Raw genomic sequence first — 55,000 nt, 5'->3', positions numbered from 1 at the left:
ACTATACTGTTTTTATAGTTTAAGACCAGCAGAAGATAAAAAAAAAATAAAGACTTCAAACTAAAATTAAAACTCAATTTGAAATTCAATTCAATAAAAATTCAAATAATGATGTTCAGATTTGGATCTATTTTCAATTCAAATTTTGATTTTCACTTTTTGCTTTTTTATTTAAATCTCAAAATTCCAATTTCTGTTTCTCAATGTGAACAAATTTTACAAACGGTAATCAATATTTTAATTTCTTGTATATACACTATTATTTTAACTAGAATTACGAGATATAATTCCCATAGAGTAGAAATAAGATGGCACAAATTTCAGATGTAGATGGCTCATTTAGCTGGCTGTACTCTTTACACCTATGATTTCTAACTACAGATGGATGCCACTAGATTTGAAGCACATTACAAGAAAAAAGATTTTAGTAGTGACCTTCTTATGAGGTCAATATGTGCTTTTTTAACAACAAATCATTCAATATGCTGGTGTTTTTATGCTGCTTTACTTCAAGTTTCATACTTAATACAGGAGGGGATAAAGCAAAACAAAAAGGCAATCACAGAAACAAATATGGGGTTTACATTTAATCTATAACAGAAAATTGTTATTGCTGATTTGCTTTCTTTAGTCTACTCCATTTCTTAAAGGATCAGTCAATTAGTTCTCTAGCTGTAAGAAGCTTGTTTTTATTCTGAGCATGAAGACTTAAGATTATACTTGGCCTCCAATGGTATGTATGTAAAGGAAGGTGTTACTGCAATATTGAAAGTTCAAATGGTTACGTGAATGGTCACTTGCTGGTTTGACTTTTACTGAATAGAATTTAACTTACAGAACCATTTCAGTCTATTTTTTTGGAATTCATAACAGAGGGCTACTGTTGAGTTATAGATCAGAATAGATAATAGTGGATGCATTGGCAGAAGTATATACTTAGCTAAAATTTTATCATAACAAAGTAAACTTTTTACTGTGTTATACTGGTTTTGAATATGTGCAGACAGATATCCACAGCTATAAACATATATATATATATATATATATATATATATACATATATATATATAATACATATATATATATACATATATGTATATATGTGTGTGTGTGTGTGTGTGTTGTGTGTGTGTGTGTGTGTGTGTGTGATTGCCAGAGAAAAGGAAAAATCAGAGTAGGGAAAATTATGTAATGATATTTAATGACAACAAAACATTGAATCAAAGTATTAAAATGAGAGAAGGAAGAGGGAGAGATAAAAAAAGATGATAGAGATTGTTAAGAAATTAGCAGTACACACACACACACACACGCACACACACATATATATATATACACACACACACATATATATATATACACACACACACATCATCATCATCAATGTTGTCGTTTAACGTCTGTTTTCCATGCTAGCATGGGTTGGACGATTTGACTGAGGTGTGGCGAACCAGATGGCTGCACCAAGCTTGTGAATATATACATACATATACACATGCTAAAAATTGGGTATAAAACGTGTCAGATGTAGAGTGCAAGAGCGAAGACTGTGCTGGTCTGGTCATGTGATGTGTATGGATGAAGAGAGCTGTGTATATATATATATATATATATATATATATATATATACACACACATATATATACACAAACACACACACACACACACACACACACATACATACATACATACATACATACATACATACATACATACATACATCAAGTATAACCAGTATCTGATTGCAACCATTTGCCTGTGTCAGCAGCCATCAGCCCTTAAATGACCACCTATCTCCAATTTTGTGTTAAATTTTCTATGACCAATGCAGCACAGAATTTAGTTCATCAACAATGACTCTACCTTTATACAATAATCCAAAAGTGGTTGATGAACACACCTTAGAAACTAAAAGGCAGTTGTGGTTGGGTGGGAATGATAGAACCGTATGCATATAAACATCAGTGTTAGTCATCTAACATGCGATCTTTTAAGAATGATGAGACAAAACTTTGAGACCCTTTGCACCTTAGCAGCTTACTCAACCACTAAGGTGAAACTTGGCTTTCCAGTCAACTCTAAAATGATTAATAAACTTGACTCAACTAATAGTATAGAATCCTACAATGTTTTGTCAATTTTTTTATAAGTTTTATTAAGAACACTAAGCAGTCTGTGTGTGTGATGTTAATATGTATGTTTAGAACGATAAAAAATATGCATTTTTTGATAGTTGTAAGTCAGTATCATTTTTGTGTAGCAATTAATATTCAGTTAGTGCTCAACAACAAAATTAACCATTAGGGTTACAAATACCATTTTTACCTCTTTCGATTTGTTCAGTAGTTTGGGTTTTTGGGGTTTTTTTTCCAGTAAATATAACCTTATTTATTTATTGTGGCTATTGTATTTAATCCCTTTTGAGTTGTAGAGAGTGATTTAATTGGGATTTGGAAGTAATTTCTATCAGGTCCTACCAACTATAAAGGCTTGAGCTTCTTTATTCTGTCTTGTTATTAAATCCTTCTCATACTAACCTGCCTATGATCACCCCTGCTTCTAATAATATAAACCTCCTGTTTTAAAGTGATCTAGTTTCAAACTTTCCATCAAAATTTCATGTTAATTTATGTATCAGATGCCAGCTTAATAACAACAAAGTTACTTTACTATATTTTCCATTATTTTCAAAATTAACTGAAGTAAAAATAGTGTATTTCAACAGAATTATAATAACAAAATACTTAAACAAATATACTACCTTCATAAGGCTATCTTTGGCAACTGTTTTATATATTAGAACCTGCCTTAAACCATAGTCACCTGGTAGTACGTTTCTACTAATGTAGAGTAAATCAGTATTAGAAAAATTGATTGATTATTATTTAAGTTAAAATCTTCATTACTGTACCTTCAACTGTGCCAAGCATCAACAACAAACCAATGAAAATGATGGAAAGCATCTTGCTCAATATTTTGTTACTGAAACAAGATTAAAAAAAAAGAGACAAAATATCATTTCATGTATTTTTCATTTGAATTTTATTTCATTCTTTTTTTTTGTAATATTTCAAAATGTCAAGAAATTCAGCAGCGACATTATATATATTACAGTATTTAGTCAAATTGAAATAAGTTCTTTCCTGTTATTCTTTATTAGAAATATCCATCAAAATGTTATTAACTCTGTTGCCTTTGAGCAATATTTTCCAGAAAAGACTATTTCTAGACTTCCTCAAAATATCTGAGCTCCATGACAGGAAATATTCCTTCCCCTTGCCAAAGCACCCTTCATCTTTCAAACGACTGTCGTCCCTGATGTTCTCCTTCAACTTGGGGAACAACCAAAACTCACAGGAAGAAAGGTCTAGACTGTAAGGAGGGTTAGGAACAGCTTTGATGCCCGTCTCTGTCAACTTGTTAATTACCAGCTGGAGAGAAAGAGAGAGAGAGAGGAGAATGAGAGAGAGAGAGAGAGAGAGAAAAAAAAAAGTAGGCAGGATAGGGATGGTGGCAAAGTTCCACAAGAGATGGAACACAGTCACACATACAAATAACATACCACAAAGAAAACAGAACTGATTTTACCTTCCTTAAAACACCTTTCTACCTTCTTGACCTTTATAAATCCAACAGAAGATCAAGCCTGCTCAACTGATCAGCCCTTTCTTTACCAACTCACTTTTCCATCACTCACTTTTAACTTTATTAGAAAACATCAAGAAACTGAAACTATAAAATGAATTTTTCTTGGAGTTATGAGCACAGACACCAGAAATATGATATGATGTACCTTAGAATGGAGTTTGGGCTCAAGAAGTATGGTACAATGTACTTGAAAAGTGGCAAGGTACAGTCCCTAGCAGGGATAGAATTACCTAATGGAGACCAGATTAAACGAATTGAAAATGAAGGCTACAGATACCTTGGCATACCAGAGTTCAATGAGATAATGGAGAAGGAAATGAAAGAATAACTGAAGATGGAATATTTCCAAAGAACGAGATTCGTGTTGGGCTCAAAATAAACCAGATAGAATAAAATACATTTTAGGGTGGTATGTAAAAAATACTGTGGAACTATTGTTGAAATATGTGAAGAAAGCCAGCATCATTAAAACAGATAATTGTGTAAAGAAAGAAAAATTTAAAGAGGAAAAGAACACAAAAAAAAAAGAAACAGCATGGAAGAGAAAAAATATATGGTCAGTTTGCAAGAGATACAAACGCCAAGACAGATATTGAAGACTGATGGTTATGGATGCAGAAGAGTGACCTGAAGATAGAGAGAGATGCCCAAGAACAAGCATTAAAGATAAACTATGCAATGTGCAGAATTGGCAACACAACTGAGAACAACAAATGCAGAAAGTGTGGTGAGAGGGGTGAAATGGTATGGCACATTGTTTGTGAATTCTCAAAATTGGCACAACACAAATATAGAAGATGGTTCAATGATGGGCCTTTCTTCTCACATCAGTAACCCATCTCAACTTTCCTGTGTGTCATTGTTATGGATATTAGTGATATTGCAAATAGCAAAAGTGAAAACGAGTCACCTTGGAAGATACCCCTTTTAATATCAACTTCTCCAAGGAAAACATTGTTTGAATACAATTTGGTTTTCCATTCATCCATGCTATGCATCAGAAAGTTTGTGATGTCACCAATACCAAACATCTGCAGGTACTCTTTTACTCTTTTACTTATTTCAGTCACTTGACTGTGGCCATGTTGGAGCACCGCCTTTAGTCAAGTACTTATTCTATTGGTCTCTTTTATCAAACTGCTAAGTTACGGGGACATAAACAGACCAGCATCGGTTGTCAAGCAATGTTGGGGGGGGGGCAAACACAGACACACAAATATCCAAGAATGAGTCATCATATCATATGCCTTCTTAAAGTCAATTCAAGCCATAGACATGTTTGTATGATTTTTTTTAGAATGACTCTAAACTGTTTTATTGATGACCAGGTGATCCTTGGTACCCTGAGAACTCTTCCTACATCCTTTTTTTGCCCTTGGTAGTATTTCTTCCTGTGCCAGGAAAGTATATGTCTTTGCTGCACATATTCCAGTGAGTATCTTCCAGATTATGCTTAGGCATGCTATAGGACAGTAGATTCCCCACCCTATTCCCCTTTCTTCTATTTTTCATTATAAATGTTGTTCGCCCAGTCTCCATCCACGTGGGGAGTGTATCTTTCTGGACACACTCATTCAATTGGGCTGTGTGACATCTCTTGTACTGTGTGGCATCTCTTCAGCCAAAAGCCATGAATCCCATCTGGTCCAGGGTCTTTCCAGTTAGGCACTTTACCCACTTGTTCTTTCACCCGTGCTTATGATAATATTCCTTTGTTTCTTTCCTCCTTGTAATTTTGTTGTGATAGTTCCTATCCGCATTACATCCCTTCTATGCACTACATTGTTTCCCCATAATCTACTCCAGAACTCTTTGGCTTGATTTGCATGAGGAGCAACATTTTTCCCATTGTCTCCTACCATTCGGAAGAATTGCTTTGGGTTATTTTTGAATAATCTGTTCTTCTTGAAGTGCTTATTTCTGTTCACAAATCTTCTGATCTTCAGACTTTTTGCAGTGATCCTCTTATTATTATTGTTGTTGTTTATGATTATTATAATTATTTTACATATGAGCAACAGATTAAACCAGTGGAAATGAAAAATGTCTAACAGGCTACAACAAGAAACCTTAGATTCCAAGAACCTTCCTAAGTATCCTAGTTGTCCTTAATATCACTTTTTTCTTTTTGAGCTGCACTAAACTAGGTTTTATGTCTATTTCCTCATGGAAATGCCATCAAGAAATGGATTAACATGGAAGAGATGCAACAGAGTTGAAACAGTGTAGCAAGGATGTTTTCCAGATTGTATAAAAGAATAGATCAGTATTAACAGAAAAAATTGTTTGAGACAGACCAGAGGAAATTTTATCAGCAAATAAATAGCAGAGAAGAAAGTACTGAGAAACCGGATGCAGAAGCTGGAAATTCTGAAGTAATATTTGAGATAAGCCAATCAATCATAATGGAAATGAAGCATGGTTAAAGAAAGTAAAGGAAGAAGTCATTAGTGAGAATCAGCCAGAGATAAAACTAACCAGAGAATTAATAAGTAAAGCATTAGGGAAAATGCTGAATTGGAAGGGCCTGGGACCGAATTTAGTCCAAGGCTACTGGTTATAGAAATTTGGTTGCTTACATGGGACTCTGAGGGAATAACTTCAAGATTGCCTGAATGAAGGAGTAATATTAGATTGAATGACTAGAAGAACAATTCTTATGAAAGACAAAAGCAAGAGCAATGTAAGCTAGTAGTAATAGACCAATCATTTGCTTACCATAATATGCCAGCTTTTAAGAGGAAAGCTCTCAGAAAGCATTTATAAGCACCTTGTCAGCCAAAATTTGCTACCAGAGAAACAGAAAGATTGAAGGCTAGAGGAACTCATGATCTATTATACATAGACAAAGCAGTTACTCTTTTACTCTTTTATTTGTTTCAGTCATTTGACTGCGGCCATGCTGGAGCACTGCCTTTAGTCGAGCAGGACTTATTCTTTGTAAGCCTAGTACTTATTCTATCAGTCTCTTTTGCCGAACTGGTAGACTACAGGGACGTAAACACACCAGCATCGGTTGTCAAGCGATGTTGGGGGGTGGGGGCAAACACAGACAACAAACACACACATATATGTATATACACATATACATATATATATGACTGGCTTCTTTCAGTTGCTGTCTACCAAATTCACTCACAAGGCTTTGGTCGGCCCGAGGCTGTAGTAGAAGACACTTGCCCAAGGTGCCATGCAGTGAGACTGAACCCAGAACCATGTGGTTGGTAAGCAAGCTACTTATTTCATTAAGATTGCCATAAAGGCATTACAAAGAGTAGCTTGCAGGCTGGACATATACATTGATGAGGTGAATGATGAAACAAGGATGATATTGACGAGAGAAGGCAGAAAATGCCCGTCGATTTTCTACTTCTCTAAAACATTGTTCTTCTTTTTCCATCAAAAACGACAATTATTGGACTTAATAGTCCATTACAAATATATATAATAAATATACACACAATCTATAAGATCAATCCTCCTCATCATTAATGATAATAATAATAATAATAATAATAATAAAATATAATAATAATAATAATAATAATAATAATAAAAATAATAATAATAATAATAAGTAGGGGTAAACACATGAACAAAATAAAAATAAACAAAAACAAAAACAAATTACACGAACGTATATAAACAGGAGATACAAATATTACAGGTACTTCACCCCCCCCCCCTACATACACACTAACTAAACATAGACACACATAGAGGTATATGTATGCGCAAATGAAGACACATACAATAGGAATACAAAATACAAAATGGCTGACCGTTAGTAAGGAGAGACAGACAAATAAGAAAGAAGAAAGCAAAGGACCACTGATGAGGTCACAGGAGCGTGACGAAAGAATTCTGGCTGAAATAAGATTAAGATTAATGTAAAAAATAAATAACGCTGAAGCAAAGTAACACTAAATATATAGTGCGTGTGTTTTTATTGGCTAAACTGGCAAAATGACCATTCCTAAATACAACAATATATATATATATATATATATGTATGTATGTATGTATGTATGTATGTATGTATATATTGGGTCATCCATACATAATGTGGTTGTTTCAATTGCATGAACTTAAATATGGATGGCTATTCCATCATCAGAGACATGGTATGAATATTTAGATGGGAAAAATTTGCAGATTGCAAGGAATGTAAATCACAATTTATAAAGAATAAAATAGAAATATACAGATTAAAAGTAGTTAGAAGAATAATTCTCTTGCCTATATTCTTCTAACTACTTTTACTGTTTATTCTTCTATTTTCACTCCTTTGTTTTTCTGTTTTAATCCTATTAATTTCATTTCATGTAATCTGTAAATTTTCCTCGTCTAAGTATTCATACCTTGTCTCTGATGACAGAATACCCTGTGCATGGACATGCCAACCAACCACTAGGGTTATCTCATAAATGGCTGTAAGACTTCAAATTACCATAATCTAAATTCTAAATTACCTGAGATACTCGTTCAGTCTTGGTTTTGATTTTTCCTCTCATATAATACAATATATATATATATATATGCTTTCAGTGTGAATGTCTTTTTTTTTTATATGGCACCATTTTTCCAATCCTGTAAATAATAATAATGGCATTTTTATATAAGCTTAAAGCTTATGGCGATCACCATCCAATGACTAAGGAAAATAGTCTAATAAAGGGGCATATAAGCACTCAACAGATAAAAGAAGGCTTTCCTATTCACATGAAATCGAACCCACATCCCTTTGTTAATGTGGCTAAGTCATTGCATGGTGATCACCATAAGCTTTAAGTTTATATAAAAATACCATTATTAGTATTTACAGGATTTTAAAAATGGCACCAAATAAAAAAAAACAGTCACACCAAAAGCATATAGAAAGTTTTTTTACATTAAAAAAAAAACAAAAACAAACATGAATTATTATAGTTCTTAAATTTGAAAGGAAAAAGGAGGGTGATTCACTGATGTAAAGGTAACACAGTCGCATTAACAAAGGAATGTGGTTTTGAATCTCACATAGATAAGAAAGCCTTCATATTCTTTTGAGGGCTAATATGTCCCTTTATTAGACTATTTTCCTTAGTTACTGCATGGTGATCACCATAAGCTTTAAGCTTATATAAAAATGCCATTATATATATATTAATATTATTAATAGTTAGGGAATATAATAATTCCAAGCTAACAGGGAAAAAGATTTCAATTTAGCACACTAAATCAAAATTCACAATATATTAATGTTTGATTTGTTATGAGATTTTTAGAATGATAATTATAAGATATTTAATTAATTTCTATGTGGTTATTATAGATAATATCTTTTTGCTATTGATGGAATAACTAAATAGCAGTTTGTCTCTAAATTAAATATGTGTGTGTATATATATATATATGCATATGGATGAGGACAGCATCTCAAAGAACTGCTGATCTCTAATTATGAAGGGAACCTGTGAAAGGGGTAGACTCAGTAAGACATGGGATGAAGTGATGAGAAAGGATCTTCAGGCACTGGGTTGACAAAGGACCATGACGTGTGACAATTCCTGTGCTTGAGAAGACACATCAAGCTAGATAAAATCACAGCCATCCATAAACACAGGTATATTGCTTATGGCCATGCACCTACACACTCTTCCAGCTGAGAGGTCTTTGTCTTGCAGGTGCCAATGACAAGTAAAATGTATTTGTGTCAGTGTTACATAAAGACACTCATGCCAGTGGCATGCAAAAGGTACGCAGTACATACTGTAAATTAGTTGGCATTAGGAAGGACATCCAGCTGTAGAAAAAATGCCCAAAACAGACAACTGGAGCCTGGACAGCTCTCCAACTGACCAGCTCACATCAAACTGTCCAGCCCATGCCAGCATGGAAAGCGGATATTAAATATTGATGATGAGTGTATATGTCTGTTATTCCTGTTTGGATTAATTTATTCTCTAACTCTTCTGAGTGTTGCTTCACCTATTCATACACTTGTACTTAAACAAGTTACTCATAAGCAAAACTCTGGGTAGCAAGAGACTGACATGGCAGTAATTAAAATATTAAGCTCTACTATGGTATTGAGCAATCTTTTCTCCAACAGTAAAGACTAAGCTGATAGAGAGAGAGAGAGAGAGAGAGAGAGAGAGAGAGAGAGAGAGAGAGAGAGAGATTTACATTTGTATACATATCTGATATACCTATATTTGTATACATGCATATGTATGTGTGAGCAGACCTGGGTTTATATATCTGTTTCCAATTATATGTAAAAACTCACACATTAAAATACATGTTACATATAACTACACATAGTATTGTGTATAAAGAAAAAAAAAATCCATGACATCATTCTTAAACAGAGCTTACCTTATTGCAAGATCCATTAAAAATTTTATGATGTTAGAGGTAAATCTTCATAAGTTAAAATGGCAAATGGTTTTAAAGTTCACCTTTGCTTATTATGCACCCAGAGATTAGTGAACCAACAATTTTATCTTGAGATAACAATTATTACACTGTTAAATATTTGTCTATGTAACACTGCAAACCTCTTTATATCTACACCAGTGAAGCTAATACAGAGAACATAAAATTGTAGCTGACCTGATAAGAGAAATAACTATAATTAATTTTGGTTTGATTTTATTGGGTTGTCTGGAAAGTTCGTGCCAATTTTTAAAGGAAAGAAAAAGGTCAATAAATACTTGCCATTACATTTTTAATCAACCAAATATGAACCACTTTGTTGCACAATACGTCTCCCTCTTTCCTTTAACTTGAAAATACCCTCTTCCCAGAATTGAGGTAGCTTCATGGCAAAGAATTCATCAAGGTATCTTTTTGTGTCATCCAAGGAATCAAAATTTTTATCATTAAGACTATTCTGCAGAGATCTGAATAAGTGGAAATCCGAAGGAGCAATATCTAGTGAATATGGAGGGTGGGGGTAACACATCCCAGCTGAGCTGCAGCAATTTTTGCCTGGTTCCCAAAGAAACATGCGGTCTTGCATTATCATGTCAGAAAACAACACCCTTCCTGTTGGCCAATTCTGGAAGTTTCTCTTGAATTACTACTTTTAACTCATCCAGTTGTATGCAGTATTTCTCAGAATTAATTGTCTGGTTACTTGGGAGAAGCTCATAGTACAGAATTCTTTTCTAATCCCACCACACAGAAAGCAAGACTTTTGGGGTAGCTTACTCCAGGTTCGCTTTCTCTGAATATTTCGGTAGATAATCCATTTTTCATCACCTGTCACAATTTGCTTTAAAAAAGGTGCATTTTCATTCCGTTTATAAAGTGAATCATAGATGGAAATGCGATCCAAAAGGTTCTTCTCACTCAACTCATGTTGTACCCAAACATCATAGCGATTTGTAGGCCTAAGCTTTACCAGGTGCTAATGAATGATGGATTTTGATAGGTTGAGGCTTTCTGCCAGTTCTCAGGTTGCGCAATGTGGGTTATTCTCAAATAATGACTTGATATGGTCATCATCTGTAGTGGATGATCTGCTTGATTGCTCTTTATCAATAAGGCTACAATCTCCTGCTCAGAACCTTGTGAACCACTTCCGTACAGTTCTTTTGGATAAAGAAACATCAGCATAAACTGCGCATATTTCTTTGTTGCTTGTGAGGTATTTTTCCCTTTACAGAAAAAGAAAAGCGTCAAGTGCCGAAAATGAATTTTCTTGTCTTCCATTTTAAAGTGTTACAGAATTAACACAGGTGATAGAAACATAAACCTTCTTCCACGAAAAGATAGCTTAAACTGTGCTCTGAATGGTGGTGTAGTCAAATCCTATTTTATGGACTCAACCATGTTCTAAAATAAGTCAAAAGTTAAGCTACTATAAATCGGCTTGAACTTTCTGGACAACCCAATGATTTGCAAGATTCTTGATGTGAAGTCATGTGTTGAAACATGTTATGCTGTATGCTTGGACGGTCATGTGCCAATAATAAGTACTGGTTGTATTTCACTTCTTTATTTATATTTGTTAATTGGCTAACTATTTAACCAGTTAACTAATCAATTTGCTTCATTAAATGTTCAATCACTCACTCATTCAGAGAAGTTTGGCAAAGTTCCTTCATTATCATTCTGATTCAAGTGGACTGGAGTATAGAGTGCATGTCATTTTTGAGGTTGCAAAGTACAATGAATGGACTTTGACAAATCTAACTCATATTAGAATTAAACAATGGTGTTGGATTGACAGATTCATTAGAATGTCAGACAAAATTCTTTGTGATATTTGTTGCAAATTTTTATATTTTGAATTCAAATCCCACCCAGGCCAAATTTGCCATTTTTTCTTTTGAGTTAGGCAGAAGGGTGTTACAAGTGGAGCAGGCAGAATCATTAGAGATTCAGGAAAGTGCTTTGAAACAGTTCTTATGCTTTTTTACATATATATATATATATATGCATCAGTTGTGGTGTGCAAGAGAGACGATTGCGCTGGTATGGTCATGTGGCGAGAATAGATGAAGATAGTTGTGTGAAAAAGTGCCACACCCTAGCGGTTGAGGGAACCTGTGGAAGAGGCAGACCCAAGAAAACCTGGGACGAGGTGGTGAAGCACGACCTTCGAACTTTAGGTCTCACTGAGGAAATGACTAGAGACCGAGTCCTCTGGAAGTGTGCTGTGCGCGAGAAGACCCGGCAGGACAAGTGAGTCCATAACCCGTGGCCTTCTACTTGGGATGGAGCCAGCCTACGTATGCATACCTTCCCTTCTTGGGACACAAAACTCTACTTGTGAAGACCTTGTTGAGGCAAGTGAGGATCAGAATCGATATCGATCAATGGAAATTGCAGATGTGTTACCAGTGCCGGTGGCATGTCAATACTCTACTTGTGAAGACCCGTTGAGGCAAGTGAGGATCAGAATGGAAATCGATCAATGGAAATTGCAGATGTGTTACCAGTGCCGGTGGCATGTCGAAACTCTACTTGTGAAGACCCGTTGAGGCAAGTGAGGATCAGAATGGAAATCGATCAATGGAAATTGCAGATGTGTTACCAGTGCCGGTGGCATGTAAGAGAACCTTCCGTTTCGCGACCGTTGCCAGCACCGCCCCGTTTCGTGTCCGTTGCCAGCCTCGCCTGGCCCTTGTGCCGGTGGCACATAAAAAGCACCATCCGTTCGTGGCCGTTTGCCAGCTCTGTCTGGCACCTGTGCGGGTGGCACGTAAAAAGCACCCACTACACTCACGGAGTGGTTGGCGTTAGGAAGGGCATCCAGCCGTAGAAACACTGCCAGATTTGACTGGGCCTGATGAAGCCTTCTGGCTTCACAGACCCCAGTAGAACCGTCCAACCCATGCTAGCATGGAAAACGGACGCTAAACGATGATGATGATTATGATGATGATATGGTGGTTGGCACTCAGTCGATAATGACGTTGAGGGTTCCAGTTAATCCGATCAACGGAACAGCCTGTACATGTGTACCCTTAACGTAGTTCTCAGGGAGATTCAGTGTGACACAGAGTGTGACAAGGCTGGCTCTTTGAAATACAGGTACAACAGAAACAGGAAGAATGAGTGAGAGAAAGATGTGGTGAAAGGGTACAGCAGGGTTGTATGATAAGAAGATAGAAATATAAGAATATAAACATAAAAAATAAAAAAACATAAAAAGTATATAAGGAGTACCATGAAAGTATAAAGTATAGTTAGAATAGATTAAAGGAGGCGATTGGGAGGATCAGTCCAAACCTATAGCGGTTTCAGAAAAGTTTTAAGGGACTCTAAGAACTAATCCAAATTCAACTCCCTGTATAAAAATATTTCCTTCCTTAGGGTTCCTTTCTCATGGTAAAATCCAGTAAGGTACTATATGGTGAAATTTCAGTTGGTTAAAATTTCTTAATCTTTGGTTCATATATGAGGGAAAAAACAGTTGTACTATATATTGGAGCTTTATCTCCATTAAAACTGTCATGTCGCTTCGTCAAGACTTCCTACACTACCACTACCACCACCATATATAAACTAGCGCACACACTCGGATTCCCCCTACTCGAATTTTAATACCTCTGCTGAAGTATACAAATCTCAGAAGTTGCTCAGATAAGAATTTTTGTCTTTTCAACCTCGTTCATCTACTCTTCTATTTCTGCACAGATCATAAGCCCCTTATTAGTTCTTTTCATTATTCTGTCTATTTCATTACCATGTCAACATGTAAATATAGTTTCAAAAGTTTCATCTTCCTTGTTGTTGTCTTAAGATAACCTTAGTTCACGCATTTCCTTAACCACAACATATTCATTTATTCAAGTTTCTCACACAGTCACTTATTTCTCTAATTTTGTCATAGATTGGTTGACCGAAAACTCTAAGATTTTTCAACTTTATTTTACTATTATCAATATTTGTTGTTTCATTAAATTATGCTACCCAAATCCCAAAAGAATATTTGTCTCCCTCGTGTTCTGACCACTTTAACCCTGGTGCCCTCTCTCTCTCTCTCGGCCTCAGTCTGTATCTCTCTCTTTCTCTCAGCCTCACTCTGTCTGTCTCTCTCTCTTTCGATTACCACTCGCTTCACCAAGACTCCCTCCTCTAGCCCCACCCCACCCTATATAAACTAGCAAATGCACTCAGATTCCCCGACTCAATTTTTTAATACCTCTGCTGAAAGAATACATATGGTCTAAATTTGCTAGTTCACAGTATCAGGGCCCTCCCACCCCTTCCACCTGTACCAGAAGTTCCTATCCTTTGTCATCCTTTGGTTGTCTCCCATGAACATTTCTAAAGGCTTTACACCATCCACCCCTACTTAGGGCTTATCTCCTGTGTAAGGTAGTGATCATATAGTGCATAAATATGATGGTGTAGTGTATGCAGGTTGAATTGAAGGCTATTGTTTGTTTATGAATTTTGCCAAATGCGAGCTTTCTTTTCAGGTACATGACACTGCTGTCCCCTGTTCCAGAGTCTCACAGGCCCACACCTCCCACACCCTCAGGGTTAGCACTCTCAACATCAGTACACTGAAAGGTAGGTCTGGTGAGATTGTTGAGATGCTTGAACAGAGATGTGTCGATATGTGTTGCCTCCTAGAAGTAAAGTAGAGAGGAGGTTCTACTACGTTCCTCACAGGCAAAGAACACAGGTACAAGATTTTATGGGCAAAATACAGATTAGATTAGTGCTTCATCATAGGTTAGCAACCATTATCTGGGCCTATTCCCCTCAGCCAGGGCTACCTGATTGACAGAAAGACCAAGTTTATGACAGCCTCTTGCAGACTACCTTGTTGACAAATGACAGGGACCTTCTCTTTGTGGCTGGTGACTTCAACGGTGGTAGCAGGGAATTGTATCAGACTGCCAGAAAGGAAGCTACGATACAGGTTTATTTAGCCAGAGGGGAAGCAGATAAGAAAAAATTTGCCAATGTTCTGCGCCGTGAGAACCAAAGACTTGAGGTATTTCGTATTGCAAGACAGTGTGTGAGAGAAACCCAGCAAGCCAAGTGAGACCATAACCCGTGGCTTATGCCAGGGGTGTACCAGCCCACTTATGCATACCTTTCTTTCATTGGACACTAAACTCTGCTTGCGAAGAACTGTTGAGGCTAGTGAAATCAAAATCAAAATCACTGATGTGGCCGATGACAGCACTGCCTGACTGGCATCTGTGCTAGTGAAATATTAAGAGCACCATACGAGTGTGATGGTTGCCAGGGCAGCTGGAACATAAAAAGCACCATTCAAGTGTGATCGTTACCAGCGTCGCCTTACTGGCACTTGTGCCAGTGGCAGGTGAAAGACAACATTCGAAAGAGGTCATTGCCGCTGGACGGGCTCCTGTGTAGGTGGCACATAAAAAACATCATTTGAGCGTGACTGTTGCCAGTACCGTCTGACTGGCCCTTGTGCTGGTGGCACATAAAAGCACCCACTACACCCTCAGAGTGGTTGGCGTTAGGAAGGGCATCCAGCTGTAGAAACTCTGCCAGATCAGATTGGAGCTTGACGCAGCCATCTGGGTAGCCCATCCACAGTCAAACCGTCCAACCCATGCCAGCATGGAAAGTAGACGTTAAATGATGATGATGATGAGGAGGATATATATATACATACATATATATATATATATATATACACACACACACACACACACATATATATATATATATATATATATATATATCTCCTTAAATCCTTAAATCTCAAAATATGTTTTAGCCCGAAGGCCGCGGCCATTCTGGAGCACCACCGCTATATACATATATCTACATCTATATATGTGGAGGCGCAATGGCCCAGTGGTTAGGTCAGCGGATTTGCGGTCATAGGATCGCGGTTTCAATTTCCAGATTGGGCGTCGTGAGTGTTTATTGAGCAAAAACACACCGAAAGCTCTACAAGGTTCCCTCAGGGGATGGTGGCGAACCTGCAGTACTCTTTCACCACAACTTTCTCTCACATTTATTTCATGTTTCTGTTGTGCCAGTAATTCAAAGGGGCCAGCCTTGTCACACTGTGTCATCCTGAATATCCCCAAGAACTACATTAAGGGTACACATGTCTGTGGAGTGCTCAGCCACTTGCATGTTAATTTTATGAGCAGGCTGTTCTGTCGATCGAATCAGCTGGAACCCTCGTCATCATAACCAATGGAGTGCCAACAAATACTATATATATGTATATATATATATATATACACACACACATATATTTATATACACATACATGCATGCTTATATATACACACACACACACATATATATACATAAATATGAAGCCCTTAAAATGCAGGATACTGAAATAGTATATTGTAATAAGAATGGGAACTCCGCTAAATCTATTGAGTTGGCAACCAGTTCCCGCAGTTTTTTCTAATTTTGGAATTTATTTTTTTCGAGAATACTATTTTTGAATCAATTTGGAATCTCTTTTGTTCCTTTTTCTCGTTAATTTTAGTTAATTTTTGTTTATTTTGAGATCATTAAAATGGAACATCAAGAAAATCGAGCCTTTTTGACACCTCTTTTTGCTTTTAATCAAGGTTCTAAGGCCACAAAAGCTGCTTGTGACATTTGTGCTATGTATGGAGAGGCTGCCATAGCTGAAAGAACCGCTCGTGATTGGCATGCCAAGTTCAAAAATGGAAATTTTAACCTCAAAGACACACCTTGATCTGGCCATCCAGTTGAGTTAGATGAAGAGTGATTAAACCAACTTTTGCACGAAAATTCTCGTCAAATGACAAAGGAACTGGCAGAGAAAATGGAATGCTCCCACACTGCTATAGAGAAGCGTCTTCACTCGATGGGAAAGTTCAGGAGTATGGAGGATAGGTTCTGCATGCTTTAAGTGACAACAACAAAAATCAACAAGCCACTATCTCTGCTGGTTTGCTTGCTCGTCACCACTCAACTCATGGACACAAGCAATGATTTCTTTACCGAATCATTACTGGTGATAAAAAATGGTGCCTGTACATCAATATGAAGCAGTGTAAGGAATGGCTTAGCCCCGGTAAATATGCGACAACGCGCATGAAACAAGATCTTCATCTGCGTAAAACGATGTTGTGCGTATGGTGGGACTGGAAAGGGATTATCCATTACGAATTGCTTGAATGGAACCAAACAGTCAATACAGAACTCTATGTTCAACAGATGGAACAACTTAACATGGCTATTCAAGAGAAAAGACTTAATTGGCAGCATGGAGTTCTTCTGTTGCATGACAATGCCCGCCCTCATATCGCCAATATGATCAAGGAAGCCATTCAAACACATGGCTGGGAAGTGCTTCCACACCTGCCGTACTCTCCTGATTTTGTGCCAACGGATTTTCACCTCTTTTGATCTCTTTCAAGTGTTATGTGCAGAATTTTATTCAATACTGATGCAGAATTAAGAGCTTGGTTGGATCAATATTTCTAATCAAAATCGGGTGATTTCTACTAGTGAGGTATTGAAAATCTTGTTGAACTATGGGAAGAAAGTGCAAACAAAAAGTGTCAGTGCATAATCGATTTATTAGTTGTAATTTTTTACTAAACCTTTTAAAAAATTTAAATTAAAAAAAAAAAAACGGCAGAAAATTAGTTGCCAACCCAGTAATTATAATAATGGAAGAATGATTAACAAGGAAGTGGGTGAATCTAATAGTAACAATGTATCCAATTTATTTGTAAGTAGTAATGATATGATTAAAAATAGTAATAATACCAATAAGAACAAGTGCAGTAAATATATCCTGAATAAAAATGGATATATAAATAAACTTCTGTCTAATGAAACCAAGCCAAAATAAACTGGAACCTGGTGCAACTCTCCGGCTTACCAGCTCTAGTCAAACCAGCTAACACATGCCAACATGGACATTAAATGATGATGACGACGATGATAACGATAAAGATATGATGGCAGATTTTCATGTCCAAAGTTCATGTGAAAGAGTGGCACACTCTCAAGTGGCTACATAGACTGAGCCTCACCACCACAAGCCTTTTCTCCCCATCTGAACTTAGTAGTGAGAGTCAGTCCACAAAGTTTGGTCAGACTCTTTGTGTGTATGTGTGTGTGAATACCTCAGTCACTTTTTATCATTGACTGCATTTATATATTCGCTCATATAGATATTTAGACTGATCTATCAGAGTATACATATCAGAACGCAGGTTTACTTCAATTGCTGAGTATTGATATAAATCAAGATATAGGATTTTATTTATTTGAAATGATTATGAATCATTAGATTGGAATGTAGAAAGATCTAAAAGGAAGTTAGATAAAGCTGTCTAAAATAGAATGTAACACAATGGTTGAAAACCCAGGTATGTTTTCTTATTTCACTAGCATACCTATGTCAACAAGAATGCTGACAGTTTCATTAATGACAGGAAATGGCCCATCAGTACAACAGAACAATCATTGATAAATGTCAGCAATCTAGTAAATATATATGTATATACACACAATTGAAGCACTTGAAAAATCAGATACAGTTGTAATATCTTGGTGAAAAATATCATCTAGGTATCCTGCTTCCTTAGCTGGAGATAATGTGGAAGCTAGGGATAGATGAGTGGTTGGTGAGAGCTGTACAAGCCATATACAGGGATGTTGTCAATTAAGTGAGAAACACCAATGAGTATAGGAGCTTACTGTACAAGAAGGAGTTCACCAGAGATCAGTTTTTAGCTCCTTCTTGTTTGTCATAGTCCTCCAGGCTATAAGTGTGGAATTTAAGACTAGCTGCCTTTGGGAGCTTCTATATACGGATGACCTTGTTCTTATTGCTGAATCACTATCAAAAGTAGAGAAGATATTGCGGGTATGGAAGCACAGTCTGGAATCAAAGGGCCTTAGAGCTAATTTAACAAAGACTAAAGTATTGATAAGTAGGAAAATCACAGATCCCTTCCGGTAGATGGCCCTGCTCGAGATTTAAAAAAGGTGTCAAGAGAAACTCCATGCAGTGCACTCAGTACAAGCTATGGACACATAAGAGGTGCAGCAGTACCACTGGAAGACTAACAGAAAGTAGTCTTTACATGTGGAATATGTCAAGAATGTACATAAAACACACTCCTTCAAATGTCAGGGATGATACTCAGAAATGGCAGACAGTTTCTGTTACTTAGGTGACCAAGTTATTAGCTGGGTGGTTGTTCCGAAAGTACACCAGCTCGAATAAGAATAGGTAGGATGAAGTTCAGAGCTACTACCTCAGAGTGAAAGGCAGATTGCATGACTCCTGTGTACAAACAACTATGCTAAATGGCATATATCCATGTGTGTGAGTGTATATATATATATATATATATATATATGGATGGAAGCACTCCGTCAGTACGACGATGAGGGTTCCGGTTGATCCGAATCAACGGAACAGCCTGCTGTGAAATTAACGGTAAGTGGCTGAGCACTCCACAGACACGTGTACCCTTAACGTAGTTCTCGGGGATATTCAGCGTGACACAGAGAGTGACAAGGCCGGCCCTTTGAAATACAGGTACAACAGAAACAGGAAGTAAGAGTGAGAGAAAGTTGTGGTGAAAGAGTACAGCAGGGATCACCACCATCCCTGCCGGAGCCTCGTGGAGCTTTAGGTGTTTTCTCTCAATAAACACTCACAACGCTTGGTCTGGGAATCGAAACCCGATCCTATGACCGCGAGTCCGCTGCCCTAACCACTGGGCCATTGCGCCTCCACATATATGCATATATATATATATATATGTATATATATATATATAATATACTATATATATATGTATATATAATATATATATATAATATATATATATCATCATCATCATCATCATCATCGTTTAATGTCCGTTCTACATGCTAGCATGGGTTGGACGGTTCGACCGGGGTTCTGGGAAGCCAGAAGGCTGCACCAGGCTCCAGTCTAATCTGGCAATGTTTCTACAGCTGGATGCCCTTCCTAACGCCAACCACTCCGTGAGTGTAGTGGGGCTTTTTACGTACCACCAGACCAGGGATCTGGCTGGTTCAATTCGATTTCGATTTCGCTTGCCCCAACATGTCTTCACAAGCAAAGGGGGTTGGCATGGGTGCCTGTCGTACGGTCGCATTGGAGTATTTTACGTGCCACGGCCACGAGTCGGATAGTGCTTTTTACGTACCACCAGACCAGGGATCCTGGCTGGTTCAATTCGGTTTCGATTTCGCTTGCCCCAACATGTCTTCGCAAGCAGGTGGGGTTGGCATGGATGTCTGTCGTCGGATGAGGTTCTATATCGACTTCGCTTGCCTCAACAGGTCTTTGTGTCCAAGGGAGGAAAGGCATTCATAAGTGGGCTGGGCTCACTTGTCCTGCCTGGTCTTCTCACGTACAGAATATTTCCAAAGGTCTCGGTCGCTGGTCATTCCTCAGTGAGGCCTAAAGTTCGAAGGTCGTGCTTCACCACCTCGTCCAGGTTTTCCGGGTCTACCTCTTCCACGGGTTGCCTCAACTGCTAGGGATTGGCACTTTCTCACACACCTATCTTCATCCATTCTTGCCACATGACCATACCAGCGCAATCGTCTCTCTTGCACACCAACAACTGATGCTCTTAGGTACAACATTTCTCTCAAGGTGCTAAAGCTCTGTCGAGTATGTACACTGACATTACACATCCATCGGAGCATACTGGCTTCATTCCTCATGAGCTTACGCATGTCCTCAGCAGTCACGGCCCATGTTTCGCTGCCATGTAGCATGGCTGTTCATACACACGCATCATACAGTCTGCCTTTTACTCTGAGCTAGAGGCCTTTAGTCACCAGCAGAGGTAAGAGCTCCCTAAACTTTGCCCAGGCTAATCTTATTCTAGCAGTTACACTTTCAGCGCACCCACCCCCACTACTGACTTGGTCACCTAGATAACGGAAGCTATCAACTACTTCTAGTTTTTCCCCCTGGAAAGTGACGGAAGTTGTTTTCTGCAGATTTTCGGAGGTTAATGCTCCCGAGCATCTGCCACATACAAAAACTATCTTCCCAGTTAGCCTACCTTTGACATTGCTGCACCTCTTATGTGTCCATAGCTTACACTGGGTACATCTTATAGAGTTTCTACTTACACCTTTTCTACAGATCGAGCAGGGCCATCTTCCTGAAGACATTTGTGGATTGTCTACCTTCCTACTTATTAGTACTTTGGTTTTAGCTAGGTTGACTCTAAGGCCCCTTGATTCTAAACCCTCCTTCCACACCTCGAACTTCTCCTCCAGTTCTGATAGTGACTCAGCAATAAGAGCAAGGTCATCAGCGTAGAGAAGCTCCCAGGGACAGCTTGTCTTGACTTCCTCCGTAATTGCCTGGAGTACTATGATAAATAGGAGGAGGCTGAGTACTGAACCCTGGTGGACCCCAACCTCTACTTTGAATTCTTCTGTGTACATGTTGCCAACCCTAACCTTACTTACGGCATCTCTGTACATGGCTTGCACAGTCCTCACCAGCCATTCATCTATCCCTAGTTTCCTCATTGACCACCAGATAAGGGATCGGGGGACCCTATCAAAAGCTTTCTCCATGTCAACGAAAGCCAGGTACAGGGGCTTATCTTTGGCTAGGTATTCTCCTGCAGCTGCCTTACCAGGAATATAGCATCAGTGGTACTTTTCCCTGGCACGAACCCAAACTGCATCTCATCTAAACTAACTCTCTCTCTAATTAGTTGGGCTATGACCCTCTCCTATATATATATATATATATATATATATATATATATATATATATATATATATATGTGTGTGTAGATATATATATATATATATATATATATATATATATATATATATATATATATTATATATATATATATATATATATATATATATATATGTATATGTATATATATATATATAATATATATATATATATATGTATATATATTATATATATATATGTATATATATATATATATGTGTGTGTAGATTATATATATATATATTATATGTATATATATATATATAATATATATATGTATATATATTATATATATATTATATATAATATATATATGTATATATTATATATATATATATGTATATATATAATATATATATATATGTATATATATATATATATATATGTGTGTGTGTGTGTGTGTGTATGTATGTATGTATATATATATATAATATATATATATATATATATATATCTAATGAAGGATAAAATTTTTTTCGAAAAAAAAATATTCTTTTCCCCCAAAATTTTATCAATGGCCAGCATATCAAAAAATACCTTTAAAGGTTAAAGCTATAAACAATTCATAATTAAGGGCAAACGAAAAAGTTTCTAATACCAGATGTGCCGAAAAATTGGACGTATTGTCCTAAAAAAATTATATGGTTAATGGACAATATGTCCAATTTTTCGGCATATCTGGCATTAGAAATTTTTTCGTTTGCCCTTAATTATGAATTGTTTATATATATATATATATATATATATATTTATATTTATATATTACGGAGATGTACTCGCATAGCAAGTAATTTGATCCGAGATCGTGTGCTGAAACGAAAACAATTGCAGCGTGGAAGGTGTTTATAAGCCATTTAAGAAACACACAAAAGCCGTTCGATTCACTTCAACATTTAAGTTTAATTTATCAAAATATTTTCGTCGCTAAAATCCGCGACCTGTTCACTGACAAAGTCCGTGCTGCATCTAAGAAAGTAACATTTAGTTCGTCATATATATGTACGTATGTATGTGTGTATGTATGCATACATGTGTGTATGTATGTACGTATGTATGTACGCACATACGCCTGTGTATGTATGTATGTATGTATGTATGTATGTATGTATGTATGTATGTATGTATGTATATATGTATGTGTGTGTATATGCACGCACATACACTCTATAAAACATAAAGCTATAAACCTGTAGCGATGGATGGACGTAGAGTGACCACTCATCACAACGCTATCAAATTTCAACTTCCTACGGCCGAAGCTAGAAAGTGAATTTATGACACTTGCTCCCAAAACTATACCCTAAAATCTAGTATCAGATTTTTATCTCTATATCACAGAACTAAAGTTTTACTATTGTGCGTATGTATGTATGTGCGTATGTATGTATGTATGTATGTATGTATGTATGTATGTATGTATGTATGTATGTATGTGTGTGTGTATGTATGTGTGTATGTACATACGTATTTATATATATATATATTTATCTATATATATAAACAGAGAGAGAGAGAGAAAGTAATAACTAGTGAATGGAGAATAATGACAGACGGGTTAAAAAAAGCGTAAAAATAATTGAGGATAAAATGAAACAAAAATGAAGCCAAAACATTAAGACTTATTGAAAGTGGGTAGAAAAAATACTTCGTAGTGTAGTAGTACTACACTAGGATATCTGTAGATAGTTGAATGTGATTTCGGAATATAACAAGGAAAAATTCAGAACTTGTGAATTTTCTGAAATCCTCTACCCACTCCCTTGGAAACAATTTTCTCCACAAATCAATATCTATAAATCTGAAATGCGAAAAGTCTGTTTGTTTGTCTGGTTTTGGCATTGGAACGGGTTAAAGAGCACTAGATCCCGCCAGATTCGCTCCAAAATTTACAGGGACATGTAAAAAGAGGCGTGAATGTGAGTGGGCTAGGTTAGAAATCCCTAGCTCAAAAGCTGTGGTTACTAGGGGAAAAGAACCCGCACTTTGACAAGTGTTTGTCGTTTCTCCCTTTCTCCTATCTGCCTGTCTTCCTCCGTCTCTCTCTCTCTTTCCTCCCTTCCCTTCACTTTCTCTCTATAACGGCATGTGACAGCTTCTACTATCTTCCCCCCGCCGTCTTTGCCAGCGCTGTCACTCTTTCTTCCACATTCTTTCACTCTCTCTCTCTACGTCTGTCTGCATTCATAGAGAGAATTATTATCGCCACTACCACCACACAATCATGAGAACAAATATTATGAATAGTCGTTTCTCTGTTTCACATATCTGCCTCTCTTCCTCTGTCTCTCTCTCTCTCTCTTTCTTCCCTTCCCTCCACATTTGATCTATAACGACATTTGACAGCTTCCGCTCTCTTTCGCCCGCCACCTTCACCAGCTCTGTCACTCTTTCTCCCACCTCACTCTCTCTCTCTCTGTACATCTGTCTGCATTCATAGAGAAAATTATTATCGCCACCACCACCACACAAACATGAGAACAAATATTATATTATGAATCAGATATTTATTGGGTTAATTTATATATGTGTGTGTGTGTGTATCTATATATAATGTATACATATAAAGTGTATATATATCTCTATTTATATATATATATATATACATGTGTATGAGTGTGTGTGTATATATGTATATATATATAATTTGTATACATTTATATATATAATGCATACACACACACATATAATGCACATATATGTACATATGTATATTTAATGCGTATATATATATATGTGTGTGTGTGTATATATATATATATATATATATATATATATATATATATATATATATAATGTGTGCATTATGTGGTCGGTTGAGCTGAAAATATGCACACCTATGTTAAAAGTGCTGGCGAGTTTGCATGGCAACTATTTTTTTCCTGAAATGAAAGGCATGACCTCTAGAACAAAATACCTCATCTTTTAAAATGTGGCCCAAGTAGACCCAAATGAAATCGTGTTATATTAACCAAAATGTGTAAAGGGGTCTAAATGGGGCTGGAAGGGGAATAAAATTTACAAGAGCAGCTGTTTAGGAATTCTCTGTTACATCAAGCTAAAAAATTTGTGCCAGCCTTTTAATCGTCAATGTGTTGCCGTCTGTCATGAAGAAGTTTTGAATGCCTGCCATGGTGAGTCTACTGTTGTGAGAAAGAATCACTTCAAAATTTATTGTTTAGGAATTTTCTTTTACATCAAGTTCTGCCAGCCATGAAACTGCCAGTACGTTGCTGTCCGTCGTTAAGGAAAGCCAGCCATGGCAAGTCTACTATCCTCAGATTCTATCCCTTCAAATTTTGGTTTTTAAAATTTTTATTCAGCTTGCAAGTTCATCTGTCCCTTTTAAATGTTAATGTTTTGCTGTCTGCCTTGAAACAGATATTTCCGTTGTCAGTACCTGATAGTTATGATTGATCTTTCAAAATATTTTCTTTCTCAACTTACTCAAGATCTTTTGTTCTTTATAAATGGGAGAGAGATAGATGGAGAAAGATAGAGAGTAAGAGAAAGCGAGGGAGAGTCTGAGAGAAAGGAAGAGTAAGAGAGTGGGAAAGTGAGAGAAGAAAGGAGAGAGAAACAAAGAGGGAGAATGTGGTGATAAGAAACAGAAAATAACAACCACACACTCACCCACATGTAGAGCGGGTCACCTTCAGCTAGTTTCTTTATAATTGTGATGTATGCCATTTGCAAGGTATTTCTATAAAATTTCATTGAAAAAAAAACCATTTAAATACTGAAAGAAGTGGGGATCTATTCAGTTTCGCTCACAGATTTTTAAAATTATTTTTTTCCAACTAAACAGTTTGAAACTTCATATACTGGTGTAATTTCTCATGCTGAATACGGTTTACTTTCAACATTTTTTGCAAAATTTTGCATTTTAGAAGTTATTTCATCTTAAAGTTGTCGTATTTAGGTAATTTTAACCAATCAACATGTATTCAGTTGAAGAAAGCTATTGCTGTTTGGGATAATAATCAAAGAACAACTTCTGAGTCATCTTTGCTAAATGTCCTTACTCTGTTCTATTCATATGTCCAGCAAAGGGAAAGTGTTACTCCTTGGTCATAGCTGACACAAAAGAGAAGATTTCAGCAGCAAGAAAGACGATGCCATCTTTATCCTTTCTTCTTTTCTAGTCAACACCGTGCATTCCTTACTCTTTCCTTCTCTACTGGCAGACAGTAGGTGATAGGGAAGGCTTGACAATGACTCATCGGCAAGGGACCCAGTTGTATATACACATTGTGTTCTAGAACTTCAGTCTCACCATGATGGACAGGTCTTATTGAGTACTGTGCTCTGCCAGTAATCTCAGCTCTTGGTTATCTCATCCACGAGGACCAAAATCCTAAAGTCAACCTTTACTAATTTATTCCAAGTCTTTCTGTGTCTTCCTCTTCTGCAAACTCTATGTAGCTGTGTATACTGATTTATCAGTGATATATGAATAAAAACAATAATAATGATAGAATACATAGTTACTTTTTTTTAAATAAATTTATTTTTGAAACAATTTTCAGGATATATAAAAATTTTTGTTATATATTCTATTTACAAACTTAACACGCAATCAAAATACTTATCAGTTCTTTACACTGCTGATATAAAAAATGCTGCTTTGCTGAGTCTATAATGTGTTAGACTATCTATCAAAAGACTGATAATTAATATACCATCACCAGCCATATATATTGCCAAGATTATTAACCTGTAAATGGCTGACTTAGTCATTTTATTTAGAAACTGGTATTATGGCGTTATTACAGTACATCATAGTAAGTAAGAATAATATTAAGTAATTAATATTAAGAGCTCTTTTAGCTTGCAATTCTCAGTTCAGATCTTCAAAACAGCCTCAAGATAACTTGTAACTGTTTAGAACAAAGTACATTTCCTTCTCAGTCAGCTTTGACAAGGGAACTGATACAGATGAAGTTCAGCCTGTTTGGGCCATTGTATAGTAGACAATTCCATGATAAACTTAAAATAACACATAGCTAAAAAAGTCATGCTTGTCTCTCAGGATAAGATGTTGACTTAAAGGTTGAATAACTTCAATATATTACACTATTTAAAGATATTTTAACAACTACGAAAAGCTTTTGAATAATTATAATTACAATTTTATTTGATATTATAACAAAAAATCATATATATGTGTGTGTGTGTATATATATATATATACACACACACATATATATATATATATATATATATATATATGTATACACACATACATATATATACATATATATATATACACACACACATATATATGTAACATATATATATATATTCATACATATATATATACATACATATATATATTTATATACATACATATATGTATATATATATATGAATGGGTATATACATACACACACACACACACATATATATATATATATATATATATATGCATATATATGCACAGATATTCACACACAAAATATACACATACAAATGCACGAATATATTTATCCAATATGTGTTTGATTTGGATGAAATGTTCAAAATCAAAAACATTAACTATTGATAGGATTTATTAATTTTCTTTTACATTCACAAGTAAATATAATATTTAGCTTGTTATACTTCAGTAGCTTCAACATCTGATTCATGATCTGAATTACCATAAAGAACTGTAGAATCATTGTTTATCTTGTTCATTTCTGCATCACGTTCTTTGATAACACTGTCCAAATCTGATTTGGAGTTGTCTGCTTGTATTGAATATGTTGTGTCATCATCAAAGTTGTAAAGAGTTTTTGGTGCAGCGTTGATATTTTTATGATACATACCATCAAAATCATTGTTAATGTCAGAGTTCAAACTATAATAATACAAGAAACAAGATGAAAATACGTTAATAAATTAAAACCACAGATGTCATATTTCTCAAACACACACACACTCATATATATATATATATATATATATATATGACAGAATGATGTAAAAATCCAAGGCTGTGAATAGTTTTCAAAACATTTATAAAGAGGTCTTACAGCTGTTTCCAGGATATTTTATATATCTCTTTATCAGAGATGGTGCAAGAAAATGTTTGAGTATTAATTATTGTAGATAAGATATGAAATACAGAGGGAAGTGAAGGAATGAAAATAGAAGTGTGATACGTAAGGATATTGTACTTGCAGTTCCATCATTTAAGCAGAATGGTGTATATATACGTTTCCTGTACCCCATGTGAGTTCCAATAATGTTTATATTTGGTCATTCCAAGCATAGAGTCTTGTAAACTGTGTTATTCGTTCGAGGGTTTTTTTGGAGTGACTTAGAAATTGGGAATGAGTTTGTAAGGTCAAATCAAAAACAGGAAGAGAACTGGAGGTAAAAGAAAAGAAGGGGGTGGGAGATACAACAAATAAGTGAAGAAAGAGGTGTGTTAGCTAGTGGTCAGGATAAAATGTTAGAAGGGAGAAGTGAGGGGGAGAAACAGGAAGAGATGAGAGGGTAAAGAGTAAAAATGTGTGAGGTATGTGAACAGGAGTGGTGTGATAGAGCTACATTAAGGGATGGATATAGAAAATGTAGAGAGAAAGTAAGAGGGTAGGGTGATGTGTAAGTGGGAATTAGTTTTGGTAATAAAATTGAGATGGAATGAAGAATATAAATAATGAAGAATATACGAGGCGTTCAATAAGTAATGCCCCTGACCCAGTTCCCATAGCAGTAGAGCAACGAAACTTGGCACAGTTATTAGTCTTTTTCTACATAGGAACCACCCAGAGTTACGCATTTCTCCCATCGTTTGATGCAGCTCTGGAGACCGTTTTTGTAGAATACCCCAGCTTGGTCCTCCAACCACGACGTGACTTCAGAAATCAAGGCTACATCATCTGGGAAATGCTTTCCTTTCAAAAACTTCATGGCTGAGAAGAGGTGAAAATCAGAGGGTGCAAGGTCAGGAGAGTAGGGGGGGTGGGGGAGGAGTTCATAGCCGCACGTCTGTGCTTCTGATCTGGCGACACACCAGAGCGTTGTCCTGCAGGAGGAGGATGCCTTTGCTGATCTTGCCCCACCTCTTGATTTTGATAGCTTCTCTTAATTTCTTCAAAAGTGAAGCATAATAGGCTCCTATAATTGTGGTACCCTTTGCCAGGAAATCTGTCATCACTACTCCGTCCTGGTCCCAGAAAACTGTGAGCATGACCTTGCCAGTGAAGGGCTGCACCCTTGCCTTCTTTGGAGGTGGTGAGTCACGGTGCTTCCACTGCATTGACTGGGCTTTGGTCTCTGAATCATAGTGATGGACCCAGGTTTCATCCTGTGTAATCAGTCTTTTGAAAAATTTTGACTCATCTTCTTGGCACATCTCCAAATTCATCCTCGAACACTCGACGCGTTCTTGCTTCTGGAAAGGTGTGAGCAACCTGGGAATCCATCTGGCAGACACCTTTTGCATATGCAAATGGTCATGAATGATAGTTTCCACAGACGCGGTACTAATCTTGACCTCATGGGCTATTTGGCGAATAGTTATGCGTCGATCTTCCAAAATGGCAGCCTCAACTTGACGGACAGATGCCTCATCAATGGCAGAAGGGGGCGACCAGATCTGGGAGCTGTTTCCACAGAGTTCCGACCATGTTTAAATTCACGATGCCAGCGTTTTACAAGGTCATATGATGGGGCATCATCACCATAAGTTACTTTCATTTCATCGAAAGTCTCCCATGGTGTGCGTCCTTTCAAATACAAAAACCGGATCACTGCTCGACACTCAACTGGCTCCATTTCACACTTGACTCTGTTCAAACACCTGTAAATCAGAAACTACAATTAGTTCAGAGCTGTAATTTGCCACTTATTCTATAGACATATTAATAATTGCACATGCAAAATTTCAGCTAGATCAACCAACTGCAAGTGGATCAGGAGCATTACTTATTGAACGTCCCTCGTAAGTCAAGTTGCTATAAATAGACATTTCTGATAGGTGAGGAGGAAAAGGAAGAAAGAATTTATATCTTTCAAGATATACACACATACGTATCCACACATATATATAGACATATACATACATTAACAAATATATACGCATACAAACTCTTCACACACATTCATGCATATACACACTCATTCATATCTATTTTGAATATATAAATTCTTGCATATATAAATGCATGCATGCAGACTCACACACGTGTATAATTGTATGTAAGTGTATATGCACACATGCACACACATGGGTGGGCATGTGTACATATATAGGTCTACACATACTCACACTTACATAAAATATATTCATATATACTCACATGTACCTATAATGGTGTGGTTGGCGTTAGGAAGGGCATCCAGCTGTAGAAACACTGCCAGATCAGACTGAAGCCTGGTGCAGCCTCCTGGCTTCCCAGACCCCGGTTGAACTGTCCAACCCATGTTAGCATGGGAAATGGACGATAAACGATGATGATGATGATGATGCATACATACACATATATATACACACATACATACACATACATATAGACATACACATATATACATACACACCTACATACATACATACACACATATAAATACATCCATACATACATACATACATACATACATACATACATACATACATACATACATACATACATACATGCATGCATACATAAATATACTTATATAACTAAATGACTGTGATCCTCAGGTAAGAAATGGGGGTTAGATAAGGATTAGAAATTAAAATGGAGACTTATATGTTTGTTAAGGATTACCTATGGGGTATTGTGGAAATATACTGTGTGGTTATATAGGCTTTTGGATTTGTGGTAGAATTTGAATGTATGAAAAAAGCAATGGTTTCATGTGTTTAGGGCCTTATTATGTTTATCTAGTAGTGTTGAAGAGTTGTGCTCTAATATGTGAAGTGCCTCCTTTAGGCATAACTTGCAGGTTAAGTGTTGACCTTGGTAAGGAAGCCCTGAATCTAATATGGACCATGACAAAGTATGGGTATATTTGTATTTTTGAGATGATGTATGTGACTGGTGAGTGTTGTAGATTTCCTATGTTTATCATATCTAAAAGAATGGAGGGGAGCGGCATATAGTTGTTTAAAATTTATGGTTGATTCTATGTATATGGTTGTAGAATTAAGTAATAGGTTAAGGACAGTGCATTTGTAAATTACATTATATCTTTTACAATGGGCTTACAAAGGGCAGATGGCCTCAGGATGGCAGTTACAAGTGGATGAAATTTGAAGATTGCTTTCAGGAATGGAGGCGGTAACATTGTCAGAGGAGAGGTTAGAGAAGTGGGTTGAAAGGTCTAAACTATTAGTATTATTAATGCTATTATTACTATTATTGTTATTACTACTACTATTGTTATTAAATGCACTATTTGTAAGAATGTTAGAGGTTGTGGTGGTGTTCTGGGTAGTGTCAGTAGGATAGGTTGGGTTGGGTTTCCATGCTGGAGCTGTGTGTGTGTTGAGCATTCGTGTAACTAGAATTATAATTATGTGAGTTTTGAAAGTAGAGAGAAAGTTTTTGTTTATTAGAGGCTGCTATGATAGATTTGTAGTTGGGTGGGGCAGAATAGGATAGTTTCAAGGTGGATCTATTAAAGATAGAATAATATTTATGTTGATGAGGGAAGTTGGAGTCTAGTATTTTAAAGAAGGATTTAGCAAAGTTCTTAACATTATGTGAGAAGGTGGATGTGTACCACAGAATAGATCATCCGTCACATTTTAGGAGTAGTACTATCTAGGTTTTTGGAGGATGGAAGGGGGTGGCAAGGCCTGTTGTTGCTAGCTGTTCTAGTTTTTGACCTAGTGTTAAATGTATGTGTGGGGGTCCAGGTTGTCTAGGTGTGAGATCTTCCAGGGGCTTCTATCAAAGTGTATGTGTGATCAGTTGTGATTGTGATGGTTGGTGTGTCTTTGTGATGTGATATGAGATATATATTGTTTGAGCCTGGTGTTATAGATGGATTTTATTTGTTGGGAGAGGCTGCTAGCAGTGAGTGCTTGATTATAATATGGTGTGTGGTTATTGAAAATTTCCCCAGTGAAAGAGAGGTCAGATATACGAGTCGAGATACCCTTGATTATGTTATCAAAAGGGGATTTGTGGTGATTGGAATGAATGTTTAGGTATTTAAGATATTAGTTAGGTATGTCATAAGGGGAGTATTGGGAGGTTGATATGCTTAGAGTTACATCTAAAAAGTTAGATGTTATATGTATGTATGTATGTATGTATGTATGTATGTATGTATGTATGTATGTATGTATGTATGTATGTATGTATACATGCATGCATGCATGTATGTATGATGTATGTATGTATGTATGTATGCATGCATGCATGCATGTATGTATGTAAGTATGTATGTACATATCTATGTATGTATGTATGTTCCACACAGAATTTATTACTACAAGAAGAAGGCTGCAAAATGGCCATAACCATAAGGATGTGAAGTGGTTAAGTAAATATATTTATTGCATATTCCCTGACTTTTTAAGGTATATATATATCTGAAGTATACAGTATTATATATTCATCATGGCTAATCATACCAGGGGTACAACATAGTGTTAAGTAACAATCCAATCATATAACCTCCGCTCATCAGAGGTAGCCAATATGAAATGAAACATGGCAACTACTCTCTATTGTTGGAGGTAAAAGGACACACCCATTTTGCAGTTGTGAAAATATGATGAAACGAACCAGGTAGGGGGATTTAGTCAAGAGTTATGTCCCTTGATACCAAGACATTTTCACGGGGCTGGTTAGGTTGTATAAATTGGTAAGAGTTATCATGAAGTGTTTGTGGGAATTATGTGTGTCTTTCAGGTTTGTTTTCTTGTAGGAATGGGATATGTGTAGTGGTACTGTTTGTATAACTTTTGCAAGGAGTGTAGGCATTCATTACTGTGTTTGCTAATGTGGTTTCTTTCAGTATTGGATAAGATCATGGGGGCTTTATGTGTGTATGCAGTGAATGTAGGAGTACAATGCAAGTGTGTGTGTGAGTTTATATTGGAGGTTGTGGAAAACAGGCTATTTGGTAGGTGTGTACAATACTGGAGCATGCGTGTTTGTATGTGGATGTATTGGTGAGTGAGTATGTAGGTGCATTGGTGAATGCTCTGGTCAAACTCTTTGCCGGACTCCAGAGTATTGGTGGAGAGCTGAGGCTGAGGACTGGTGGTTGTAGTCATGATGGGGCATGCAGGAATGATAGGATGTACTTTCTTTCATGAGGGCAAGGATTTAAATACTTCACTCCTGCTATTGAGGTAAAAGCCTGTGTGCTGGATGCTCTTTAAAATTGCTCTTTTCTCAGTTTGGCATAACCTGCACATCCTGCTGCTATTGAAGTATGGTTTACATTTCTCTAGGATCTTCCACTTTGTTGTACTTTGTCGTACTTACTTTCAAAGATTAAACAGACCTGACCAGGGTTGTTCTGTTGTGGTGTGTCTCTCCAGGATGTTAAAGTAGGACTTGTGGTTGTTAAAGCAGGTTCTGAAGTGGTCTTCAGTTGCTCCTACATACTCTCACATGTCTAGTTGCCCACTTGGTCCTATAGCAGTTTCTTCCATGTTACAGTGGCCATTCTGAGGAAATGCTGTGCTCCCCCTACATGTGTATCCTGCCTCTGTCTCAGGCATGGGCCTACTTACAAAAATCTTTTTTACACTAGGTGCACAGCTAAAGGAAATTTTCAAGGTATGCCTATTGAATATTTTGCTGAATTAATTTGTATGGGGGAAGTATTCATCAACTAAGCTAAGAAAAATCTTACCTACTTGGGTTTTAAAATTTATAGAAAAGGGCAGTGTGAACCACAATACTTTCTGGTGCCACTTTCACTTGGAGGGGTTAGGTTCTGGTGTGTAATTAATTCTATCCTTGAAACTGCTCACAACCAGTGCCTCATTGTAGTGCAGGGTGGCAGCATCAAAAGTCTCTTTGCTTGAAGATAAGCTGGAGATTCTTCTGCTGTCACTCTTTACCAAGTTCTAGCAGAAGGATCTCCAGACCCAACAAGACAGACGCCTTCCAAATAGACTGTTTTCCATCACCTCCAATATAAAGGCCCACACACATATTGTACCCTTACACACGTGCATACATGCATAAAGCCCCCACAATCTTAATTAATACAGAAGGAAAACACTCTAGCAAACATAGTAATGAATGCCTACACTCCTTGCAAAAGTTATACAAACAGTACCACTACACATATCCCATTTTCACAAGAAAATAAATCTGAAAGACACACACAATTTCCACAAACACTTCATGATAACTCTTTCTGACTTACAGCATAATCAATCCAGTGGCAATGTCTCGGTATCAAGGGACATAACTCTTGACTAAATCCCCTACTTTGTTCGTTTCATCAAATTTTAACAACAATTGCAAACTGGATGTCTTTTCACCTCCAACAATAGAGAACAGTTGCCATATTTCATTACATATCGGCTACCTCTGGTGAGCACAGGGTTATATGATTGGATTGTTACCTCTCTACTATACCCCTGGTGTGAAACCAATTGGTAAGATCAGCCATGATGGTTATATAATACTGTACACTTTGGATAATATAACCACTCAGTTGACAGATATACAAGTGCATCTTTTCTCTGACTTATGGACTTTTAGATAACTTATGCACATGTATACATACATATATATATATATAATATATATATATATATATATAATATATATATATATATATACAGATGAATATATGCTTTTTTTATATATATATATATATATATATATATATACACATACGCACACATATATATCAATCAGTATAAGATAGGCTTCCCTACAGTTTCCACCAATCTGATATCACTCACAAGGCATTGGTCAACCTGTGACAGTAGTAGAAGACACTTGCCAAAAGTATCATCCAGCAGGATCAGCCCTAAAAGCACATGGTAGCAAAGCAATCACACAGCTACTTCTGTACTCGTTGCTGATTGATATAATCTAGTATGCTATTACTTGTTTTATTGGCTCTAGAAAGAAGGAAATTAACTTTACCTTAGTGATATTTGAACTCAGAACACTGAGATATTAATTTAGTTCCAATAAAACATTCAGCTTCCATTTGTTTTTACCCTTTATCTCATGATAAATAATAGCAAACATTTTGAAACAAACTTTTCATTTTAAAATCTGTTTTGTAAAACATACCTCCCTTTCTCTGGTAAGGGACCACCCATGTCCTTTTCATCCAAATTGTTGTATAATGGATTAATCCTGAAAAATATTTATAGAAGACACAAATACATTTTTGGAAGAAAAAGTCCATGGGTTATTGATAAACTAATATGTTTTTTCAGTTTTACTTCACAAAAGATATATAAAAGAATTTCTGAGAAAATTCTTCTTCCTCTTATGTCACTGGCAGTGTAACCATATATTTTTACATTATTGATGGCATAAACAATGTAAACCTATAAACACACACCTTAATAAACAACAAATTGCAAGTAAATATTCTATCTGCTTTGGATATTCTTTGGATCCTTCTATTGTGGAATGAATTATTATGAAATCAGGACTTCTAAATGCAGACACTGATGCATGAATAGATAATTTACAGTTGGATGCTTTTCTATTGATAAGTACTCAACAGTGAAAGAGCGTTGGAACCTGTTACAAAGTTATGCTTTCTAAAAGGAACATCTAATTGCTACAACAGATTTTGAGCAGACCTACAAACAGAAAGTTTGTTTTGGTAAAGTATATTATTAGAGTATCGGAATATACTACACACAAGCTTGGAATGCACTGCAAAATTGCAGGCAGCTGGACAAGGAAGGAAGATCCGTCATTCACAAGGCATAAATCTAAAACATTATGGAATAATACATCTGTTTATGCTGCACAAATGCCTTGCAAAGTGTACTTTATTTCCTTGCTACAGTCCAAAGAAACTGATGTTACTCAGAGTTCAATACAACTACAGTGATTGCTGTCTTTAACACAAAGCTACAAATATGTAGTGGAGAGAACTCAGATTATAGACATGGAAGATATACCACAAAGCATTTTGTTTGATACTTCAACAATTCTACTGATCCTTAATAACAAGTTTCTAATTTGGCTCAAGGCAAGAAAATTCAGGGATAGGGCAAGTGACTTAAAACAATACCGGTACATGACTGGTACTTTATTTTATCAATTCTGGACTGATGAAATGTAAAGATTGATTGCTGTCATAGTTATGAAACCAATTATAACCTACATGTAATTAAATAATCAAATGTTTATAAAAAAACAATAGGAATTAGAAAGGATAGAAAAGGAGAAAAAATGAGAAAGAGAGAAAGAAAAACATACTGTCCCTCTGAAAACAAATTGGTTCCAGGATATACATCTTCAGCTATTTCATCTGATGCTGCAATGGTATAAAAATTAAATAATGACCATAGTTTTCTTTGACAGATGAATTTCTTTCATGCAAAGACAAACACAGTTTAGAATACACATACAAAATAGAACGTGCAAAATTAAATTATTAAAAGAAATGCAAAAATGGATGTGAAGGGAAGCACATTTTAATAGTCACAGCATGGCCACAGCTCTGAAACTAGTTGAATTCAATTCAATGCATATATATATAATAAAAACAAATGTCCAAATCTATATTGGTTCCTTTAATCCTGAACTTATGAGAAATAAAGAAACAAAAATGATCACCAATAAAAGTAAAGTATATACTAACTGTGAACAAATCAATCAGTCAGTCAGTCTGTCTGTGTATATACAGGGTGCATAAGGTATTTGAGAACATACCTTTTATGGGTCATTGCTGCATTTTTTGATAACTCCATATAATATTTGTTCCAGAAAATAATAATGGCAGACTCTCAGCTTACTCAAGAAATGAAGAAGCATGCTGTTATTGTGGTTATAAAGGCTGAACATAGTGATTTAGAAATATCTCAAGTTTTAAAAGTTTTCAGATATTTCACCTATAAAGTTTTTAAGGAGCTAGAGACTGAAGATGGAATGTATCACTAGTATCAAAGCATAAAAGGCATTGTAGATGCTCTGAAATTATCAGAACACTTAGATATCCAGCAAGTTCAACATACCCAGAAAGTTCATGAGGTCAAATGCAAAAGATCTCCATGTGTCAGAAGGAACAGTCAGAAATGTTGTCCATGAAGACATCAGCTATAAGTCTTAGGTTATGAGGAAAGGTCAATTTGTTATAAAAAGCCAAAGAAAATCACTACATCAGATTTAAAAGGCTCTTAAACAAACTGAAATATCCAGTAGAAGAACATTTGATTTGGTTTTTCTCAAACAAGAAAAACTTCAACCAAGATCAAAAAGTTAACAGAAGAAATGACAGATAGTAATGTGCAGACCCTTCTGAAGTTCCAAGTGTTATGCAAACAAAATTCCCTGTGCAACTGTTATGGTTTTAGGAGTTGTCAGCAATGAAGGACATGTGATGCCTTGTTACTTCTTTCCACCAGGCCTTAGAGTTAACTCTGCTGCCTATATTGAGGTACTGGAAATAATGAAAATCATTCTTTTCTACTCTAGACACAAGGCCTGAAATTTTGGAGAAGGAGTCAGTTGATTAGATCGATCCCAGTATGCAACTGGTTCTTAATTCATTGGCACCGAAAGGATGAAAGGCAAAGTTGATCTCAGTGGAATTTGAACTCAGAACGTAAAGACAGACGTAATACCGCTAAGCATTTCGCCTGGTGAGCTAACATTTCTGCCAGCTCATCTTGGAAATAATTAAGCCCTGGATAGATAGTTTATGCAATGGAAGACCTTATGTGTTTCGGTAAGACTCTGCACAATCACACATGGCTCTAGTAACACAGGAATGGATGGCTGAAAATTTTCATGATCACATAGCCCCTAACATTTAGCCTCTTAATTCCCCAGATCTTAATCCATTGGACTATTACATGTGGGGCGTTGTTGAGAAAGAGATCAATGAACACACCCATAACACCAAAGATTCTTTGAAAGCTGCCATAGTCAGAGTAATGTCCAAAATGAATCAGAACCACTTGATTCAAGCATGTAGATGATTTAGATCTCATATAGAAGCAGTTGTGGAAGCTGAAAGTGGCTTTATTGAATAACATTATACAAAAGAAGGTTTATTTTTATCATCATAGCATTTTTTGATAAATAAAAGTATTATCTGTTATCATGTTTTTTTATAAACATAAATTTGTCTTCAAATATCTTATGCATCCTGTATATATATATGTATGTGTCATCATCATCATCGGCATCATCATTTAAAGTCTATTGTCCATGCTGTCATGGGTTGGACAGTTTGACCAAGGCTCCAAGGCTGGTAAGCTGAGGGGCTGCACCAGATTCCAGTCTGATTTGGCATGAATGCACTTCCTAATACCAACTACTCTGAGAGTATAATGAGTGCTTTTACATGCCATGACTACGATTTCACTTGGTTTGAAGGATTTTCCTCCTCAGGCACAGCATATTGCCAAAGGTCTTGGTCCTTTGTCATACATAAATGGCTATTTTAATTAGATACTGCCCCAGTTGCATAAACTGGATCTATAATCTATTTATAACCAAAATAGGAATATATTTATTAAATGTGATGTAGAAGAGCAAGATGAATATTTTAAGGTTTAAGGTGAGAAAAAAATTGAATCTTGATTAAAAGATGCAAAGTATCCATTTTCCATGCTGGTATGGGTTGGACGGTTTGACCAGAGCTGGCAAGCCAGAGAGCTGCACTGGGTTTCAGCCTGATTTGGCTTGGTTTCTACAGCTTGATTCCCTTTCTAACACAAACAACTTTACATTGTATGTGGAATACTTTTAACGTGACATTGGCTGAGCGTTTTTACATGGTACCAGCACAAGTGCTTTTTATGCAGCACCAGCACAGGATTCTTGCAGGCCAATCATCTCCAGCAGGGGATGTAGCCTTAACACTTTTGCTGTGAAGGACAGGTCTTCTTGAGTACAGCAATGTACCAGGTATTTCAGTCCTTTGTCATCTCATATGAAAGTTGCAGTGTTCTGAGGTTATCGTGTCCTCCTGGGTCTCCCTCTTCCACGAGTTCCATCCACTTTGAGTGAGTGGCACTTCTTTATGGAGTTACTAACATCCATCCATATCATATACTCAAACCAGCACAGTCTTCTCTCTTGGCTGCATCTAATTCCTCCTATGCCTAACTTCTCTCTCAATATACTAACACTTTGTAACACATGTACACTTATATTACACATTCAGTGGAGCAAACTAGCCTCATTCCTCTTGAGCCTTCACATGTCCTCTGCATTCTGGGCCCATGTCTCACTACCATGTAGAATTGCTGTCCATATACATGCATCATAGAATCTTTCTTTCACTCAGAGAGAGAAACCTTTGGTTGCCATCAGGGTAAAAGCTCTCTGAATTTTCTCTATCTTATTCTTATTCTAGCTATCACACTCTCCATACATCCTCCTCTACAACTAATTAGATCCCCTAGAAAGCAGAAATTATCTACAATCTTTCAAGGGCTTCTGAGACATTTGAGAAAATCGATCTCTGGAGTATCTGTAGTTTTTATGAAGCTGTATGTTTTTTTCAGCACTTTCATATATCAGGGAAAACATCATCATTATCATCATTGTTCGACCGTGGTCGAGACAATGGAATTTACCATGCTACGCCAGACTTCATGGTCCATCATGGCATTACGGAGGTCCTGTTGCTGGATGCCTGTATCCCTGGAGATTACATCAGGGTAGGAGAGTGTGCGCCCTCTGGTATTGCAAGTAGATGGCTTCCAGAGGAGAAGAGTAGAAATTACCTCTTTTTCAGCTCTACAACAATGTCCAGCAAACTGGACTCTCTTACCTTTCACAAGAGATGACACAGGTGGTAGTTTCCCATATATTTGCATTTTGGTTGGATGGCGCCTCCACGAGAGATTTTGAGCTCTCATAAGGAGGCGATGTAGGTTCCATCCAACCACCTCTCAAGCTTCTTTGATAACGTCCATGTTTCTGAGCCATATAGTAGAATTCGTTCGACTGTGGCTTTGAAGATTTCAAGTTTGAAGTCTCTACTTAGATTTGATGACCAGATCTTATGCATGTCATTACAGGCTGACCAGGCCATACCCTTTCTAGTTAGAAAGTCTTTTCCAGATGATGATATGTATGACCCAAGATATTTGTAATCAGAAACCATATTTAAGGGCGCATTGTTGAGAGTATGGATAATGCAATCACTGTTGGACAGGCACTTGTTTATGTATTCAGTCTTGGCCTCATTGAGGTAAAGACCTACACAATTTGAGGCTTGTTCAAGAGATTGTAAAAGAGACTGGGCATTGGAGAGAGAATCACTGATAAGAGCGATGTTGTCAGCAAAGTCAGTGTCTGTCAAGTACTCAGCTGGGTGTCTGGAACTTCTTCTTGGTTTTATTTTAAAGCCCTTGCCAGAGATGGTTTCAACTGACATACGTAGCACATAATCAACAACAATGATGAAAAGAAATGGGGCGAGTGTTTCTCCCTGCAGTATTCCAGCTTTGATTGAGAAAGATGATGTTTCTCCGTCAGGGGTTAACATGGTTGAAGACGTATCTGTGTAGAGGACCTTGATGGCAGAAATGATTTTGTCTGGTATTCCATAGAGCTTAAGGATTTCAAACATCTTGTACCTATCTACAGAATCAAACGCTTTAGAAAAGTCTACAAATACCATTGCAAGATCGCGATTAAATGCTTTTGATTCTTCAATAAGTCTGCGTAGGCATAGTATCTGGCTCAGCGTTGAGCGCCCATGTCTGAATCCATTTTGGTTCTTTCGGAGCAAAGGTTCAACAAAAAGGACAAGACGATTTAGGATCAGGGAAAACACCACTGCATCTAACGCTCTATCATGACTCTCACAACTACTCACTTTGAAGTGTCTATAAACTAGCCATCCTTAGTGCATTTCTGAATGTGGTCTTCTTGAGCGCAGGGCCCCCTTCAGCATGGGGGCCTGATTGGGAGCAATTGGTCCAGTTGGCTTAAGGCTGGCCCTGTCAACAAGTACATTTAGGCTTGCTTTGCTAATGAGATTAGAATAGCCCCACATGATAGTTATATACAACTCTACATTGATCTCATTTGTTTGGGAGAGAAGTTAAAAATTATGGATACTGGCCTGCTTTCCTAGAACATAATACATAAAAAAAAGTTTCTAAGCCAATGTAAGCTAAAAATCATATCCACAGACACAGGACATCTCAAAGGTCAACTTTGCAGCCAAAAGGTTGACATTGCATCCATTCCAAACCAAAGACTGAGACATTAAAACAACTTACCATATACAGTGGTTTTAGCTGCTCTTAATTTCCTGGTATATCTGAAAAGAAATGGAAATAAGCAGTGAACAGACAAACAAATATTTCCTTGAGAGAGAGAGAGAGAGAGAGAGAGAGAGAGAGAGAGAGAGAGAGAGGAAGGAATATTTTAGTGGAGATGCTTGTATTTTCCAACAATAAATGTAGATGTGCATACGAACATAAGGTAGGTGACATACTATAATCTTTGTATTTGTCTGGATGGCAATCCTTTAGATTTAATGTCTTATAATGTATATATTTTAAATGGTAAACTAGTTTACCATTTAATGTATAGCAGGCAAGTCTAAGAACTCAACCACAGCATACATTGGTGCAACAGTCAAGATTTTAGCAGAGCAAATAGAAGTACATTGGAATAAATACCATAAAAAATGTACAGTATTACTCAATCTGCATACCAAAGATAAACATAAATGCATGCTCAACAATAGCCATGTTGAAGTCATTTCTATACATCTATATGACTCTTTATTTCAAAAGATACAGGAGTTTATTCAAATAAATGAGTAGAAACCAATTGGATGATAGGTCAAGTTCCTCTAGTTTTCTGCTGGTATTGCCTCCATTGAAATCATAAATTGGAAATTAGCTCAGTTAGAGTACTTTATTTCTAGCCTGTTTCTGGATATTGTTAAAGATAATAATCTCTACTTAAAATTGTATAATTTATATATATATATATATATATATATATAAGAATTAAGATGAGGATTCCAATAGAATCAGGTACTTGAAAGGTATGCACCAGGTAGGATTGAGTACTATCTGTGGTTCCAGCCAATGGTTGGTTGGAGTCAAGACATCGAGTAGGATATTTCAGTTTCGTACTCAGAGAAAGCCAAACCTATGAGTATCTAGTGCCTAAGGAACTTGTCTACACTACATGTTACTTAGAGTAGTATGTTGTTGGTATACTCTAGGGTGCCAAGAAATTGTAAATTCCCTTGGTGTTTTATAATCAGATGAATAAAAAATGCACAATGTGTCAGCTCATTACAGCTGTTTTTTACGTAACTCTTAATGAAGAATGAGAACATTACATCATTATAAAAGACCATACTCATCAGATGAGAACATAATTTTTACAGAACGAAGGGATACCACAGGAAAACAGCAGAGATATATCTGTCAAGGCCAAACTTTGAAAAGGGAAATGACTAACAATGTTAGCCATTAAAATGTAGTTCTCAAGAAAGTGTAATGATATCTAAGGTCAGTGCCCCGAGAGAGAAGGAGTCTGTTAGACTAGAACAAAGATAGATTTAAGTGGGTTTTTTAAGATAATTGTCGTGTAAGAATGGTGGTGATTTGGAGAGGTCATAAATTATTAAGGAAAAAAAAGAAATAAATGAATCAACTGTAGGGTGAAAGAAAATTAAAAAAGAAAAATAGATAACAAGGGTAAAAATAACAATATAAATGAAAACATAAGGAAATACAATAACAATATACAACTCAATTCAGAGTAGAATCGTGATATAGGAATCTCTATCTAATAGTAAAAGAAACAGAAAACTTAGGGGTATACAGTGGACAATGGATGGAGCGAGTACGGCCATCAAGCTTTATGGAATTGATGTTGTAGTAAGGTAGAATGCAATGTAAGGAGTTTGAAATTTACAATAAATAAATTTAAAACTTAAAATTTAAAGCCGGACAGGGTTATATAATGAACTACACCTAGTATGGGGTTAGAGGGAAATATTAGATCAGATACCAAGGAAAGCCAGCCATAGGGAGAGGTCTAATGATTAACGATGGAATGTTAAAGGGTTGGTATTGATATCAAAATTTAGATGGTATAATCATCTTAGAGTGAATCAGGTGAAACAAGTCAAGACAATATTTAATATATCAATATAATATCAATATAAGTACTGCACAGAACTGTATGTTAATGTAAGGAGTATATAAGTGGTATAAATGGAAAGGAAGAATCTTTTGTGTGTAGGCTGTTACTAAAGGTTAAGTATCATTGTGATCACTATTGCAAAAAACAGGTATGAAACAGAGAGGAAGGTATGTTCTTTTGATATAGCATACTAATCAAGTATAGTAAGAGTGATTGGAAGGTATAGGTAAAAGGATGGGGGAAACTGAGACTAGGAGGACTTGTAACTAAAGGGTAGATCAAAGGGCTAAAGGGTTCACAAGAGATGGAATAAAATAGGATGGGACTTAGGCTTGGAGCTGTTATCAAGGTTGTGTAATGTCCTTAAAGTATTTGAACATGCAGGTAACCTTATGTATACAGGAAAGGTGAAGGTCTAGTTTATTATTTAATCGATTTTCACTATTAGATCTCCTTAACATTTCGAACAGCTCCATGCAGCAAAGTCTGCATCCATATCTATCGTTTAAGTATGGTTTAGTGACCTTAATTATGTCCCAACTTAAATCAAATTTAACAACATCATTTTTGAGCTCCCAGATCTTCACGGTTAGAGACGTCCTGCCAGCCCTATATCTTAATTTAAAAGATGAATAGTGGTTGTGTAAGCGCTCCTTAAAGTTTACAGAGCAGCCAATATAAGTGTAAGTATTGGTTGCTGTAGTATATATATATATCCATAAGTTATAAGCAGAGGTGACCTACAGTAACAGTAACAAAAGGACACATGCACAAAAATATGTTGGAGCAATAGAGAGTTCCTTTAAGATCAAGGTTAAATAACCACATGTCCTCTTTTAGGACCCCAGAGAGGTGCAATGTTACAGTATTACCCAGCAACATACGGCGATTAAAGAAAGAGAGAATGCCATACAAAATTAACTGGAAGCTGCTTGAACAATCAGGGCCATACCTCAATGGAAGCAGATACTGCAAACTTTCCTTGGCAGAGAGGAAAATTACTAAAATTTCGCATGATCTAGAAATTTTCATGAATTCAGATAGTGATGCTTTTAGCTGATGCCCTTATGTCAGAAAATTTGCTTTGGAAATGTGGTCTCCATTTGCAGATTAGAGAACAGAAAAAGAATACACAAACTGACCCATTTCTGCTACAGCATAAATCGTTCAAAGGGAGATAACTCTTCTTTCTTTCGGAAAAGGTTTTCTCATTTTAGTTTTTTCCACCACCAAACTGACCAAAACTGTATATTCCATTGGTAAAGAAGCTAAGCACTTCCAGCCAGTAGATCAGATGAGTTGCCTGTATCACAATAGTAGATGTGAAGCCAATGGTAACTTTCTGACCGGTTATATACCACAACCAAGGATATACTACTTAGCTATGTACATAAAATAATATATAATATAGTATATATATATATATTATATATATATATATATATATCCTCATCATCATTTAAAGTCTGTAGCAAGGGTTGGACTGTTTAACCAGGACTGGTAAGTTGAGGGGCTGTACGAAACTCCTGTCCGATTTGGCATGGCTTATACGGCTGAATGCTCTTCCTAATACCAATCACTCTGAGAGTGTAATGCGTACTTTTGCATGCCACCGACATGGGTGCTAGCTATGTGACATCGAGCTTACCAAGAGTCATTAGTCCCACAAGGTACTGAATTGGGCCCATTTCTCTTCTTTATTTATATCAATGACTTTATTTTCATCATCAAACATGACAGCATTTGAATTTGTGCAGATGACTCTAAGTTTCTGAAGGTCATCGACAGGAGAGGAGACCAAGCAAATATCCAATCAGATCTGCACATTGTTATCCAATAGATAGAAAAACACAATATGCAGCTGCAAGCAGATCATCTGTGCATGTTGTTCACCTTGAAATGGCAGAAATGTTTTTCTTGAATCTGAGACTACTATTTATTAATAAACATCCAACTATCTTATGGTTTTCAAAACAACCACAGAATATCTGTGGGTACTGTTGCTAGTAATGATTCTCTTTTATCAGCTATAAACTCTTTAAAATGTGTTAATAAAAAAGGTAACAAAAAGAAGGAAAAAATTAATGTAAGTTGTAAACTATTGAAATAACAACATAGCAACAGAAAATTGTTTTGCTTTGCTTATTTTATAAAAAAAACACCTCCATTGAGTGGTCCAAATCAGTTGACAACATGTATCCTACCTAAACATCATCACTGTTGCATCTATAACTTCATCATGTTTATCAATGCCAATTTTGTCACACTTACCTATCTTTCATAGAATCTATTTTGGGGTGATGCCTGAGATTTCAATATTTTGTAATCTTCTTAACCATTTTAATAACAAATCCACCTAAGACTGCCCCTGGTTCTATAATATAAACTTCCTGTTTAAAGTAATCTAAACGAAATCTTTCATGTTAAACATCACTTTAATGATAACAAAGTTATTTTACTGAATTTTTTGTTATTTTCAAACTTAATTAAAACAAAGGTCGTTGTATTTCAACAGAAATAAGTTAACAAAAGGCTTAAACATTCTTTTAAAATATGAATGTCTCATGGATGATAATACTCTCTGTTTCAAATTTTGTCAATGCATTTAAAAAAATGAGTTCATCAGTCTGAGAACTACCAACCTGCGATTACTTGCATAAAATAGAATCATCGTAACGGTCAATATGAAAACCAACACCACAATGACCGTAATAAAAATTATGAAATCCTTTTCCTTGCTGTCAACAGTTACAAATGGTTCAGATTCCTAGAAGAGCAAGAAATATCGATCAATAAGGATTTTTACAGAACAGTAAACATAAACATAAACAAAAATCACATAAGAACGACATCAATAATTAAATAATAATTTCTAATTGAGGCAGAGATCCAGCAATTTGTTGGGAGGGGGTTAGTTAATTAAACTGATCCTTGTACTTCATTGGTACTTTATTACATTGCCTCTGGAGGGATGAACAAACAGCAAAGGTACCCTGGACAAGATTTGACTTCAGAATGTAAAGAACCAATGCAAATACCACAAGGATTTGGTCTCTGACACTGTAATGATTTTGACAATCAACTGCCCTAACAATAATAATAACAGCAGCAAGAACAGCAACAACAACAACCAGTAGATGCGCAATGGCCCAGTGGTTAGGACAGCGAACTCACAGTTGTGAGAATGCGGTTTCGATTCCCAGACTGGGCATTGTGAGGATTAACGGCAAAGTCGACCTTGGTGGAATTTGAACTCAGAACATAATGGCAGATGAAATATCGCTAAGTATTTCACCTGGCAAGCTAACTTTTCTGCCAGCTTGGTGCCTTAATAATAATAATAATAATAATAATAATAATAATAATAATAATAATGAGAAGAAGAAGAAGAAGAAGAAGAACAACAACAACAACAACAACAACAACAAAAACAACAAGGGCGAAGGATGAGGGGGGGAGTAGAGAGACAGGCATCAGAGGTTTACATATAACGGAATGTTAAAAAAAAGTTAAAGGAAAAGTATACATGGTATTCATTAAAACAAGGGACATATACATAGTATACAGCACTAAGAAGAAAGAATAATAAAGAAAATTACAAGGGCCTCTCGGGATAATAATGAAATCTCACCATCCAAGATCACCCTGAATACCAAGGACAAATGCTATTTCCAATTCTTTTCCTCTGACTCACAAGTCTACACTTTGAGCAGTACCATCCACTCTTGCCATTTTCACAACTTTTGATAAATTTTCTTGAGGACAGCACCTCCCTCTCCACTCTCATTTTCCTTTTCAAGTGAAACTTGAAAAAGTTGATCAGGGTTTTACCAAAGAAGAATGTCTCTGTCTTTATTCCTTTCAACCTCATTTACCAGACAACCTCTTTCACCACAGACACAAGGCAAATGAAAACAACCTTGACTGCCAAATTGAAGGTGGGCAGTAGGGCAAGCATCACTATGTACTTGGACAACAGACAGATCCATCCCACATGTAACAGCAGCTGTTGGACATAACTCTACAAGTCAGTAATACCCAGACACTGAATGAGTGCATGCAGAATGGTTTTGTTACTCTCTGTGCACCTTGGACAAGTCCTTCCGACAGCACATCCATTCCTGTAGAGTTTATCTCAAAGTGGTAGCACTACCAGATCAAAAATTATCCGTAGTAGTCCCCAACCAGAAAGTCCTCTGGAATAGAACAGTCAGTTCATCTTCATGGATGTCTAGGGTCCCTCAATCTTTTATCATTTATCCTTTACTTGTTTCAGTCATTAAACTGCAGCCATGCTGGGGTACCACCTTGAAAAATTTTAGTTGAATGAGTTGACTCCAGTACTTATTCTTTTTGCTAAGCCTTGTACTTATTCTATTGGTCTCTTTTGCTGAACTGCAAAGTTACAAGCTTGTAAAGGAAAACTGCCTTGCCTGCCCAATTAAAGGAAGGCAGCAGGGCAATTGTCACTATGAACTCGACCATGACAGTGTGAAATGTGTAACACAAAAGGTTAATGAGATCCTGAAGTATAGTTCAGTGAGAGCTTTATCAGTAACAAGGGACTTGATTAGATCCACTTTTAGTAGATGAACTGGTTGGAAAAAAAGAGGGGAAATCAGGCAGACACGAGGAGCCATGGTAGAAGCAGAAAATCAAAGATGATATTAAATCCTTGCAAAGAGATCTGAGTCACATAGAAGAATGGTCCAAAGGCAATTGAAACATACTAAAGAAGGTGTGAGGAAATATCTTGAAACAATACCATGTTGAAAAGAAAGGGTTCAAAACTGTTATTGAAACCCTAAAACAATGTATTCTGGCAAAAACATTGAAGGTGCAATGCTACACTGATAGTATATCATAATTCCATCAAAACAGGTTATTCACACATAACCAATGGGAAGTTTCTAAAGGGTTTAGGTGAAGACACGGGAGATAAAATATCTCCTGAAATAGAGATAACCTGCCAATTTTGGAATAACACCTGGAGGCAAGAAGTTTCCCACAACCACAGTGCTGAGTAGATTAATTCCATGACATCTGAATTCCATCATCTTGAAGTTCCAACGCAAGATCATGTATGCATAACAATGGAAAATGTAATTACATAGGTATCAAAATTACCAACTGGAGAGCAGCAGAGTCGGATGGAATCCAAGGCTACTGGATCAAGTGATTTAGGTCAACACACAAAATGGTTTAGACAATCGCCTGCAGAGTAGTGTAGTTCCAGAATAGATTGTAGAGAGGAAAACTACATTGTTGATGAAGAATCAGTCAAAGGGAAATGAGATTGACGATTACTGACCCATTGCTTGTCTTAACCTTTTATGAAAAATGTTAACAGGCATCCTTGAAGGGAAAATATATACGTTCCTTGTGGAAAACAATCTACTTCCAGTAGAACAAAGGGGATGCTGAAAAGGATCCAAGAGCATCAAAGACCAGCTTGTGGTAGAAAAGGTCATAATGATGAATTGCAAATTGTACCGAAAAAAACTTGGGCACAGCCTGGATAGACTTTTAAAAAACTTACATGTTGCTGCATTCATGGATTCTGGAAACACTTGACATGTGTGGAATAGCTGAGAACCTGCATGCACTGATCAAGAACAGCATGCCTAGTTGGAAAACATGTCTTTTCTGTAGCAACCAGCACTTTGCCAAGGTAACAATCCAAAAAGTGATCTTCCAGGGAGATTCTTGTTCACCTTTGCTATTTATTACAGCCTTGATCCTCCTTTCTGTAGTTCTAAGCAAAGTGAACATGCACGATGTGCTAAGGAAGAATTGACCTCATCTCAACCATCTTCTCTTCATGGATAATTTAAACTGTTTTCAAAAACTGAGCCTGAAATGGAGAGGCTAGTTCAGATAGTACAGATGTACTGTAAGGATATAGGAATGGAATTGGGATCTCAAAGTGTGTGGTGCTCACTTTGTAATATTGGGAAAGAGTAGATTGTAGGGGCATAGAACTGCCAAATGGAGGGCAAATGGGAAACCTGGATATTGATGGGTACCTTAGAGCTGGACAATATCTTGCACAGAGAAATGAAAGACAAGGTCACTACTACATATCTGAAGTGCCTCAAACTTCTTTTGAAGTCAAAGTTCAATGGTTATCAATATAGCAGTCCACTATACTGCATCCTTTCTAAAATGGAAACGAGCGAAGATTGACCAGCTCAATCGCACTACCTAAAAGACTATGACCTTTCATGGTACCTTCCACCCTAAGGCATATGTACCACAGGCTATACATGGAGAGATGTAAAGGTGGATAGGGCCTAATTGGCATATGGGAGTGCATCGACAGTGAAAGAAGAAATGTGGCAGAGTATTTGGTAAACAGCAAACAAGACCTGCTACAGTATGCTGCAGAAGGATTTACTAACAATGGAGTTGAGAGTGTTAATGGATTCTGATCATGAATAGCCAACAACAGAGAAGAAACACTATTCCACATGGAATTACATGGTCAGTTCCACCATGAAACTAACAACTTAAAAGACCAGGAATCATCATGGAAATAGCTCAGTGAAAGTGACCTTCAAAAGAAGACTGAAAGCCCAGGAATAGGCATTGAATACCAACTAAGTGAAAAGGGATACATTCCACACAAGTGCAATGATCCTATGCAAAGTGTGTGAGAAGGAGGTCGAAGACGTACCTCACACTTTAGTGCTTGTGAAACTCTAACAAAGAAAAAGTACAAATGCAAACACAACAATGTATTCAAAACTAAATGGCTCAGATCTTAGATATTCCAGTAGCTGAATTAGCAAACTCTGAATTAGCAAATCTAAACAGAACAACTAGGAATAAATTCAATATGAATGAAGGACTTCATCCAAGAGCAGGAGTAGCAAGACTATATTTACCTAGAAAGGAAGGTGGTAAGGGTTTAATATCAATAGAAGACTGTGTAGAGTTAGCTAAAGTAGATATAGCCTCCTATGTAGGAAAGAGTGAGAAAATTTTATCAAGAGCTACTAGAGTAACAGCAGGAGTTAGGGAAACCAAAAAGCTAAATGAGGTTAAAAACAAGAAAAAAGAAGCAACATAATCTGACAGGCAAAAGAAGGCTTTGAATGGTAGGTTTCCACAGAGTGTGGCAGAAAATAGAAATAGTAAGACATGATTGTGGTTGCAGAAAGTAAGGCTGAAAATGGAGACAGAAAGTTTGTTAGCAGTAGAACAAGATAAAAGCCAAGATAGATAAAAACCTGGTAGATTCCCAATGTAGGGTATGTAAATCAAAAGAGGAAAGTGTTACTCATATAGTAAACAAATGTAGCTTGCCTGCACAGAAAGAATACAAGAAAAGACATGACAGCCTAGGAAGAATAATCCACAGGGAGTTATATAGAAAGCTAGGATTTGACCATACAAATGCATGGTTATGAACATAAACCTAGCAGTGTTAGAAAGTAGGATTTTAATATTCAGACTGACAGAGTAATAGAATCTAGAAGGTGTGAAGGTGTAAATCTAGAAGGTAGTGGTGGTGGTGGTGTTAGTGTTAGCGATGGTGAAAATGTTGATGATTGTTTTTTACTTTCAGCACAAGACCTGAAATTTGGCAGGAGGAAAACTGCCAATTTGTATATCAACCCCATCACCTGGCTTGAAATTTATTTTATCTGCCTTGGAAGGATAAAAGGCAGAGTTGATCTCAACAAGATTTGAACTTTTTCTGACAATTCATCATTTCGATATATTAAAATAAAAGATTAAATTATCATTAAACAAGATATCACATAGAACTATCTAACAGAAAACCAGATATTGTTAAATGAAACTATGTAAATCTACATGTACTGGTGAAGAAGCTTATGAAGCATGTCAAGTGATCTTTACACTAGTATATGTGATTATACCAGTTTCTAAATAACCAAGCCAAAATCAAGCATTAACATTGCTGAAGATAATTATCTTTTAAAGAATAGATCTTATTTCCTGTGTTCCAAATAAAGCTTCTTACTAATCTATATGACCCCTGTATCCTGGTGAAAATCTCTCCAATCTTTACAAGAGGAATACAAAACATTTACCATTCAAAATCTGAAATCAGTTTCCTACCTTAACTCTCTCTACTGCAAAATTTTCAAACCTCTCTGCATTTAAAACTCTGTTCTTATCAAGGATTCTATTAATGAAAATAATCAAACATGAATTTAGTAGTTTCTTGGTTTTCTACATATTTTCTACATAAAGCAAAGTAAAATTCATTATCTAGTTATTCATGAGGTACATAGTGGAACTTCATACAAATATAAAATATATAAGTTTTCTTTTATAGTCTTAGAAGGAACAGTTTGCCTTTAAGAAACACATGCATTGGTTCTATTCTATTTCTTTACTCAACTAGAGATTCAATTAACCAATAAGCTAATTGGTTTTTCGTTTGTCAAAATCTTTTCATCACTGTTTTCCATCTCATCAAATTTGTTCCTTTCTCTGAGACTGCATACAGGAATAGAAAGTCCTTGGTGAAATAGAACCAGTGTGTGTAGCTCTTATTAGCAAAATGACCCCCACCAAAAAATACAAACAACATCTGTTTCAATATACAATTTTGCATTATGAATCTTGCAAAAATGAAATAAAAGCATTTTATTTAATGTCAACATTTTCAATAATTCTAAGATCACCTTTACATATTTTTGATTTTTGGAAGCAAATAAAAATAATATTTGGTTGCCTTTACAGTACACAATGCTAAAATATATAATATATTTAGTTTAAAAGTCTAATGAAATACTTTGTGTTTTAATCTGCACTCTAAGAGTAAATAGTCAAGTACTTTACCACTCAGATTTTGTGTAAATCTAATTTTCAAACACCTATAACATACTTCTTTTGCAAAATAACATGAGATTTCACGAAAGTCTCTTCATTGTGGATTTGCTAAGAGTCAGTTGAATCAAAGCATTTACACTCAGAATATCAGCCACCCTAAGTTCTTTAAATACCTAAGATGAATATAACATATAATTACTCAGTTATCTTTTTATCTTTGGCCTTCTAATTTGTTTTGTAAAACATGCAAAGTTACAACTACCAGCAAAATCTTAGAATACAGTAAGCTCACATTATGATACTTGATTCTCTACAATCACATTATAGTATATAATACTAGCTTAGATTGAAGTATGGCCTATCTCTCAAACATTAAGTCAGTAAATTTCATGTCACAAGTTTCTTCAAGGGGAGCTGGGTGTAACTAACTTAATGAAAAAGAGTTTTCAATCACCAGTTCTTTGATTCAGTAATGAATTGTTCTAACCTTAAAACAGAGTTTCAAACTAACAAGCATTTAGTGATTATAACCCAGAGAAACACCACTAGTCGTTGATAAACTACAAAAATTAAACTGAAAAGCTTATATTTCATCCATTTGCCTAGTCTTATTTTGTAAGGGAATAAAAAAGGCAATAAATTTCAAATTTGTCACTAATTAGTCCCAAAAGGGGTTTTTTGTTTTTGTTTTTTGCAAAGAGTTTATATTTTCTTTTATTAGTTTAATCCAGAAGCATGGGCAATGCCCAAGACCTTTGCAAGACATTCAGGACTACTAAGATCGGTCTGATTAATATTCTTTTTCAGGAAATTTGGAGGAAAAAACATGTACAAGGATGCAATTTAAGAGGAGTGGCGTTCTGATAGAACTAAATATAGGGATTAGTGCAATGCAGGCAGATGGATGGGGATGGTGAAAACAATATGGGAGATGAAAGGATAAGAGGCAAATGCACTGGAAGCGCCAGAGTATAAGTTGCATAAGACCAGCAATCTTCAAGAAACAGCAGCCAATGTAGTAGTGGGAGAAAAGACAGGGCGGAGACAGCATGTTTGTGGGCCAGAGCAGTTGTGTGATGGTGAATAACTTCATGTCAATGGAGTCAAATGGCGTTTTTGTGAGGATGTACATTAGAAATTATAGATAGCTATATTGACAGAATGTAGGAATTGCTTCATCACCATTTCACAGTCTACATAGCCAAACTCTGGCCATTTCATTCCATCTACCTGTGAATAGGTATAAAGCAAAGAGACAGATTACATCTGTTAACATCAAAAGCAGGGTTCAAACCATTATAATTATAGCTTGGAGAGTGATGAGTTCTATCATGGCACATTTTACATATACAAGATGAGACAGTCTTCAGTAGGGCTCCTAGCATTTAACGGGTTATACAACCCATAGCTACAGCTAAAAGGAAACAAATATAACTTGATATTACATACAAACTTAAAAATCTAAAAGAGCAAATGTTCAATATTTTACCTATTTGTATGCTGGACATTTTCTCAGATATATAGAACAATGGTTGGAAAGTAGGCTTTAGTTTGAACAGAGACTTGTGTGTAAACTAAGAATACAAAGTTATGCCTGATACAAAAGTTCTATCGCTATATTTTGAATAATATGTTTATTAATTTTAAGACATAAATAGAATACTAAAACTGTGACTCACTTTAGAAGATCTTTAGCAGGAACTACCTGTTTAGTTGCATTATTAACTGCATATAAAATCAGACTTGTCCTACAATGATAAAATAAAAAGAAGAAAAATATATTCATAAAATTCAAAATAACAACATTACACACATACAGAAACCCAATCAATCAGGTAGATATCACCTTGTCAAGCTAAGTCACATACCCCCTTAAAATTGATCACAACACCTTAAGCTAACTATCTTTCTCTCTCCTTTCAAACTATTATGATTCCTCCTTTTGTTTTACTTTTTGTCTTTTCTTTCTTCCCCAATCTTTTTTCTAGTATTTAGAGACATCTCCAATTATAGATGAAGGGACAAGTTTCTAAGTTCTACAATACAGAAGAGTCAAAAGGCCACACAAATCAAAACTTCTATTAAATTACACACACACACACAAAACCATGACTATATGACTGAGAAGCAAGTTTCTTAACCACACAGACAGGTGTGGTTGTGTGTATGCATGTATGTCTGTACAAAGGCAAGTTAAAAGTTTTGCAATATTTACATACCGGTTAGTTTGCTAGGTGTTTCTATTGTATACCTGAAATAGTTCAAGCTGTGGAAGGTAATGCTGAGGTTGGTAGCATCATGGTAGTGCACTGATGTGTTGTACATTGTTTCCCTCCACATGTGATTTGAATGTGCAATGAAGTCTAATTCAGGAATATATGCTTTGTGTTCAAACTGGGCCAAAAACATTTGTTGCACAAAATGTGAAGGTGCAGTTGATCACAGTACAGTAACCAGATGATTCAAGAATTTTCACTCAGATTGCAAGAACCACGACAATCAGATAAGGTCAGGCAGGCCTAAAACCATAGATTCTGAGGCCATGCTCCAAGCTATAAAAGTAAATCCAGTAAGTAGCACTTGGAGAGTACAGGCAAGTTCAGCCTCTTATAGTCCAGTGTGGCTAGTCACCTTTGCAACCTCAGCAAAAACAACTGGAGCTGCTCAATTCAGCCTCATAGAATGAGCCCAGCTCATGTACAGAGCAAGTGAATGTTTTGCAAGGAACTCCTGGAAAATCTGCATAATCTGCAGTTCCTTAAGAGGATAGTAACATGCAATAGAATGTGAATATTTTCCACAATCCATGCATAAGTATTGATTAAGCAAGAGCCAGCTTCTGGAACCTGTCACAAAACATGAGCATTCTGAACACAAGGTGATGTTCTGCATGGAATTATGAGGAGATAATTCACTATAAGTTCATCCCAGATGGTTGAAATATTGGTGCTAATCTGTACTCCAAACAGCAGGAGAGGATTATGCAATTATGCAGCAAAGACACCCAGCACTGGTTAACAGAAAGTGAGCTCTACTACAGCAAGACAATGCAAGACCGCATACCATTCAAACAACAGAGAATAAACTCCCAAAACTTGAG

The 55,000-nt window shown here is 36.3% G+C and overlaps 1 protein-coding gene across 1 annotated transcript; it reads right to left on the bottom strand.

Moving 5' to 3' along the window:
* Positions 1 to 27,387: 27,387 nt before the first annotated feature.
* Positions 27,388 to 53,648, bottom strand: LOC115229194 (the record flags this gene model as incomplete). The annotated part of the gene is made up of 7 exons (XM_029799590.2): positions 27,388 to 27,695; positions 35,056 to 35,121; positions 36,208 to 36,265; positions 41,199 to 41,239; positions 45,735 to 45,859; positions 51,181 to 51,247; positions 53,580 to 53,648. Coding segments are annotated over 7 exons (670 nt in total), but the record flags the coding sequence as incomplete, so codon positions are not given.
* Positions 53,649 to 55,000: the final 1,352 nt, after the last annotated feature.

The sequence above is a fragment of the Octopus sinensis genome, unplaced genomic scaffold, assembly GCF_006345805.1.
Source record: "Octopus sinensis unplaced genomic scaffold, ASM634580v1 Contig12074_ERROPOS162614+, whole genome shotgun sequence".
Classification (NCBI taxonomy): Eukaryota; Metazoa; Mollusca; class Cephalopoda; order Octopoda; family Octopodidae; genus Octopus; species Octopus sinensis.
The sequence above is the reverse complement of the archived record's forward strand: the minus strand, read 5'-3'. Positions and strand labels throughout refer to the sequence as shown.